The sequence below is a fragment of the Rhinoraja longicauda genome, chromosome 3 (genome assembly GCF_053455715.1).
Source record: "Rhinoraja longicauda isolate Sanriku21f chromosome 3, sRhiLon1.1, whole genome shotgun sequence".
NCBI classification, from domain to species: Eukaryota; Metazoa; Chordata; class Chondrichthyes; order Rajiformes; family Arhynchobatidae; genus Rhinoraja; species Rhinoraja longicauda.
Window position 1 is genome coordinate 82,068,144 of NC_135955.1, and position 72,089 is coordinate 82,140,232.

The following is a 72,089-nucleotide window of genomic DNA, read 5'->3' on the forward strand; positions in this document are numbered from 1 at the left end:
ACAGCCGTCTTTGGCAATGAAATCCACAGATTCCCCACCCTCTGACTAAAGAAATTCCTCCTTGTTCCCTTTCTAAAGGTATGTCCTTTTATTCTGAGGCTATGGCCTCTGGTCATAGACTCTCCAAGATGGACATTGCAACGTTCAGCTGTGATCATCATGAGCCTTGGAAAAATATGAATGTGGTCCCTCATTGTTCAGATATTGCCTTTATTTTTCAAACCTAACACCAACTGCATCATGAATTAAACTTAGGATCTCAATGCCTTCATGAGCGGCTTGTTTCCCTATAGCAAACCTTACGTGTCCTCAACAAATGGCCATGTAAGAACCCCTGCAGTCAAGTACATAAATGAATATTTAGGATTAGTACAGTGTAAAATGTCAAGACCTGAATGAGGTCAGAAGAGCATTTAATAATTTTATCCTGATTCAATGGAATCCTTCATAGCAGTTGCAACAAGTAAACTCTCAAACATACGGTTTTTGAAATAGAAGTTGGTCCTTTAACATTACAGAATACTTGGCATATCAGCCTGTGCAATTACTCATCTAACATTCTTTTGACAGCCTCATGCAGGCCTTAGTGCTTTCATATGTACCTTTGGAAATAAAGCACAACATTCGAAATGTACACCAATGTACTTCAAACAAATACATTTATTTTTTTTATCATTCTGAGACTTTTATTTCAATTATTTTTAATTGAAAGCTTTTATTTCCAAACCTTAAGGCAGAAGCATCTTCAGATGTTTGGCATCTTGCAGTATGATCGCAACAGTTAGATCTCCTCGTATTTCATCTGTACTCCATCAAATATCTAAGGAAACCCTGTCTTTAATCAACAGTGTAAGCCTTTGAGCGATCTACATTAGTTCACTATTATTCATTAGATTAGATTAGTTTCAGTTTTGGTTTAGTTTATGTTACATGTTCCGAGGTACAGTGAAAAGCTTTTGTTGCGTGCTAACCAGTCAGCAGAATGACAATACATGATTACAATTAAGCCATTTATAGTGTACAGATACATGATAAGGGAATAACGTTTACTGCAAGCTAAAGCCAGAAAAGTCCGATCAAGGATAGTCCGAGGGTCACCTAAGAGGTAGCTAATAGTTCAGCACTGCTCTCTGTTTGTAGTAGGATGATTCAGTTGCCTGATAACAGCTGGGAAGAAACTGTTCCTGAATCTGGTGGTGTGCGTTTTCACACCTATATCTTTTGCCTGATGCGAGAGGGGAGAAAACAATAGACAATAGACAATAGACAAAAGGTGCAGGAGGAGGCCATTCGTCCCTTCGTACCCCGTTTCTGCCTTCTCCCCATACCCCCTGACTCCGCTATCCTTAAGAGCTCTATCTTGCTCTCTCTTGAATGCATTCAGAGAATTGGCCCCCACTGCCTTCTGAGGCAGAGAATTCCACAGATTCAAAACTCTCTGACTGAAAAAGTTTTTCCTCATCTCAGTTCTAAATGGCCTACCCCTTATTCTTAAACTGTGGCCCCTTGTTCTGGACTCCCCCAACATTGGGAACATGTTATCTGCCTCTAATGTGTCCAATCCCCTAATTATCTTATATGTTTCAATAAGATCCCCCCTCATCCTTCTAAATTCCAGTGTATACAAGCCCAATCGCTCCAGCCTTTCAACATACGACAATCCCGACATTCCGGGAATTAACCTAGTGAACCTATGCATGTATCTGTTTAATTGTTTCTTAAATGATGCGATAGTCCCTGCTTCCACTACCTCCTCAGGAAGCTCATTCCATACACCAACCACTCTTTGTGTGAAAAAGTTACCCCTTGACACCATTCAGATAATAATCTGCCTTCCTATTCTTACCACCAAAGTGGATAACCTCACACTTATCCACATTAAACTGCATCTGCCATGCATCCACCCACTCACACAACCTGTCCAAGTCACCCTACAACCTCATAGCATCTTCCTCACAGTTCACACTACCACCCAGCTTTGTATCATCTGCAGAGGGAGAGGGAGTGGCCAGGATGCGACGTCCTTGATTATGCTGCTGCCCTTGCCGAGGCAGCATGAGGTATATAATGGAGTCAGTAGAGGGAGGTTGGTTTGTGTGATGATTTGGGCTGCGTCCATAATTCGCTGCAGTATTTTCTTGCGGTCTTGGATGGAGCTGTTCCCAAACCAAACTATGATGCATCCTGATTACATGCTTTCTGTGGTGCTTCTGTAGAAGTTGGTGAGAGTTGTAGGGAACATGCCAAACTTCATAAGCCTTCTAAGGAAGTAGTGGCATTGGTGTGCTTTCTTGGTCGTTGCTTCAATATGGGTGGTCCAGGAGAAGTTGGTGATATTGACTCCTAGGAATTTGAAGTTTTCAGCCATCGCTACTTCGGCACCGTCAGTGCAAGCCGCTTCGCTTCCTGAAGTCGATCACTATCCCCTTTGTTTTGCTGACATTGAAAGAAAGGTTGTTGTTTCGTCACCAGGACACGAGGTTCTCAATTTCTTTCCTGTACTCTGTCACATCATTATTTGATATCCAGCCCACAATGTTGGTGACGTCTGTGAATTTAGAAATTGATTTAGGTTTGTACATGGCTACACAGTTGTGGATGTACAAGGAGTAAAGAAGGGGGCTGAGAACACATCCTTGCGGAGCCCCCGTGTTGAGGATTATTGTATGGGATGATTTGTTCCCTATCCTCACTGATTGGGGTCTGTTGGTCAGGAAGTCGAGGTTTATTTTTATGTACAATGAAGGGTGCGATGAAGTTTCTTATTCACAAGAAGCTCAGAGTAAAAGTACTTTAAAAAAATTGAATCATCATGTTGTGAGAGAGCACAGAAATAGCAGCCTGCCACTGGAAGTACTGATTGATAACTAATGCAATAGATTCCATGCAGTAACTCTGTGTGGCCTCGTGATGCCTTGATTGCCCCACTGCAATCATACTCAAAGCCCTCTCTGTTCAAACTTAGTATAAAGATTAATTGAAGAATGGAGAAGCATCAAGCGGGAACTAAGTTTTACATCTGTGGGTGGTTCCACAAACATCCAATTAGATAGGCATTTGTTTTACACTTTGAAGTGGCATTCCCTTCACTAATCTTTTTCTTCTAAATACTTCTGAAAATATTTTTAATTTGCTTTTATGTTCATTGCATGTTATTTCATGCTCATTTTTCTCCCTCTTAATCAATCTCTTGATCCCTTTTGTTAAATTTTAATTTACTCTCACTCCTCCCAAAGCAGGTTACTTTATCCTGTCAACCTTATAAGACTGCTTTTTTGGATTTAACACTGCCCTTAACTTCCTTTGTTAACCATGGTTGGATAACCTCGCTTCCTTGCATTGTCAAATTGACCAGTTGCTGTAGACAGGACGTGGAGAGGCATTTTCCCTGTAACCGATCCAGAACTGTTTCTTGATCAGATAAACATAATACAATGTCAATGGGGGTATTCAAAAATAGCATTGCACAAGGAATGATGCCATCCACGCATATTCGATGTACTCTATGCTTATCATAAGCACAGAGATATTGGCAAGATTATCGCATTCCCCAGCAAAGTATGCCACGTCAAAGTGATCTACAGAAAAAAACGGAAATATAATTATCCAATGAAATAAACTGATGTACTGTGCAACAAAATTTCTGGTATGTGATTTCTATGCATTTCCCCATTTTACGCAGTCACAGGCCCAGGAATTTCCTTAATACCAGGTGTGACTCCAGGAAGTGGTGCATGCTTCTGAGGATTCTTATTCCCTTAATTTTATTAAAGACCCATTGAGGCCATATTCTGACAAACCATATTATCTTTCTTACGCAATCTCATTTGTCCAGATCTGGAAATAAATGGTTCAAGTGTAAATAAAACCATGTATATTCAACTATATAATGCTGTTGAATAATGTTTCATAGATTTTGCTCGTGACCGGAGAATGTTGAAAGAGCAGTGCTTATACACTTTAGAATTGTCTTGCTTTTATGGATAGGACTGATCAGATGAACGTTCTACACCATTAGGTTTATTTCAGACTTGCAGCTGTACAGAAATGGTTTGCTAGGGGTCTTGAAAGTTTTGGATCATTGAACTGCAGGTGGAATATTGTCACGTTCCATTACTTTTTCACTTTTGTGTGTTCTTAACTGTAATTTACTATAATTATAATTCAGGATTCACAGTCTATCCAGCGTAATTAACCTGCTGTTAACCATAATCCACTCTGACACAGTCAGCTGAATACAGTACGGGCCATAAATCAGCATGGTATAAGACAACACTAAATTTTAATAGCTACCAAAATCTATCCATAAAAACATTTTGCAATTATGTAATTTAAATAGTTACTGAATGCTGTAACTCAATCCCTTCCTCTCCCCCCCCCCAGAGCCATTTGTTTTTCTGCTTTTTAAGTCCATATTTGAATTGACGTGTGGTTTTAAAATGAAACTCACCAGTGACTCATAGACACCGTGGATCACTGCAGCCTGTTTCCTGTTAACTGTTTCTAGGCTTCAACAACTTATTTTCTACAAACTTCACCAGGTTAATCACACGATTAAAGTGAGCATTTTCTTTCATTGTAGTCGTGAGAGTTTAATGTTAATAATTTGACTAAATTATCAACAATATATTACTGGCTCAGGGGTTTCACTGACACGTCTGTTAAATAAATAAATGTGACTTTCTGCAAACAACTGATAATAAAATTGCATTTTTAAAACGCAAACCCTTGTCCAGATCTGATATTACACTAGAATTTCACTTGCCTCCTACCATAACTCCATAGGTGTCATGCAAAATTCTTCAGTGTTGTCAAAAGTCCCTAGGATATCTCATAATAGGCAAGAATCCTATCTGACTTTTCAATGCTTAGGCAATCCCAGTTCCTGGAACTTTACATGCAGCAATGGAGACTGGAATAACAAATAAATGGTTTACTGGCTGTCATGAGGTGTAAATATCTGAATAAGAACATGCACAAGACACTCAGTCTAAATTTCATTCTGTAAAAATATCTGTCCACTGTACCCCTTCTTATTAAAGAAGCCTCTGGATTGCATCGAAATAAAGATCCTCCAGTCCTGGCAACATCCTTATAAAACTTTTCTGCATTCTTTCTAGCTTAATGGCATCTTTCCTATGGCAGTGCGACCAAAACTGAACACAAAACTCAAAAGTGCATCCTCATCAATGTCTTACACAACTGCAACATAATTTCCCAATTTCTATACTTAATTATAGAATTATTAATGGTTGATCATTACCTGACGTGGTTGATCGCCCGGGCGAGGGTATCTGATGTTGAAAGACTCAAAACACCCAATGACCCCAGGTTACATCACTGATGATGTGTTCAGGAGCATCAAGAGATGTATTTATCAATCCCAATTCCTCCTCATAATCAACAACACCTCCCACCTCATCTGATAAAAAGGAGGAATTTATTTCATCAGAAGGTGGTGAATCTGTGGAATTCATTGCCACAGGTGGCTGTGGAGGCTGTCATTGAGTATTTTTAAGGGGGAAATTGACAGATTCTTGATTGGTAACGGTGTCAAGGGTTATGGGGAGAAGGCAGGAGAATGGGGTTGAGAGAAAATGATAGATCAGCCATGATTGAATGACAGAGTAGACTCGATGGGCCCAGTCTGCTCCTATGACTTATGAATGTATGATTAAACGTGCTGCTTTATTGTGGATTGTTTAAAGCTTCCTAGGGGATTATGCATGGAACTCACAACTTTCCCTTTGCTGGTAGTGCAAAAGCTTCACAGTTAGAGGAGTTGAGTTACTCTGCACCCAGTAGCAACCTTCTAACCTTTTAACCTTCTGGATAACATTTGTATTTATATCGAAAAGTACAGTTAAGTTTCTGAAAAAAATGTGACCCCATGATTGGCAATGGTGGAGAAGTTGATGATGGTAATTCTATTGAACATTAACGATGGTGGCTGCAATCATTATTGACACAAATGTTACTTATCACATATCAATCCAAATCTGATTATTGTCCAGGTTTCACGGCATACAGGTAGGATCAGCTTCATCATTTGAATAATTGCAAATGCAGCTGAACATTGTGCAACTAACAATGAACATCCCAGCTTCTAGCATAATGAAGGAGTTGAAAATGATTGGGCCTGCAAGACTATCCTGAGGACTGAGGTTGAGATGATTGCCTGGCCCAGATCTGATTGAGGTCATAACGTCATAAGTGATAGGAGCAGAATTAGGCCAATCGGCCCAACAAGTTTACTCAGCCATTCAATCATGGCTAATCTATCTCTCCCTCTCAACCCCATTCTCCCGCCTTCTCCCCATAATCCTTGACACCCATACTAATCAAGAATCTATCTATCTCTGCCTTAATAATATCCATTGAGTTGGCCTCTACAGCCTTCTGTGGCAAAGAATTCCACAGTCACCATCCTCACCACCATCATTAAGGCTGTGATAATGTCTGGCTCTGACAGAACCCAATTGTCAATCAAAAAGCAGGTTATTGTTTAATGATTGACACTTAACAAACATAATTACGCTTTCCATCACTTTGTTGATGTTTGAAAGTGACACGACAGAGCAGTCATTAACTGGATTGAATTTATTCTGCTTTTGCTGGGTAATTGTCAAATTTGCATCCTAAGTACACAAGTACATCTTATCCAGAGACAGCTCTTTAATAATTGTGTCAGGATGTTGTTGATGCATTTACTGAATTCAGAATTCTCAGTTGTTGAATGACATTACCTGAATGATTTGTGAAGGCCTTTCGAACTCATAAGATCATAAGGTCATAAGTGATAGGAGCAGAATTAGGCCATTCAGCCCATCAAGTCTACACCGCCATTCAATCATGGCTGATCTATCTCTCCTTCCTAACCCCATTTTCCTGCTCTCCCCATAGCACCTGACACCCGAACTAATCAAGAATCTATCTCTACCTTAAAAATATCCTTTGACTTGGCCTCCACAGCCTTCTGTGGCAAAGAATTCCACAGATTCACCACCATTTGTAAGGATTCTTACAAATAACTATTCTGTTCGAGTAATCTTGCATTAATCTAGAGATTTATGCCAATCTTGCAGCTTTTGAGGGAAGTATATCACTTAGAAAAACAAGATTAATCACACCATCCACATGACATAGTTTCCTTCCGTGATGTAGATGAATGCATCATTGGTATCTCCTGCAAATCTTCTGTCAGTCACACACTGATGGAGTAATATTCCTACTCGTTCAAAATATTAAAAAGTGTTTTAAATGTTGAGCGTTTGATGGCACCGGTCCAGTACTTGCTGGAGTTTAGAAGGATGAGGAGGGACATCATTGAAATGTACTGAAGACTGAAAGGCTTGGATAGAGTGGATGTGGATAGGATGGTTCTACTAGAAACATAGAAACATAGAAAATAGGTGCAGGAATAGCATATTCGGCCCTTCGAGCCAGCACTGCCATTCAACATGATCATGGCTGATCATTCAAAATCAATACCCCGTTCCTGCTTTTTCTCCATATCCCTTGATTCTGTTAACCCTGAGCTAAATCTAACTCTCTCTTGAAAACATCCAGTGAATTGGCCTCCACTGCCTTCTGTGGTAGAGAATTCCACAGATTCACAATTCTCTGGGTCAAAAGGTTTTTCCTCATCTCAGTCCTAAATGGCCTGCCCCTTATTGGGAGAGTCTAGGACTAGAGGTCATAGCCTCAGAATTAAAGGATGTTCCTTTAGGAAGGAGATGAGAATGAATTTCTTTAGTCAGAGGGTGGTGAATCTGTGGAATTCTTTGCCACAGGAGGCTGTGGAGGCCAAGTCAATGGATATTTTTAAGGCATTGATAGATAGATTCTTGATTTGTACGAGTGTCAGGGATTACGGGGAGAAGGCAGGAGAATGGGGTTCGGAGAGAGAGATAGATCAGCCTTGATTGAATAGTGTAGACTTGGTGGGCCGAATGGCCTAATTCTGCTCCTATCACTTATGACCTTATGATCTTATGATAAATTGACCTTGCATAACGTGTCACATAGAATGAAATTACACCAAGAAAAAGGAGCAGAATAGGGCCATTCAGCCCATCAAGTCCACACCGCCATTCAATCATTTCCTCTCATGATTTTATACATCCCCATTAGATCACCCCTCATCCTCCTGCGCTCCAAGGAATAAAGTCCTAGCCTGCTCAACCTCGCCCTATTACTCAAGCCCTTCTGGCAACATCCTGATGAATCTTCTCGGCACCCTTGCTAGTTTGACAACTATAACATGGTGACCAAAAAATGAACACAATGCTCTAAATGTGGCCTTACCAACGTCTTGTATAACTGTAACATGACCTCCCATCTTATTGAAACACAAAATAACCCAATGGTGTATGGCAGGATAGACACTGAGATATTTCCACTAGTGGGAGAATCTTGAATGAAGGGGCATGGTTACAAGATTAGCTGGAGGTCATTTGAAAGTTAGGTACTTGAGACTTTGGCGAATCTCTGCACTTTCCTGCCATTTTGGTGGCTAGATTATTAGGGTAATTAAAAAAGACGTAGATACATGTTTGAAAGATTAAGGGCTAGTGAGTATCCAAGAGAGAGTTAGATATAGCTCTTCGGGCTAACAGAATCAAGGGATTTGGGGAGAAAGCAGGAACAGGGGGTACTGATTTTGGATGATCAGCCATGCTCATATTGAATGGCGGTGCTGGCTCGAAGAGCCGAATGGCCTTCTCCTGCACCTATTTTCCATGTTTGAGGAGTTGAGTATAAGAGCAAAGAGGTCCTTCTACAGTTGTACCGGGCCCTGGTGAGACCGCACCTGGAGTACTGTGTGTAGTTTTGGTCTCCAAATTTGAGGAAGGATATTCTTGCTATGGAGGGCGTGCAGCGTAGGTTCACTAGGTTAATTCCCGGAATGGCGGGACTGTCGTATGTTGAAAGGCTGGAGCGATTGGGCTTGTATACACTGGAATTTAGAAGGATGAGGGGGGATCTTATTGAAACATATAAGATAATTAGGGGATTGGACACATTAGAGGCAGGAAACATGTTCCCAATGTTGGGGGAGTCCAGAACAAGGGGCCACAGTTTAAGAATAAGGGGTAGGCCATTTAGAACGGAGATGAGGAAGAACTTTTTCAGTCAGATAGTGGTGAAGGTGTGGAATTCTCTGCCTCAGAAGGCAGTGGAGGCCAGTTCGTTGGATGCTTTCAAGAGAGAGCTGGATAGAGCTCTTAAGGATAGCGGAGTGAGGGGGTATGGGGAGAAGGCAGGAACGGGGTACTGATTGAGAGTGATCAGCCATGATCGCATTGAATGGCGGTGCTGGCTCGAAGGGCTGAATGGCCTACTCCTGCACCTATTGTCTATTGTCTATTGTCTATTGTTTCAATGAGACACATTTGCAGAGCTGAATTCCTGCTCCTATTTTCTGAAGTTTCTATGCTCTTTTGTTCTTGCGTCTACATGGCTTCTTCTCATATTTCCCAGAATCTTCACAACTGTACCTAATAAAACTAAGTTTGAGTATAGTTGTAACATTTGACCAAGTATTGAGAGCTCCCTAGGCAGATGACAAGGCATCATTGTGCATTTAATACAAACGTGGGCTGTGATAAGCTAAACTATGTTTCTGTGCAAAGATTCTTGGAATTAAGGATACAGCTAATTTACTGATGAGTAATCTAGAAAGTCAAATGATCCAGACAAGTGAGTTTCAATTGAAGTTAGGGAACTTGTATTCAGCTCATTAAACAAATCTGAAATAAAAACCTTGTATCAGTGATGGTGAAGCAACTGGGCAGTCATTTAAAAAATAGCTAGCTATTAATGCCCTTAAGGAAATTAAATCTGCCATCCTAATCTTGCCTGGGTTATAACTATCTCTGGAACCACAGCAATGTGGTTGATGTACAATAGTTGAGGGTTATCCCTAGGTTGTCCACTGAAGTCACTGAGCAAACCATTTGAGTTTAATGCTGTAGGATCTTCCTCAAACCTAATCGCAGATCATAATCTATCCAAATTGATATAGGGTTCTTTAGAGTGCAGGGGGAGTGTGCTCTTGTGAATATGCTTCTGTGAAAACATAAGTTGCTCTGGTCCTCACTACACACAAGGGAGAAGCAAAACATCAGTCCCAAGTATTTTCTGAACTTGCTATTCTATGATCACAACGTATCAGATAACTAGAACATTGACTTTTCAAAACTTCTGCCAGCTCTGCTATTGTTGGGTCATGTTGGCTTGTACTTCAATTTAGCTACTCGTTCTCTACAATGCTCCTTAACTTTGTTCAGCAAAGATTCATGAAAACTTAAATTATAGGAATAGCCAGAGCATTTTTGGAAGTGATTTTCTGTTGTATTAAAACAAAGCATGCCATGATTCTTGGGGAAAAAATTAGTACTGGTTTACAATCAATGTAAAGGGCCTGTCCCACTTAGGCGATTTATTTGGCGACTGCCGGCGACTGTCAAAGTCATAGCAGATCGTCGAGATTTTCTTTTACCCAACGACAATGACCACGACAATGCTGAGTCAGGTCGAGATTACACCGTCTTCGGAAACATCGCCAAAATTCCCACGCTGTCAATGCTTCTCCGGCGTCCTGATTTTCACTGAAATCACTGACAAGTCGGTAAGTACTTGAGAGTTTTGAACTATAACATCTTGTATGGGTTACTTAAAAACCAAGCTTCACTGTAACAAGGCATAAAATGGATTTACTTCTAGTTTTCTAATAACTATTAAAAAAAAAATTTTTTTAAGTGGTTAAGTGGATTTTTGTGAAAAGTGTGTGGGCATTCTTTGAAAATGTAAGGGAGATGCATATCTGGTTTCTGGGTTTGGAGCCCACTTTAAATGTGATGGCTGATGGCCATAAACATCGCGAAAATTCCCACACTGTCAATGCTTCTCCGGTATCCTAATTTCCGCTGAAATCACTGACAAGTCGGTAAGTACTTGAGAGTTTTGAAATAAAACATCTTGCCCGGGTTACTTGAAAACCAAGCTTTACTGTAACAAGGAATAAACTGGATTTACTTCCAGTTTACTAATAGCTGTATTAAAAAAAAAGTGATTAAGTGGATTTTTGTGAAAAGTGTGTGGGCATTCTTTGAAAATGTAAGGGAGATTCATATCTGGTTTCTGGGTCGCATATCTGGGTTTGGAGCCCACTTTAAATGTAATGGCTGATGGCCATAAACATCGCAAAAATTCCCACGCTTACCTGACCGTCAAACTGTCGCCTCCAATCTACCTGTCAAATGTCCTGACGGTAAATAAATTGGTTAAACACAAGCATTTTATGGTATTTTGAAATGACTTTACTTATTTAAATATTATGTGCTTCTAAATGCATCTAAGAGAACCTATCAAACCTGGGGACAGCATGCGACTGCCGACAAGCCAGCTGTTGCCGAGAGATTTCAAACCGGATGATTTCTCAGCGATGCGCTGAGATCCACTACGATTTTTGGAAGACTCCTCACGATCATGCCCGCGACACCCGGCGAACTGTCAGCGACAGCCTAGTCGCCGGCAGTCACCTTAAAATCGCCTAAGTGGGACAGGCCCTTAAGAGTCAAATAGCTTTATTTCCTTTTCTCACATCAGGAGACCATATCTCGAGGCAAGGTGCTGTTCAGTCAGAGCGGTGAACTTCAGTGTTCCAAAGTACATTAGGTCTGTGAGAGTCATATGTGCACTTGAGAAAATGTTGGGAGGTTAATATATAATGGAATAGAGAATTAGGCCTCCTTTGAGAAAGCCTTAAACTGTTCACCCTGAATATTGGTACTTTGTTGGGGAAAGTAGTATAATGTATAGGCTGGAGGAGTGGTATCTTTGACTTGCCTTTTTGTTTTTTTTGGTATAATTTCATCCTATGTTACACATTATGTCCTCTCAACCTTGATGTTGTCATGTTTTCATCACTGAATGATATAGGTTTCAAGGCTTCAAGTTTTCAAGGTCAGTTTATTGCCACATGTACCAGTTAAGGTACAGTGAAATTCAAGTTACCGTAATGGAACTTAGGAGTGAGACAAATGTTCATTTTGCCTGAAACAGATGAAGAGAAATATGCAGACGTTCTTCTAAATTGAGCAACTGAGAAAAATTACTCCAGCTAAGCAAGATATTTCAGTAAAACCAAGGAACTGATTGTTGACTTTAGAAGTGGAAGGCTGAGGATCTTCAAACCTGTCTTCATCAACCTGTCGGTGGAAAATGGTGAAATCATCGGACAGCATGGATTTACAAAAGGCAAATCATGTCTGACGTATCTTATAGAATTTTTCGAGGATGTAACTAGTAGAGTGGATAAGGGAGAACCAGTCGATGTGTTGTATCTGGACCTTCAGAAGGCCTTCGACAAGGTCCCACATAGGAGATTGGTGTACAAACTTAAAGCACACGGTATTGAGGGTTCAGTGTTGAGGTGGATAGAAAATTGGTTGGCGGACAGGAGGCAAAGAGTAAGAATAAACGGGTCCTGTTCGGAATGGCATGCAGTGACTAGTGGGGTACCGCAAGGCTCAGTGCTGGGACCCCAGTTATTTACAGTATATTAATGATTTGGACGAGGGAATTGAATGCAACATCTCTAAGTTTGCGGATGACACGAAGCTGGGTGGCAGTGTTAGCTGCGAGGAGGATGTTAGGAGGCTGCAGAGTGACTTGGATAGATAGGCGAGTGGGCAAATGCATGGCAGATGCAATATAATGTGGATAAATGTGAGGTTATCCACTTTGGCGGCAAGAACAGGAAAGCAGAGTATTACCTGAATGGTGACCGATTAGGAGAAGGGGAGATGCAACGTGACCTGGGTGTCATGGTGCACCAGTCATTGAAAGCAAGCGTGCAGGTGCAGCAGGCAGTGAAGAAAGTGAATGGTATGTTGGCATTCATAGCAAGAGGATTTGAGTTTAGGAGCAGGGAGGTTCTACTGCAGTTGTATAGGGCATTGGTGAGACCGCACCTGGAGTATTGTGTGCAGTTTTGGTCTCCTAATCTGAGGAAAGACGTTCTTGCCTTAGAGGGAGTACAGAGAAGGTTCACCAGATTGATCCCTGGGATGGCAGGACTTTCATATGAAGAAAGACTCGATAGACTCGGCTTATACTCGCTGGAATTTAGAAGATTGAGGGGGGATCTTATAGAAACTTACAAAATTCTTAAGGGGTTGGAGAGGCTAGATGCGGGAAGATTGTTCCCGAAGTTGGGGGAGTCCAGAACCAGGGGTCACAGCTTAAGGATAAGGGGGAAGTCTTTTAGGACCGAGATGAGAAAACATTTCTTCACACAGAGTGGTGAGTCTGTGGAATTCTCTGCCACAGAAGGTAGTTGAGGCCAGTTCATTGGCTATATTTAAGAGGGAGTTAGATGTGGCCCTTGTGGCTAAAGGGATCAGGGGGTATGGAGAGAAAGCAGGTACAGGTTACTGAGCTGGATGATCAGCCATGATCATATTGAATGGCGGTGCAGGCTCGAAGGGCCGAATGGCCTACTCCTGCACCTATTTTCTATGTTTCTATGGTTGAGAGAGTCAACAAAATCAAATTGCTGGGTTCACAGATCTCTGAAGATCTGTCCTGAACCCAGTCCATCAATGCCTCTATTTTCTTACAAGATTGATGAGATTCGGTATGTGGGCAAATTCTCTCCTGAACTACAGGTGTATGATTGAGAGCATATTAACTGGTTGCATCGTTGGCTGGTTCGGCAATTTGAATGCCCAGGAAAGAAGGGGATTACAAAAAGTGGTGAACACAGTACTTCCCACCATTGAATGGATCCATAAGAGGCATTCTCTCAAAAAGACAGCCTGCATCATCAAGGACCCACACCACGCTGTCCATGCTTTCATTTCACTCCTGTCATCGGGAAGAAGATATAGGAATTTGAAACTGTAATGTTCTGGTTCAGGAACAACTTCTTTCGAACGAACATTAGGCTATTGAACACTAACTATGAACTCCAACTAAATTCTAAACTACAAATTCCTGAGTAGTACAAGAGACCTCGGGCTTTGTTTTGTTTTTGCACTTCATTGTTTTTTTTAATTTACTGGACTTCTTTTATTGTTTCTGTGTTGTGTTATCTATTGGGTATTATGTTTACAAACATGTCATGCTGCTGCTGCAAGTAAGAGTGTAATTGTTCCATTTTGGGACGTGACACATAAAAACACTCATGACTCTCTTGACTCTTAAAAGTGTGATTATTGACAGAGTCTGTGAAAGTCACCACTTCCTGGTAAAAGACTCAGATTGCAAAACAAAAAAATCATGCTGAATGAATGTAAGGAAATTGTGAGTGGGAGGATCTGATCTTTTGTTCATCGGGGAGGAAAGCACCAGCTCAGCCAAACTGTTCAAGGAAATCCCCCCCTTACTTACCTTTCAAGAGAGGCCTTTGACAGTCATGTAAAGCAAAGCTGCCTTGGCCTTTTGATGCCTAAAGGAATGGGACTGGTGCTTATTAGAACATCAGCACAGCACAGTAACAGTGCTTTGGTCCACAACATCTGCACATAACAAGATGCCATGTTAAACTAATCTCCTCTGCCTGCACGTCATCCATTTCCCTCCATTCCCTGCATATCCATGAAGCCTATCCAAAAACGTCATAAATGCCCCTTTTATATCTGTCTATACCACCACCCCTGGCAACCCATTCCAGACACCTACCAGTCTCTGTGTAATAAACTTGCCCCACGCATCTCACAGAGTCATAGTCATAGAGTGATGCAGTGTGGAAACAGGCCCTTCGGCCAAAATTGCCCACACCAGCCATCATGTCCCAGCTACAATAGCCCCACCTGCCTGCGTTTGGTCCATATCCCTCCAAACCTGTCCTATCCATGTACCTGGCTAACTGTTTCTTAAAGGATGGGATAGTCCCTGCCTCAACTCCTACCTCCTCCAGCTTGTTCCATACACCCACCACCCTTTGTGTGAAAAAGATATCCCTCAGATTCCTATTAAATCTTTTCCCCTTCACCTTAAACCTATGTCCTCTGGTCCTTGATTCACCTATTCTGGGCAAGAGACTCTGTGCATCTACCCGGTCTATTCCTCTCATGATTTTATACACCTCAATCCTCCTGCACTCCAAGGAATAGAGTCCCACCCTACTCAACCTTTCCCAATAGCTCAGACCCTCTAGTCCTGGCAACATCCTTGTAAGCCTTCCCTGTACCCTTTCCAGCTTGACAACATCTTTCCTATAACAGTGCCCAGAGCTGAACACAATACTCTAAATGCGGCCTCACCAACGTCTTATACATCTGAAACATGACCTCCCAACTTCTATACTCAATTCTCTGAATGATGAAGGCCAATGTGCCAAATGCCTTTAATGAGATGTGCCAAATCTCCATTAAAGTTTACCCTCTCACCTTAAAGCCACGCCCTCCCGTCTTTGACATTTTCACCATGGGAAAAGGTTCTGACTGTCTACCGCATCTATGCCTCTCTAATCAGCTTTATTAGGTTTTGACACTCCAGAGAAAAACAATCCAAATTTGTCCTTGCACTTGCTTCAACCCTTTCCTCTTCAGGAGTTGTAATTGGTGAGATGAAATGAGTGATCTGGGCTCTGATACCAGTGTGTAGTGAGTACTGAGCAGTGCTCACTAGCAGTACTAAGCAGCTATTTGTAGTGCTGCCTGTAAGTTGGTTCAGGTGGACAGGTGGGTATGTGTGACTATTGCCAGACAAATTTTGCAAGTTTGTCAGCAGCGAAACTATCCCTTTAATCTCATGGCTAAGCCTGAACAGATATCACTTGGGGTTATTTTCATTCTCATCGTGCTTTGGTAAAAACAGGGTATAGGAATTGTCTAGTTAGTTTAGTTTAGTTTAGTTTGGTATAGATTAGTTTATTGTCATGTGTATCGAGGTATAATGAAAAGCTTTTGTTACATGCGAACTAGTCAGCGGAAAGACAATGCATGATTACAATCGAACCATCCACAGTGTACAGATACACGGTAAAGGGAATAACGTGAATAGCATAGTTGAAGTAAGAAATGTTGCTGTTGGAGTACAGATTTGAAAGAGTGGAGCGATTGCAATGCGTGATTGCAGATCCACTTCTGTGACTAGCACACAAAGAGTCGCTTGGGTTGGGCGAAAATAAAATTCCAGGTGGACAGTGGAGCCACATGTAACATAATTCCCAAGATGTATGTAAAGGATGTGGATGAAACCAAGCAAGTATTGTCCATGTACAACAATACGACAGTGGTGCCTCTTGGGAAAAGCAAAATGAGACTGGTAAACCCAAAGAATGGAAAGAAATACAAAGTAGAGTTTGTAGTCCTGGAGGAAGACTGCATTCCAATCCTGGGAAGCAGGGAAGCCCAGCAGATGGGGCTCATCTCAGTGTGTACAGAGAACATAATGACCATGAATGGCAGTGAAATCCCTCTGACCAAGGAAAGATTGATAGCGGAGTATGCTGATGTGTTTGAAGGGACAGGTAAATTTGAGGGCAAGTGCCATCTGCTGGTAGCTGACAGCATAACGCCGGTGATCCACCCACCACGAAGAATCCCTGTAGCCTTACGGAGTAAGCTGAAAGAGGAGTTAGGCAGACTGACAGAAGCGGAAATAATTGCCCCAGTAGAGACCCACACACCATGGGTATCCAGCCTTGTGTGTGTAGAAAAGCCCAATGGGAAGTTGAGAGTGTGTTTAGACCCGAGGGATCTGAACAAGGGGCTTAAAAGAAGTCATTACCCAATGACGACGATCGAAGATGTCCTCACCGACTTGAATGATGCCAAGGTCTTTAGCACGTTTGATGCCAAGAATGGGTTTTGGCATGTGGAACTGGATGATGAGAGTTCTCAGCTTACGACATTTAACACACTATATGGTAGATGTAGGTGGAGACGCATGCCGTTTGGTCTGCCACGGCCCCTGAGGAGTTCCAGTGACGACAGAACCAAGTGCTGGAGGGCCTGGAAGGAGTGAGGTCTGTTGCTGACGACATCCTAGTGTTTAGGAAAGGGAAAATGGCAGAGGAAGCAGAAAGAGACCATGACAGGAAGGTTAAAGCTCTGATGGAGAGATGTCGTGACCGTCACCTGAAGCTGAACATAGAGAAGGCAAAGCTGAAGGTGAAGGAAGTCACTTTCATAGGACATAGAGTCTCTGCTGCAGGACTGAAACCAGATCCAGGGAAGGTAGAAGCAGTGCTACAGATGCCTAACCCAAAGGATGTCCAAGGAGTTCAGAGATTTATTGGCTTTGTTAACTACTTGAGCAAATTGCTTCCTGGATTAAGCGGTCTATGTGAACCGCTACGCAAGCTGACGCAGAAGGATGTAGTTTGGTGGTGGGCACAGGTGCATGACAGGGCGGTGATGGACATAAAAAAGCTAGTAACTGCCGAGCAAGTACTCAGATACTATGATCCATCCAAGGAGCTGACAGTACAGGCCGACGCGTCAGAAACTGGACTTGGCGCGGCGCTGATGCAGGAGGGCCATCCAGTTGCCTATGCCAGCAGGGCCCTGACGGATGCGGAGACCAGATATGCACAAATAGAAAAAGAATTGCTGGCAGTGATGTTTGGTCTAGAGAGGTTCCATGTGTACACATATGGAAGGCCAGTGAATGTGCAGTCAGACCATAAGCCACTGGAGATAATCGCCACAAAACCACTTCATCGGGCACCAAAGAGATTGCAGAAGATGCTGGTGAGGATGCAGATCTACGATGTGACAATAAGATACAGACCAGGGAAGGAGATGCAGCTTGCAGACACGCTGAGCAGAGCATATATTCAGACTGGCAAGACTGACAAGACCATGAGAGAACTGGAGACTGTAAACCTGGCAAGGCACATCTCAATAGCACAGCCTCTGCTAAATGGCATAAGGGATGCAACAGGAGAAGATGAGACTATGCAGAAACTGCAAGAGGTGATCAAACGAGGCTGGCCAGAGAACAAGAAGGATGTTGACCCAGAGCTCATCTCCTATTTCCATGTGAGGGACGAGCTGAGTGTTGGAGATGGTCTCATATTTAGGGGAGAGAGAGTAATCATCCCTAAAGCCAGGAGACGCGACATGCTCACAAGAGTACATGATTCCCACATTGGTGTGATTGGCTGTCTAAGAAGGGCAAGAGAATGTCTGCACTGGCCCGGAATGAGTGCAGAAATCAAGGACTTCATACAAAAATGTGAGACATGTCAAGCTCAAGGGAAAGAGCAACCAAAAGAAACGCTGCATTCCCATGAAATTCCAGAGAGACCATGGGCGAAGGTGGGTGCAGATTTGTTCCACTTGGATGGAAGGAACTATTTGATCACTGTGGACTATTTCTCAGGATATTGGGAAATAGACTATGTAGAGAAAACACTGGCAGTGAATGTCATCCATAAAATGAAAGGCCAGTTCACAAGATATGGAATACCAGATCAGCTCATCACAGATAATGGGCCACATTAGCTGAGGAGTTCAAGAGTTTTACCAAGAAGTGGCAGATTGAACATATGAGCACATCACCCTATTATCCACAGAGTAATGGAAAGGCGGAGAGCAGTGTGAAAGTTGCGAAGTCATTGCTGAGGAAGGCTAAGGCTGCCGGAGCTGACCCTTACCTGAGCCTACTAGCTTTTCGCAACACACCAACACCTGGCATGAGTAGCAGTCCAGTTCAAAGATTGATGAACAGACGTACCAGGACTATTCTACCGACTACTCAGAGGCTGCTCAAACCTGAAATTCCGAAAAAAGTAAGAGATGAGTTGAGAGCAGCTAGAGACAGACAAGCAGACTACTACAACAGAGGATCTCAAGATCTGATTCCCCTGAAAGCTGGCGATCCAGTTCGAGTGAAGCCGACCGATAATCGACATCAGTCCTGGAGGAAGGCTGTGGTTGTAGGCCGTGTTGCGCAACCCAGATCTTATGAAGTCAGAACCGAGGACGGCGTCATCTATCGTCGGAATCGGTGCCATCTGAGGAAGACCAACGAGCCATTTCATCGTGTTGATGTTGACCTAGATGACCTGGTGACGTTGCCTGAACCGGAGCAAGAAAATCGACCTATGAGCCGACCACCGGTCCCCAGGGAGCATCAAACCCTGACAACAAGATCTGGTAGATGCGTTCGAAAACCACGCTATCTGCAGGATTATGTGCCCACATAAGGATAGGGCCTGTAAATGTAGTTGAATATAGATGTAAAGGATATTAGGTTATGTTTAAAAAGTTAATGTTATATTTTTGGTTATAGTTTGATATGCATCGTTTTATGTAGAAGTAGTGGTAATGGCTAATAAAACGGAATAAATAAAAAGGGAAAGGGAATGAGGAACCAGACATGTGTTGTTCAAAGTTTAGATAATTCCGAGCACTGAACTAAGATGCCATGGAAGAATTTAATTTATGGCTATACATGTAAAGTTCCTGTACATATCTGTTTTGTAAATAAAGGGGGATGTTATGGGAATAGCGCACCCGGTGGTGCAGTACCGGGGATATATTACCCATGAGGCTGTAGCCAGAGTGATCCTGAATTAAAATGGCTGAACCCAAGACTCGAGTGTAAAGCCTCTGTTAATTAGTTGTGTAGCTGTACTGTAGCAGGTTACAGAAAGGAAACACAATAACAAAACAGGCGCCATCTTGGATGGAATGTCTGAACGATGTTGCTAGCAAGTGGCATGAATGGGCAGATCTCATTTATGCAGAATACGTTGGCTGCCTGAACTCGATAGTCACTGGCAGAATGTTTGACAGCAAATGGATTTTTGCACAAAAACAACAATCATTGTCTTTCTTTTCCAGAATAATACGTCTTGTCTTGAGGGCAGCACAGTGGCACAGTGATACAGAATACAGAGCTTTATTTGTCATTCGGTACCGAGGTACCGAATGAAATTACATTGCAGTCACACACAAAAAAAAAAGAACACAAGACACATGACCCCAACACCAACATCCATCACAATGGCTCCAAACACCCCCTCACTGTAATGGAGGCAACAAAACTTCCACTCTCTTCCCCACGCCCACGCCCATAGGGTTGCTGCCTTATAGCGCAAGAGGTATAGGTTCAATCCGGATTATGGGTGCTGTCTGTATGGAGTTTGTACGTTCTCCCAGTGAAAGTATGGGTTTTCTCCAAGTGCTCCGGTTTCCGCTCACATTCCAAAGACATGCAGGTTTGTAGGTTAATTGGCCTCTGTAAATTGTCCCTCGTGTGTAGGATAGAACTGGTCTATGGGTGATCACCAGTCAGCGTGGACTTGGTGGGACGAAGGGCCTGTTTCCAGGATGTATCTCTAAACAAATACTAAACTAAACTAAACTAAACCAATTTTCATCTCCTTTGAGCACCCCTATAATTCCTTTTAAGGGTTGGGGATTTGGTCACTTACCACTGTCACTGCAGTGTATTTTCACTTGAAAACAGCAGTGGGATCATGCACATATCATACCAGAGAAATTACAACAAAAATAGCCATCTGAACCACTCATCCAGGCCAGTATTGATGCTCCACATAAACTCGGTCAACTTCATCTACCCCTTAGAAGGACACCAGGTGCTGGAGTAACTGAACGGGTCAGACCACAACTCTGGAGAACATAGATACGTGATGTTTCAGGTCGGGACCCTTCTTCAGACCCAAAACGTCCTTATTGGCCAATCTATATAGGCCAGATTTGTACATCTAAAAAAATCCTGGATCTATTTTTCTCTTCTGTCATCATAATATATTCCAAGAATGTCACCTGTCAAAACCTGAAGCTGGACCAGAAAAGTGTCCAAAAGCAGAGATGATGCAAGTTTTACCATGCTTCTCAAAGGTGAAAGGTAGAGAGATTTAGGGAAGAAATGCCAGAGGCCGATGTCTGGACAGCAGAAAGAACACTGTTCACTGCTGGTACAAAAGCTAAATCCAGTCTGCACAAGAGATTCGAATTGGAGCAAAACGGAATATTTGCAATGTTTTCGGGGCTGGAGAAGATTCATAAGCAAGAGGAATTAGGGGATGGAGAGATCTAATTATCATTAGAAGATAGACACAAAGTGCTGGAGTAACTCAGCAGATCAGGCAGCATCTCTGGAGAAAAGGAATAGGTGATGTTTTAGGTCAAAACCCTTCTTCAGACTGAGAGGGAATATCGTTACATTTATGATATTCCCAAAGCAGATCCAGGGGCTTCTGTGGTCAGCAGCTTCATAGTGGGGGATGAAAATCAGAGGCCAGTCAGGAGAATATTCGCAAAAAGAAACCCCAGCAGGAGCTGGAAGTATGAAATAATCCTGTTTTACGGCACCTTTCCATGCAACTGCAGGAGTTACACAGACATAGAAACATAGAAACATAGAAAAATAGGTGCAGGAGTAGGCCATTCGGCCCATCGAGCCAGCGTGGCTGATCATCCAAAATCAGTACCTGTTCCTGCTTTTTACCCATATCCCTTGATTTCTTTAGCCCCAAGAGCTAAATCTAACTCTCTCTTGAAAATATCTGGTGAATTGGCCTCCTCTGCCTTCTGTGGCAGAGAATTCCACAAATTCACAACTCTCTGGGTGAAGACGTTTTTCCTCATCTCAGCCCTAAATGGCCTACCCCTTATTCTTAACCTGTAACCCCTGGTTCTTAACTCCCCCAACATTGGGAACCTTTGTCCTGCATCTAGCCTGTCCAATCCTTTAAGAATTTTATATGTTTCTATAAGATCCCCTCTCATCCTTCTAAATTCCAGTGAATACAAGCCCAGTCGACCCATTCTTTCATCATATGTCAGTCCCGCCATCCTGGGAATTAACCTGGTGAACCTACGCTGCACTCCCTCAATAGCAAGAATGTCCTTCCTCAAATTAGGAGACCACAATGCACACAATGCTCCAGCTGCGGTCTCACCAGGGCCCTGTACAACTGCAGTTGGACCTTGCTCCTAAACTCAAATCTTCTCGCAATGAAGGCCAACATACCATTAGCTTTCTTCACTGCCTGCTGTACCTACATGCTTACTTTCAGTGACTGATGTACAAGCACACCCAGGTCTTGTTGCATCTCCCCTTTTCCTAATCTGACACCATTCGGATAATAATCTGCCTTCCTGCTCTTGCCACCAAAGTGGATAACCTCACATTTATCCACATTATACTGCATCTGCCATGCTTCTGCCCACTCACCCAACCTATCCAAGTCACCCTGCAGCCTCATCGCATCCTCGCCGCAGCTCACTCTGCCACCCAGCTTTGTGTCATCTGCAAACTTGGAGATGTCACATTTAATTCTCGTGTCTAAATCGTTAATATATATTGTAAATAACTGGGGTCCCAGCACCGAGCCTTGCGGCACCCCACTAATCACTGCCTGCCATTCTGAAAAGGACCCATTAATTCCTTCTCTTTGCTTCCTGTCTGCCAACCAGTTCTCTATCCTTGTCAATACCCTACCCCCAATACCATGTGCTCTAATTATACCATGTCCTGCAACTCCAACCCAGTGCGGCTGTCAGGGCAACGGGCCTTTATGACCAAATATAAGACTATATTTTTAACAACTTTGGACTTGAATCACACATAATGGTGCCAGAAACATGGCACTCTTGTGTACTGTCTCTATTTAATCTTCTATTACTTGTACTTAAGTATGATCATGCCAATATATAGTAAGATTTTTACTGAACTGAATGCAAAAATGAAATTTCACATGTGACAATAAAGTATCATTAATATCACCTCTGAAATGCTCCCATGAACACATTTAATCAGATAACCTACAACTCATCCCATTGCAATCCGGGCCTCACCCTGTCATACATAGTCCATTTATCCTATTCATCTACCTCTCCAACTTCCCCGCAACTTAAAACTATCTTCTTTCCCAGTTCTGACAAAGGTGAACTCTATTTCTCCTTCTCCAGAGGCTGCCTGACCTGCTGAGTGTTTGCAACAAATTTTGTTTTTGTTTCCGATTTCTTGCTTCCAGTAATTGTGCAAAAAGATGACGCAAGGAAAAGGGAAGATGTGGGAAAGGGCACACTTGTCCTAACTGTGTTTGGGCACCATCCCAACCTCAGCACCACTGCCCATGCATTGTTTTCCATCGTATTATCTGGTACAGGTTTCTAAAGACTGCAGAGATCAGAAGCATTCACCTGTGCAGTTATTACCTGCTGCAGCCTCAAGTCAAGAAAGCACTGATCATTTGCTGCATATCCCAGTCCCAAGTCCCAGTACCTTAATCAATATGTGATTCGCCACCTGATTTCATGATTTAATTGCTGAACTGTGACTAAAATCTGCAGGTTGTTGGTTGCACTTTTCAATACCATTTGAATTTTTTAATCAAGGAAATCAATATGGCTCATGTTGTACAAATGTTGTAGAAACAAGGAACTGCAGATGTTGATTAATACACAAAAGGACATAGCGTGCTGGAGTAACTTAGCAAGTCAGGCAGCATCTCTGGAGAACATGCATGGGTGATGTTTTGGGTCAAGACCCTTCTTCAGATTTAATGTAAGGGGGGGGAAGAAGAACCTTATAAGAGGGGACCTGCCATGCTTTGTCCTGCCTCTCCCATCTCCTAGCTTTCTTCTTTCCCCCGACAATCAGTCTGATGGGCTTGAGCCAAAACATCACCTATCCATGTTCTCCAGAGACGCTGCATGACCTGCTGAGTTATTACAGCACTTCATGTCCTTTTTTTGCATAAATTCTGCCCAGGAAACAATACCGGTGTTTGGGTGAGTCATGCCTCGATGAGCCAAGATGAATTTCATAATGGCTTGCACCTGAGCAGGAAGTGAGAGCGAAAACTTCAAGGTGCACAAAATATTAAAGCATAATTAAAGCAATTTCTCAGTTTGACATATACAAATGTCCTTTCAACATTGTGTCCTCCACAAGGGGGCACTCCTGCATAAGAAAACAATGTGCGAGAATAAAAATGTGCAAGAATAAACTTCTTAGCAATACAACAATCCTCCTCATATCAACAGAGATAACTAATGATTGTTATTATTTCAATAGAAGCTTGTTGCCATAGTAACTCATATCTTCATTCCGAACCCACCAACAGACCGGGAGACTCTTGCCCTGGTATTGGTTGATTCAGAGCTGTTTCATGAAGGTCAGCCACAAAGGAATACAACAGGCACCTTGTCTGGCTTTGATTTCCCTTTCCATAGCAATGGGGTGAAGTGTGGAAATTATTTACATCGAGGAATCAAACTTTCATCTTCCATTTTGCTGTTCCACTATGCTTTGTCACCACATGGCTACACTCTTGTCCTTTCTGAGACTTAGCACTGAAAATAAAAACCAAAGCACACAAAAACAAAAGCTCAAACTTAGTTGTAAGGTGTAAAGCGATCAAAGGTGATGGGAGTGACGGTGAGGTTGATTAATTCCTTATATGCAATTTCTAAAATGTTTCAACCTCTTCCTTTTACTGGGCCTTTTATTTAACGGACTTTTTCTTGTTGATTTGTTTATTATATAATCTTTGAATACTGCGTTTACAAGCCTGTTATGCTGCTGTAAGTAAAAATTTCATTATTCCATTTCGGTACATATGGCAATAAAACACTCTTGACTCTTTCTGCGCAAAATAACATTGACAAGTTTTCAGCATAAAACTGAATACAATTTGTGCTACTTACCTTAAAAAAAGGTAACCTCAAAGAGACTGGAGCTCATTTAGCACAAAATACTGGAGTAACTCTGGGTCAGGCAGCATCTCTGGAGAACATTTGATAGGTTCTCAGGAGATGTTGGAACATTCCCATTGTGTCAATGATGCACATCATTGGCACATTATTCCACTTTCCTATTTAGTTCAACAAATGCTGCAAAGAACCAGATTCCGGGACACCAATCCTGCAGTGAATTGGAACATTTTAAAACAGCTCATTTTCTTTGTAAGCCTAATCAATATATTATACGCTATTAGTACGAAGTTTATGTGTGTCAGCAACATTACGATCTTGTGATATCATCTTTGCATAGATTGAGGTTTACTGTATTCACATTATTATAGTCTAATTCATAGAAGATAAATGATACATTTCCATGTGAGAATACATTTTGACTATGCAAGAGTTGAAATTCTGCTACAGAAGACTAAAAGAGCATTAATCTATTAGAAATAAGTGCTAAGTAAACAGTAAATCAGAAAATTCATAGCCAGGAAATTTCTTGATGCTGTTCTTGCCTGGCCAATGTAATTTGCTAGTTGAGCAAAACAAAATTGTATATATGTAAGTGGTTCCTTACCAGCAGGTTCCTGGTAAAGATATGGCAGAAAAACAGGGATCCTTCCCTTCCCATTCTATTTATTCTCTATGGTTGAGCAAAACCAAATTTGTGATAGAGAATAATGAACGAGAAATTAATTTTAAAAATGGCAGCATTGACATTTTATTTAAGAAACTGAAGATTTAATTTGTGGGGCAAATAATGCCCAAGGAAGCAATGGGAATAGACGTTTAAGTCGTTGCATCAGTATTGATTCTCTTCGACAATTGATCCAAAGAACGAGTCAGAATCGTATCACAGCATCCAGGGAATTTACACTAGTAACTAAATAAACCTGGAATAAAAAATTAATGCAAACAACTGCTAGATTATTGTTAAAACCCATCTAATTCATTAACATCCTTAGGGAAGGAAATCTCCGTTCATTACCTTTTTCGGCACGCATGTGATAAATGAAACAGTTTAGAGAATAACTTAGTTCTGGGACAGTTTGGGATGAACAGAAAATCACTATTAGCCTAGCCAGTAATGCATATGCTTTGTACAAGAAAAAATAGCATTAATGGAGCCAGATAGTACACTATGCACAATTACCAACTGTATAGTACACAATCGGTCCATTCTGACATGAATTGGCTAAAGTATCTAGGACAAAATCTGAAGAAGGGTCTTGACCCAAAACGTCACCCATTCCTTCTCTCCAGAGATGCTGCCTGTCCCGCTGAGTTACTCCAGCATTCTGTGTCTACCTTTTTGCTAAAGTATCTGGTTGCTTGTATGACAATTACAATGAAAACCCAGCAAATGAGTGTTATTCCCATACCATGTGTGAGCAGGGATGATTGAGCAGCTTGGCAATGTAGAGGAACAAACATCTAGCCAATCTAGGCTGAGGCCAATTGGTGCGAATGCGCTAATGTGAGTTGAGGTAATTCTTGAGAGGATTGAGTATTATAGATGAACAATAAAATGTTTGAATCATCACTGTTTCAATTGTGGTTCAGGCAATGACAATATTGTTTTTGAATCAGAAATTTGTGGCTTCCCTTTTCATTCTAGATACTTGAGCACAACAGTCTGAGCTGGTGATTCGTTGTTTGTTGTACAGTGGGAGAAATGCACCACTGAAGATGTTTTGCTGAGATACTAAACCATGGCCCTTTCAGCTGGACATTAAAGATCATGACATGATTTTGAAATCGTCTAAGGCAGTTTTTCCTGATGTCTTAACAATAGTTGGTCCAATATTTATTCTTTAACCACCTTCACATAAACAAATTATTTGGTCATTATTACTTGGCTGTTTATACAAATTTGTCTGCTTAAAGACTACAGTTCAAAAGTACGCCACTGGCTGTATTGTACTTGGGAACTTTGCAAAAATTGTTTTAGGAAAGCATGTCTTTCTTCTTCATAAATCATTTTTACACCCGGATCACAAAGGTTTTGAGGAATCTGCTATAATCTTTCTTCCACAATAAATTGAAAAGGGGAACAGCAATACCAATAAATGTACCGAGCACAGGGTTTCCATTATTGCCCTCTCTGTTTATCCTGGGAAAATCAATCAGAAGCGGTGGATGAAAAAACATTCACCTCTTGTAAGTTAGAATTGAAAACGGGGCCATTACAACCACCTCCATCTGTCTTGGAAATTTATGGACAGCTAATTGCAATTTTTTTTTTTAACCATTGATTCATTTCCCAATGTGAAAAAGTCAGGGAAGAGTAAGAACTATCTCTATGTTCCCCAATTAGCACACAAACCTGTACATCTTTGGAGTGTGGGAAGAAACCAGAGATATCTGAGAAAACTCAAGCAGGTTACGGGGAGAACATACAATATCCATACAGACAGCACCTGTGATCAGGATCGAACCCGGATCTCTGGCGCTGTAATGCAGCAACTCTAACGCTGTGCCATTATGCCGTCCCATTAATTCTGATTACTTCTTCTTTTTCTCTTCTTCTTCTTCTTTTTCTAATTCTTCTTCTTCTTCTTTATCTTAAGCCCTTGGCTTCTCTAGGGAGCATAGGTGATTACTTCTTACTTCTGATTAATTCTTCATCGAGCTCATCAAAAGGAATGGAAGCTGGTGATGGTGTTTGCAAGACATTGATGAGAAAATGCAAACTCCTTAATTGCTGTCCCATTTTCAAACTCTGAACAGAGCTTCTAGATTTTTTTTGCGAGTGAACAGCAAAGCTCCTAGGTTCCTGCTGAAGTCTTCTATTTCTGTTGGTCTATTGTAGTTCAGAGCTTATTTGAGGTTGTAGTATTTAACAGCCTGATGGCTGTAGGGAAGAAGCTGTTCCTGAACCTGGACGTTGCAGTTTTCAGGCTCCTGTACCTTTTTCCCGATGGCAGTGGTGAAATGAGTGTGTGGGTCTCTGATGATGCTGGCTGCCTTTTTGAAGCAACGACTCCGATAAATCCCTTCGGCGGTGGAGAGGTCAGAGCCGGTGATGGACTGGGCAGTGTTCACAACCTTTTGTAGTCTTTTCCGCTCCTGGACATTCAAGTTGCTGAACCGGGCCGTGATGCAACCAGTCAATATGCTCTCTACTATACAATAGTCAATCAATAGTCAATAGTCGTTTATTTGTCACATACACATAAATGTGTAGTGAAATGAAACATTACCCGCAGTTGAAACACTAAGACCAATAAGAATAATCAATAAAAATGCAATAACACATACAATCATACACTAACACCAAACAAAAGAAACATCCATCACAGTGAGTCTCCTCCAGTCCCTTCTCACTGTGATGGAAGGCCAAAATGTCTTTTCTCTTCCCTGCCGTCTTCTCCCGAGGTCAGGCTGTTGAACTTGCCACGTCGGGGCGGTCGGGGCTCCCGACATTGGAGCGCCGCGCCGGACGGTGAAAGGTCCACGGCCTATTCCAGGCCGCGCCGGACGGTGAAAGGTCCGCGGCGGGCCGACCCAAGCCCCGCGATTCGGGGCGGGCGAACACGCTGCCTCTGCCGGAGCTCCCGATGTCGGCCTCCACCCAGGGGCCTGTGGGCTTCTGATGTCCACGCGGCCCGCGCCGGAGCCTCCGGAGACGAGTCGCAGCCGCTCCCGCAGCATCCGCAGGCAGCCAGCGCCGCAGGTGGTGAGTCCGGGCCGTGGGCTCTGCGAACCAGAGCCCCAGGTGGTCCCAGGTGCATGGCCGGTGGTAGGCCGCAACGGGAACGGAGACATGACACAGAAACAAAGGTCGTGTCTCCGTTCGGGAGAGGGAATTTTTTATAGTTCCCGTTCCCTCCCACCCCCCCACACACATAACATACAAACACTACACCATATTAAAACTACAATTCATACAAAAACAACAAAAAACACAAAAGACAGACGGACTGCAGGCAAGCCGCAGCTGCGACGGCAGCGCTGGCTCCTGTAGAAGTTCAAGAGAATCTTCTTTGACATACCGAATCTCCGTAATCTTCTCAGGAAGTAGAGGCGTTGAGGTGCTTTATTTATCATTGGATCAGTGTGCTGGGTCCAGGAAAGATCTTCAGAAATATGCACGCCCAGGACACAGAACAACTTCTCCTTTGACTCCTCCCACTTCCTCCAAATCCAAGGCGTAGCAATGGGCACTTACATGGGCCCTAGCTATGCCTGCCTCTTTGTAGGATATGTCAAACAATCCCTGTTCCAGGCGTACACTGGCCCTATCCCCGAACTCTACCTCCACTACATTGACGACTGCATTGGTGCTACCTCTTGTACCCATGCAGAACTCACTGACTTCATCAATTTCACCACTAATTTCCATCCTGATCTTAAATATACTTGGACCATCTCCCTACCATTTCTGGATCTCACCATCTCCATCACAGGAGTCAGACTAGTCACCGACATCTACTGCAAACCTACTGACTCCCTTACCCACAATGCTACCCTTCTTCCCACGCTGTTTCCTGTAAAAACTCTATTCCCTACTCCCTATTCCTCCGTCTATGCCGCATCTGCGCCCAGGATGAGGTGTTCCATACTAGGGCATCAGAGGTGTCCTCATTCTTTAGGAAACGTGGGTTCCCTTCTTCCATTATAAATAAGGCTCTCACTAGGGTCTCCTCAATATCCCGCAGCTCCACTCTTGCTCCCCCCTCCCCCCATTCGTAACAAGGATAGAGTCCCCCTTGTCCTCACCTTCCACTCCATCAGCCATCGCATACTACAAATTGTACTCCAACATTTCCGCCACCTCCAACGGGATCCCACTACTGGCCACATCTTCCCATCACCACCCCTTTCTGCTTTCCGCAGAGACCGTTCCCTCCGAAACACCCAGGTCTACTCGTCCCTTCCCACCCAAACCACCCTCTCCCCAGGTACTTCCCCCTGCAACTGCAGGAGATGCAACACCTGTCGCTTTACCTCCCCCCTCGACTCCATCCAAGGACCCAAACAGTCTTTCCAGGTGAGGCAGACGTTCACCTGCATCTCCTCCAAGTTCATCTATTGTATCCGCTGTTCCAGAAGTCAACTTCTCTACATCGGCGAGACCAAACGCAGGCTCGGCGATCGTTTCGCTGAACACCTCTGCTCAGTCCATCTCAAACAACCTGATCTCAGCACTTCAACTCCCCCTCCCATTCCCAATCTGACTTTTCTGTCCTGGGTCTCCTCCATTGTCAGAGTGAGGCCCAGCACAAATTGAAGGAACCTAACCTCATATTTTGCTTGGGCAGTTTACACCCCAGCGGTATAAACGTTGACCTCTAACTTCAGATAATTCAAGATTCAAGATTCAAGATTCAAGATAGCTTTATTTGTCATCCAAAAAAAACGGATTTTTTTTGGACGAAATTCAGTCACCCACAGTCCAACAATAAAAACATTAAATTAGGCAGATTACACAATAAAGCATTAAAATAGGCAAATTACACAACCCCAAAAACACACAAAAAAAAGAAACATCCATCACAGTGAGTCTCCTCCAGTCCTCTCCTCACTGTGATGGAAGGTCACAATGTCTTTTCCCTTCCCCTGCCGTCTTCTCCCGCAGTCAGGTTGTTGTGGTTGCAGGCTGCGCCGGACGGTGAAAGGTCCGCAGCGGGCCGGCCCAAGCCCCGCGATCCGGGGCGGGCGAACACGCTGCCGCTGCTGCTGCACGTCGGGGCGGTCGTGGCTCCCGACATTGAAGCCCCTGCCCAGCAGAGAGAAATCCCGCGGCCTATTTTAGGCCGCGCCGGACGGTGAAATGTCCGCGACCCAAGCCCCGCGATCCGGGGCGGGCGAACATGCTGCCGCTGCCGGAGCTCCCGATGTCGGCATCCACGCGGCCCAAGCCTAAGGCGAGTCGCAGCCGCTCCCGCAGCCTCCGAAGACGGCCGGCTCCGCTGATGGTGAGTCCGATCCGCGGGCTCTGCGAACCAGAGCCCTGGAGGCCGCCAGCTCCAGGAGTTGGGCCGATGGTAGGCCGCAGCAGGAACGGAGACCCGACCCAGAAAACAAAGGTCGGGTCTCCGTTCGGAAGGGACACATATTTACAATTTTACAGTTCCCCCCCTCCCCCCCACACCCACACATAGTACTCAAACACAAAAACACGACATCACATCGACAATTAAGACACAAAAAAACCACAAAACACAAAGACAAATGGACCGCAGGTAAGCCGCTGCTTCTCCTCTCTATCCCCACCCCCTTCCCAGTTCTCCCACTAGTCTTCCTGTCTCCGACTACATCTCATCTTTGTCCCGCCCCCTCCCCTGACATCAGTCTGAAGAAGGGTCTCGACCTGACACATCACCCATTCCTTCTCTTCCGCGATGCTGCCTGATCCGCTGAGTTGCTCCAGCATTTTGTGTCGACCTTCGATTTAAACCTGCATCTGCAGGTTTTTTTTCCTACACAGAATATGCATGCTGTGGACACAGGGGAAATTGTGCTGATTGAGTGGTATCCAATTCCTGCAAAAATACAGTAATGGACATTGATTGTGAAATTGGAAAGGATAAAATTACGAACAAACTTAATGTTCTTTGGGAACACTGATTTATTAATTTAAAAGGGGCTTTGATTCAGCAAGGGAGAATTATCTTCAATGATATCAATGCAAAGTGAAGTCCAGATCTAACTCAAAATTTAACCATCTAGTCAATTTGTGCGGAGAGTGCAGACATTGCACTCTGTAATGATGATAACCATGTGCTACAGCACAATGGCTCTGCTAGTAGTCTGCCTCACAGTGTGAAGATGCTGGGTTCAATCCTGATCTAGGGTGCTGTCTTCATAAAGTTTATACATGCTGCCTGTTACCACATGGGTTGGTAGGTTCATTGCTTATTGTAAATTGCTCAGTATGTCAGTGAATGGTGAGAAGATAAGAATATATGATTAGTATCAATGGGTGGATGATGGTTGGCATGCAAAGTGGGCCGAACTGCCAGTTTCCAAGCAGTATCTCTCAATGACTCCATGTCACTGGAGTGAGAAGCTTCCTGTTGTAGAATACAGTTTTGGATTTTAATTGATTACAGATGGGTTTTTAAAAATTAATTCACTGGATGTGAATGTTTCTGGAAAAACTGGGCCATCCAAAAGGAGGCCACGGAGAGCTATGAAACATCAAGTCAAGTCAAGTTTATTTGTCACATGCACATAAACGATGTGCAGTGAAATGAAAGTGGCAATGCCTGCGGATTGTGCACAAAAAAGAATTACAGTTACAGCATATAAATTAAAGTTAATACAGAGAAGACAAAATTTAGTCCCTGGAGTTATAAAAGTTAACAGTCCTGATGGCCTGTGGGAAGAAACTCCATCTCATCCTCTCCGTTTTCACAGTGTGACAGCGGAGACGTTTGCCTGACTGTAGCAGCTGGAACAGTCCGTTGCTGGGGTGGCAGGGGTCCCTCATAATCTTGCTTGCTCTCGATCTGCACCTCCTGATATATAGGTCCTGCAGGGGGACGAGTGTAGTTCCCTTGGTGCGTTCTGCCGAACACACTACTCTCTGCAGGGCCTTCCTGTCCTGGGCAGAGCTGTTCCCAAACCAGACTGTAATGTTGCCGGACAGGATGCCCTCTACAGCCCCAGAGTAGAAGGAATGAAGGATCCTCAGAGGAGACACTCTGAATTTCCTCAGCTGTCTAAGGTGGTAAAGGCGCTGCTTTGCCTTACCCACCAGTGCAGCAATGTGCATTGCCCATGTGCAGGCAGGTGAGATTAGTTCACCTTTATACCATGATCGGCTGCTGTAACCTTGTGGGCCAAAGGTTCCTGTGCTGTACTATTCTATGTTCCATGTTTGGCCATGAATCAATGGAGGAATATCTAGGAAAAAGCATGACCAATGCCACAAGAAATGATCTCCGCCATGCTGCAATTCCTTATGATTTGGATGAACTGGGAAGGTTAAACAATGAGAAGAAAGAAAGAGAAAGCAGACCAGGGAGGTAGTCTTATCACTTCTTGATTGATCATTTAAATCGGATCATGTGCAAGATGTGTTCACACATATTACTATATCTAACTCAAATGGGTGATGCTGCATTTGGAGTCTTACGTGCAGTCTGGTCACCATGCTCGAGGTAAGATGTTGTTAAGTTGAAAAGAATCAGAGAAGATTTACGAGGATGTTGCCAGGACTTGAGGGCCTGAAGTAAGGAGAGGTTGAGCAGGCTAGGACAATATTCCTTGGAGCACAGGGGGCTGAGAGGTGATATTATAGAGATTTTTAGTTTAGTTTAGTTTAGAGATACAGCACGGAAACAGGCCCTTCGGCTCATCGAGTCCACGCCGACCAGCGATCCCCGCACATTAACACTATCCTACAAACTAGGGACAATTTTACATTTCCACCAAGCCAATTTACCTACAAACCTGTACATCTTCGGAGTGTGGGAGGATACTGAAGATCTTGGAGAGAACCCACGCAGGTCACGGAGAGAACGTGCAAACTCTGTACCGACAGCACCCATTGTCGGTGTCGATCCTGGGTCCCTGGTGCTGTAAGGCACCAACTCTACCGCCGAGCCACCGTGCCGATATATGGAATTACGAGGTGAATTAATAAGGTGAATGTATAGAGTCTTTTACCCAGAGCAGGGAAATCAAGAACTAGAGGACATAGGTTTATGCTTAGAGGGGAAAGATTAAATAGGAACCTGAGGGACAACTTTTTCACACAGAGTGGTTGATGTATGGAACAAGCTATCAGAGGTAGTATTGAGGCAAGTACTATAACAACATTTAAAAGACTACTAGACAGGTACATGGATAGAAAAGGTTTAGAGAGGTATGAGACAAACGCAGGCAGGTAGGACTAGTGTAGATGGGGCAAGTTGGGCCAAAGGGCCTGTTTTAGTGCTATATGACTCTATACATATCATATTAAATTGTTTGCGGAACTGCAGATGCTGGCTTAGACTGAAGATATACATGGAAAGCTGGAGTAACTCAGCGGGCCAGGTTTTAATCCAGCTTTTTGTGTCTACCTCATGTTAAATTGTTTGTTAGCCTTAACATGATAAGGTAATTTAAATCGGGCTTCAATAATACCACATCACCACAAATGCTGTCAGTCGTGAGGTAAAGATATGAGTTAAAAAATAGTTCAGCATTTGTGTCTTCATTTGTCGGAAGTTAACCAACAAAGGAGCATTATGAATAATGTGCTAAATATTTAACAATAGGCACAGAATTTCCTCAACTGGAAATTATACAATTGCATCTTTTTTGTAAAAAAAGGTGGTACATAATGAGAGAGCTGTGGTCATTGGCACATCAATCGTTTCAAGCATAGATGTAAGATAGTTCCATCACTTGAACCCCCAAAATCATTGTGCAGAGATTAAAAATTTTGTTGAGTATGTGTTAATCAGCAAATATTGGTGCCAGGGAAAACATTTTGTTCTTTCTTTCTATCTTTTAGAGCCTTTCTGTAAATGCTTCGAAATATCTCCTCGTTTGTGGTTGAATTTGAAACAGCCATCTGGTTTCCATGAAAATAATTAAATTTAATAATTGACGCACCAATTTTTATGAGGGTACAAAAGAACTCAGCTGGGGAGAGAGTACAATACGCTAAATTCAAAACTCAACGGGCTTGTATATTGCAACACGCATTTGAAGGAGAGAAATGTGCGATTTTGTGAAAAATCAGGACATATTGAGATCGCTGCACTGAATTGTTAATGTTGTGGCAAATTTACTGCAGGGCATTGTGCCAATTCGCGTGGGAAGTTTTAGCCAATATTATTTTGACAGTTTCCTCTGACCATTTCAATTTAACAGGTTGGCTTGGAGCTATGGGAAGGGGATGTGTGGCAAGTAATCCCAAGGGAAGTTGGGCTTTTTCGGCAATGCTAACTTGTGCATTGTTTATTCATATCGCATTATAAATTAAACAAAAGTAATTTTGCAGTGACAGATGCGATTGGAATCATAATGATTCAATTGCCTTCCAATCATATCATTATATTGTCTTCTGGACACAACAATAGTAATCACTTTGCTGATATAATTGATTCCACATTTTCTAAGGAGAAACAAAGACATATGGATATCAAAAATGGGTTGTGAAATTTCCTTCATTCCTTTGTAATTTCTAGCATCACTATCAATAATTATTTTCTCTTTCCAAGTAGGAACGTTTCTTGCAAATTGTTTTTTTTCTACACATAAATGCCGTTATTTGTCCAATCGATTACCCTTTACTTTGGAAATCATTTTATTTCAAGGACTCAGAACAAATCTGCATGAGACTGCATGAATGCATTATTTCATTGTATCTTTTTGGCACACAAAGTTTATTTTGTGCTATTTGGCCCAGAAATAGTCAGATTAAAGAAGCTAGCAGTGCTTTTCCTCTGAGCATGTTGACAAAATCTCACACATGATTAGCAAACATCTTGGGGCTAAAATAATATAATAGTATTTTTTTTTTCTCCCATTCTTGTGAAGGGGATTAATTTTGCTTAATTTGCCAAAAGCTTACCCCTTGCAGCTTAACAGAAGAAAGAGGGTTTATCATATCATCATCATCATCATATCATATCATATATCTACAGCCGGAAACAGGCCTTTTCGGCCCTCCAAGTCCGTGCCGCCCAGTGATCCCCGTACATTAACACTATCCTACACCCACTAGGGACAATTTTTACATTTACCCAGCCAATTAACCTACATATCTCAAATTGCTTCCCAGTACACCAACATTTTAGACATGTATTTGTTGAGGGTCATGAGGGTAACATCTTTACTACGTTTATTGTGATATGTGGAAACAGCGCTTGGAAGCATATTTGTATTTTAGCCTGCAACCCATTTATAATGGACGGCTGCGTGCAGAATGAAGGCTTGAACCTTGGTTATATATCTTGTAGTTGACTCAAGACCAAGATTAGATAATTTAATGGGGGAACTTCACCTTGGTTGCTAGTGTTAAAGACATGCGAGTATATTAATGGCTCACCTCCCAAAGCTTGGTTCAATTGAAGTCATAATGCTTGTGATCAAAGATGAATTGAGTGGCAGATTGCAATGAATTTGCTACAAAAATGAAACAGTAGCTACTGTGGGTGGGACTTGTAGATGATGAAAAGGCAGTTCCAGAGGAGCCAGTGCTGATATTAATGGTGCTCATTATTTAGGTGAATGATTTAACCACACAAATCACGGGCAGCAGGAAACACAGGACATCACAGTGGTGCAGCAGTTAGTGCTGCTGTTCCTTGAATCAAGGTTCAATTCTGATCTGGGAGGAATGGAGTGTGCAGGCTCTCCACTGGAGAGGTTCCACTGGATGTGCACAATAATGTGCTGATAGATTAATTGGCTCTTAGTGTGTGTCAAAACGGATTGAAGGTAAAGTGGAGCGGGGCGATGAGATTACTGTGCTGGGTGATAAATTGGCTAAAATTTCCTCCTTTGGTGTCTCGATAAACAAGAATCAGAATTTACTGATGAAATCAATTTTAGGTTTAGGTTTATTATTGTAAATGTAGGTTTTAGTGAAAAGCTTTTGTTTTCATGCCATCTAATCAAACCAGATACGGTACGGTACGGTAGCGCAGCGGTAGAGTTGCTGCTTTACAGCGAATGCAGCACCGGAGACTCAGGTTCGATCCTGACTACGGGTGCTGCACTGTAAGGAGTTTGTACGTTCTCCCCGTGACCTGCGTGGGTTTTCTCCGAGATCTTCGGTTTCCTCCCACACTCCAAAGACGTACAGGTATGTAGGTTAATTGGCTGGGTAAATGTAAAAATTGTCCCTAGTGGGTGTAGGATAGTGTTAATGTACGGGGATCACTGGGCGGCACGGACTTGGTGGGCCGAAAAGGCCTGTTTCCGGCTGTATATGATATGATATGATATGATATGATATGATATGATATGATAATACTATGCATGAATCCAATCAAGCCAAATACAAGTACTATAGGTAGAGTGAAGTGAAATATAGCAGAGTGAAGAGTATAGTTCTCGGTATTGTCGTGTAACAGTTCCAGAGACAAAGTCCAATGTTTGCAATGAAGTAGGATTAGGTTTATTATTGTCAGGTGTACTCACGAGGTGCAGTGAAAGGTTTTGTTTTGCATGTTATCCCAACAGATTAGATGTAACATACATACATACAATCAAGTCAAACTCAAGTGCAATAGGTAGATAAAGGGAAAGATACAGAATGCAGAATACAGTTCTCAGCATTGTAGCACAACAGTCAATAGACAAAGTCCAATGTCCACAATGAGGTAGCGTTGAATTGGACATCATCCTATCTTATGGAAAAAGCTGTTCCTGAGTCTGTTGTGCACACTTTCAAGCTTCTCTACCTTCTGCTAGCCGGGAGCAGAGAGAAGCAGGAATAACTGAGGTCTTTGAGTATGTTGGCAGCTTTCCCGAGGCAGTTTGAAATGTAGATGGAGTCAAAGGTGGCTACATCCACAATTTTTCGTTGTCTTGGGCAGAGCTGTTCCTAAACCAAGCTGTGGTGCAACCTGCTTCAATGTGGTTGGTCCATGACTGATTGTTGGTAATATTCAGTCATGGAATATTACCAACGACAGTAGGAACTTTATGGAACTTCTTCATCAAGGTAATTGATGTGATGGGTTGTGGGTACAATTAAGATTACAGTGCAACACAATTTAAGAAAACATGTAACATGCACATGCGCACGCACATGCACGCACCCACTTTAGGCAGCAATGCAAGTAAAGAAGGGAAGAACACCTAAATAAAACATATAGATCTTTGGTTAGAGCTTGACAAAAAGAAAATTACAGAGCTGTGGGGCAAAAATGGATACCGGGAGAAAATGGATTTTATTTAATGAGGAATAATGAACCATAAATATGAAATAGTTATTATTAAAATCATTACAGTGTTAGGGGAGAAATTCCTTTCCTCCGGGACGTGAAAGTTTTATACAAGAAAAAGCTGTGGTGAAATCAATGACTCGATGAGATAAAAAAGATAAGGGCGATCTACTGAGAGTGAGATGACGCAAATAGAGTGGGAGGAAGTGGAATCTGAACACTGGCTGGTATGGCCATGTTTTGTTTCCAGGCTAAATTGATCCACTGCTCTAGATGTCAACTTATCTATATCGGCGAAACCAAGCGCAGGCTCGGCGATCGCTTCGCTGAACACCTGCGCTCGGTCCGCATTAACGCAACTGATCTCCCGGTGGCCCAGCACTTTAACTCCCCCTCCCATTCCCAGTCTGACCTCTCTGTCATGGGCCTCCTCCAGTGCCATAGTGAGGCCTGCCGGAAATTGGAGGAGCAGCACCTCATATTTCGCCTGGGCAGTTTGCGGCCCGGTGGTATGAACGTCGACTTCTCCAACTTCAGATAGCTCCTCTGTCCCTCCCTTCCCCTCCTCCTTCCCAGATCTCCCTCTATCTTCCTGTCTCCACCTATATCCTTCCTTTGTCCCACCCCCGACATCAGTCTGAAGAAGGGTCTCGACCCGAAACGTCACCCATTCCTTCTCTCCCGAGATGCTGCCTGACCTGCTGAGTTACTCCAGCATTTTGTGAATAAATCGATTTGTACCAGCATCTGCAGTTATTTTCTTATATCTCTTAATATACAAGTGATCTTTGTGTTAACCTATGAACTGCTCTGCAGTCCTGTGCTCGCTTCATAGATGGGGGTTAAGGCTGTGGTCTAAAGCCACATTCACTACAATGTCTAACAATAGCACACACTCGCTTTCCTTTCCACATCCACTCTATTATTTATAACTGCATTGAGGATGATAAAGGATCATTGCTGCTGAAGTACTGAGCAAGGAAAAGAGTCGATAATGTCTTGAGGCGAGCAACATTTTGGGAAGGCCAGGTGCCTTGATCAGTGTTGTGAACTTCTCTTACTTTCTAAGAAAGGATCATGACCTTGTAGAAATCCACCTGACTGTATAATTCCAGCTGAGCTCTGCGCCAGCTCAACTACTTTGCATTGTTTAAGATGTTGAATGTGCCAAAAGAAAGTTGGCCTGGTGTATCCTTATATTAGGAAACGAGGATCTGATGGAGAAAGGGAGTTGCAGACTGGCACAATGAAATCTGAGTGAGAGGACATTTTAAAATCCTCAAAGAGGGGTGATTAGATAAAATGCTGTCATTCTTAATACTCATCTGAAGATTTTCCTCTTTTCTCTTTCTGGTGCTAGACTTAATGAAAAAAAAACATATTCACACAAAATAATGTGGGATGCTGAGTAAGGTGTTCAGAAGGATATAACCAAGGATATAGCCAAGGTAAGTGAGAGGGCAGGAATATGGTAGGTGAAATATAAAGTGTATGAATGTGAATTCATCCACTTTTGTGCACAGCACATGAAAGGAGATGTCTTACTTTAAACAGTGATGGATTAGACAATATTGATGATCAAATTGACCTAGTTGATCTTCCACACAAATACTGAAAGCTAACTTGCAGATGCAGCAAACAATTAGAAAGGCAAATCAGATGTCGACCTCTATTATGAGAATATTTAACTACAGGAGTCAAGGCATCAAACTGCAATTTAGTTTAGTTTAGAGTAACAGCATGGAAACAGGCCCTTCGGCCCATCAAGTCTGCGCTGACCAGCAATAACCCACACCCTAATTCTATCCTGTTACAGAAGCCAATGAACTTAGGAACCTGCAAGTCTTTGGAAGGCGGAAAGAAACAGGAGAAAATCTACTTGGTCACAGGGAGAACAGGCAAACTCCTTACAGACAATACCTATAGTCAGGTTTGAACCCCGGATCGCAGGCGCTGTAAGGCAGCAACTTTAATGCAGAGACACCTAATTGCTTTGTTTTTCTGTTTTTATAAAGGATATATTTGTCACAGAGTCTGTCCTGGCATGACAGTTTTGGATAAATGAGGAAAGAATGGGACTGGATCTAATTTTTCTAGTGTATGGAAGTGATCTCAATGAAACTGATAACATTCTTATAAGACCCAACAGATGCAGAGAGGACATTTCCCATCGCTGAGGAGTGCTATTTTTGTCCATTTTGGCTATTAATTTCTGACTTGGAAAATGACAAATGGAATGAAATATTTGTTATTAATAACACAGTCCAAGTGTCGTAGGTTCATTCAGTAATGACTTTAGTTAATATTTGCTTCCTTAAGTTAGTCATCATAATTATATTTCCAAAGAAAACAGATGGAAGATTAGAATTATGTGAGAGAAAAGTTAAAGTTCATCAAAATTGTTCCATTTTCTTTGAACCCCAGCCACATTTAAAAAGGCACAGCAAGTATCGGTCTACATTGGTTTAAGGTCCTCCAGCAATGCAAAATTGCAATTATGTTTCTGTTTCAATTCTTTTATGGTTTCAATCGTCACTAATTTGATATTTCCACCTTCCATACTTTGCCACTGAACTTCCTTTGAATCACCAGCTTTCTTCCTTTTTTAATGCCCTCTTTAAAAATGTGTACTTCTATCACATCTTTCTTTGGCTGTCTCTCTTCCATTGCATTCATATAGTTTAGTTTAGTTTAGAGTTACAGCGTGGAAACAGGCCCACCGGCCCACTGAACTGATCCCCGCACACTGACACTATCTTACACACTGGGGACAATTTACAATTATACCAAAGCCAATTAATCTACAAACCTGTACGTCTTTTGTGTGTGGATTGAAGCAACGCACCCGGAGAAAACCCACGCAGGTCACAGGGAAAATGTACAAACTCCGTACAGACAGCACCCATGGTCATGATTGAACCCGGGTCTCTGGTGCTGTAAGTCAGCAACTCTGAACCTGTGCCACAGTGCACAGTTAAAATGGTTATTTATTTATGTAGATCACTATCCATTCTAAATGTCTGTTGAATTGTATGGCTGCAAGCTATTTCAGAGTAATTAACTCAGATTCTGTGGCGACAGGCGATACTCGAGGATGGTGTGTTGCCTCCCTGGTGCCAGGGTCCAAGACGTATGAGACCGACTTCAGAACATACTCGAAATGGAAGGTGAGCAGCCGGAAGTAGTTGTGCATGCAGGCACAAATGATGTGGGTAAGAAGAGGAAGGAGGTTTTGCAACATGAGTGTAGAGAACTAGGCAGGAGGCTGAAAAGCAGGACTTCTAGGGTGGTTATCTCTGGATTGCTTCCAGTACCTCGTGCTAGTGACGGTAGGAACAAGGAGATAGGGGATCTGAATGTATGGCTGAGGATTTGGTGCAGGGGGCAGAGATTAAGATTTCTAGATTACTGGAATCCCTTTTGGGGCAGGGGTGACCTGTACAAAAGGGACGGGTTGCACCTTAATTGGAGGGGGACCGACATTTTGGCAGGCAGGTTTGCTAGTGCTACATGGGTGGGTTTAAACTAAACGGGCGGGGGTGGCTGTTCTTGCATGGAGGGTGCGGATCCCGTTCAGGGTTAGCCATTGCGTGCGATGGAGGTCAAATCCTGGTGCACAATCTACTTAAAGGGTTGATGGTGGAGAGGTAATGGCAAAGATTTAAAGACCGCATGAATGAACTCCAAAAATTGTTCATCCCTGTCGGGCGCAAAAATAAACGGGGAAGGCGACTCAACCGTGGCTAACAAGGTAAACCAAGGATAGTGTTAAATCCAACGAAGAGGCATATAAATTGGTCAGAGGAAGCAGCAAACCGGAGGACTGGGAGAAATTTAGAACTCAATAGAGGAGGACAAAGGGGTTAATTAAGAGGGGAAAAGGAGAGCAAGAAAGAAAGTTTGCGGGGAATATAAAAACTGACTCTAAAAGCTTCTTTAGATATGTAAAAAGGAAAAGATTAGTGAAGACAAATGTAGGTCCCTTACAATCAGAGACAGGTGAATTTATAATGGGAAACAAGGAAATGGCAGAACAGTTAAACAAGTAGGAGGAGGAGCCAGCACTGCCCTCGCAGCTGCGGCTTGCCTGCAGTCCGTTGTCTTTTGTGTTTTTTGTTGTTTTTGTCTTAATTGTAGTTTAAATATGATGTAGTGTTTGCGGTTGTGTGTTATGTGGGGGGGGGGGGGGGGGGGGGTGGAGGGGGGGGGAACTGTAACATTGTCTCTCCCGAATGGAGACGCGACATTTGTTTCTGTGTCGTGTCTCCGTTCCCGCTGCGGCCTACCACCGGCCTACCACCACCGCCTGGAGCTGGCGGCCTCTGGCTAGGACCACCCGGCCTCTGGTTCGCAGAGCCCGCGGCCCGGACTCATCACCTGCGGCGCTGGCTGCCTTCAGATGCTGTGGGAGTGGCTGCGACTCGTCTCCGGAGGCTCCGGCGCGGGCCGCCTGGACGTCGGAAGCTCGCAGGCCCCTGGGTGGGGGCCGACATCGGGAGCTCCGGCAACGGCAGTGACAGCGTCTTCGCCCGCCCCGAATCGCGGGGCTTGGGTCGGCCCACCGTGGACCTTTCACCGCCCGGCGCGGCCTGAATGAGTCCACAGGCTTTTCTCCGCCCGGCGGGGGCTTCAATGTGGGGAGCCCCGACCGCCCCGGCGTGGCAACTTCAACAGCCTGACCATGGAGAAGACGGCTGGGAAGAGAAAATACATTCTGGCCTTCCATCACAGTGAGGAGGTGACTGGAGGAGACTCACTGTGATGGATGTTTCTTTTGTTTGGTTGCTTTATGATTGTATGTGTTATTGCATTTTTATTGATTATTCATATTGGTCTTATTGTTGAACTGCGGGTCATTTTTCATTTCACTGCACATTTATGTGTATGTAACAAATAAATAAATTGACTATTGAAGTACTTTGGTTCAATAAGGAAGACACAAACAATCTCCCGGAAATACAAGGGAATCGAGGATCTAGTGGGAAGGAAGTACTGAAGGGAATCCACATTAGTCAGGAAATGGTGTTAGGTAAACTGTTGGGACTGAAGGCAGATAAATCCCCAGGGTCTGATGGTCTGCATCCCAGTGTACTCAAGGGGATGGCCCTAGAAATCGTGGATGCATTAGTGATCATTTTCCAATGTTCTCTCGACTCTGGGTTAGTTCCTGTGGGCTGGAGGGTAGCCAATGTATCTCCACTTTTTAAGAAAGGAAGGAGAGAGAAAACAGGGAATTATAGACCAGTTGGCCTTACAGCAGTAGTGAGGAAGATGCTGGCGTCGATTATTGAAGATGTTATGGCAGTGCATTTGGAAAGCAGTGACAGGATCGCTCAAAGTCAGCATGGATTTATGAAAGGGAAATCATGCTTCACTAATCTTCTAGAATTTTTTGAGGATGTAGCAAATAGAATGGATAAGGGAGAGCCAGTGGATTTGGTGTATCTGGACTTTCAAAAAGCCTTTGATAAGGTCCCACACAAGGGATTAGTGTGCAGAATTAGAGCACATGGTATTGGGGATAGGGTATTGACATGGATAGAAAACTCTTTAGCAGACAGGAAGTAAAGAGTAGGAATTAACAGGTCCTTTTCAGAATGGCAGGCAGTGACTAGTGGGGTGCTGCAAGGCTTGGTGCTGGGACCCCAGTTATTTACAATAATGACTGTCATATGTTGAAAGACTGGAGCGGCTAGGCTTGTATACACTGGAATTTAGAAGGATGAGAGGGGATTTTATCGAAACATATAAGATTATTAAGGGGTTGGACACGTTAGAGGCAGGAAACATGTTCCCAATGTTGGGAGGGTCCAGAACCAGGGGCCACAGTTTAAGAATAAGGGGTCGGCCATTTAGAACGGAGATGAGGAAAAACTTTTTCAGTCAGAGAGTTGTAAATCTGTGGAATTCACTGCCTCAGAAGGCAGTGGAGGCCAATTCTCTAAATGCATTCAAGAGAGAGCTAGATAGAGCTCTTAAGGATAGCAGAATCAGAGGGCATGGGGAGAAGGCAGGAACGGGGTACTGATTGAGAATGATCAGCCATGATCACATTGAATGGTGGCGCAACAAATAAAGTTAAAGTTTCAGGTTAACCTTTCATCAGAATTGAATCACTGTGCTACTCTACGCTATCAAACATTTGGGGGTACGATATAAATGTAATTTGAATCAATTTAACAAAGAAATCTTGTTTGGGATGCAAAAGGACAATAAACTTCAATGATCAGCATTTGATTGAATGATATACCTCTTTTGTAATAAGGCAAATTGACCTTGGTAGAGTAACAGATGGCAAATCACTGCTGCTCAGGAATGTTTGTCTGTTTCTTTCAAAGCTAGTGTTTCCAAAGCAAGGAATCTTTCAGACTTAAAGGATGTTTATTCTTGAAAATATTGCTTTTGATGTCTTTGGGAGGCATTGTCCCAGATGAGGTACAGCTGCTGTTAGTTTTGTTGTGGTCATAAGTGACCTTGGACTGGTACAGATTTGCAGCATTTCACCAGCATGGAACACCAAAGATATATGTGATTATTTTGACAGTCATGTTGGCTGCTTCAGGGGAAATCTCACACAAATGGTAGGGCAAGCAAAACGTAAACAACTCAATGTTTTGTCCATGTTTTATTTGCATTTAGTTTCCTGGAGTTCTATATTAGCTTTGGTACAGCTGTGCTGATAATTAATACAAGGCAGTGCATTGTCTTCTGTGATTATCAGTGATCTAAGATCAACATTATGCAAAATGCTCACACATTTAAATGCAACATATCCTTTACAAAATATAGTAGTGTAGCATCTGCACAGTGGTCTTTTTTGTAATGTACATTATCATAGAGGCTTGACTATCTAGATATTGTACCTTAGACATGAATTCCCTGTAAGCAGTATTCAGCTTGCTTATCAAAATAAATTCAAACCATTGAATTTATAATTTTGTCTTTGTGCCAAAGGCCTGATTTTGGGTGCGGTCTGTGTAAATTTTGCATGTTCCCCTTGTGACTATGTAGGTTTCTTCCAGATGCTCCGTTTTTTTATGCGCATCCCAAAGACTGGTAGATTAATCAGTGACTGTGAACTGCCCCCTTGTTAACTATGTGAATGGCAGAGTCTTGGAGAGTTGATGAGAATGTGAGGAGAATAAACAATAGGATTTGTGTAGCATAAATGGGTGGTTGATGGTCATTGCAAACTCGATGGCTAAAGGTCCTGTTTCCGAGCTACACCATGACTCGTTTGAAATGGTATTTTCAGCATAAAACTGCAGATACCTTCTTATGGTAACATTTTTATCACAGTGAGCGATCTCAGAGGAGGCAAATTTAAATTGATTTTATATTTTTCCTAGAAATCCCTTAATTCAGCTGCAAATATGTGTTTAACCTCTATCCTCATTGTATAAGTGACACTATAAATTTACTCTGCTAGTAACTTTATTACTGGGCAGTAAGGGATCTGACAATGTCTGAAAGTGGGAAGATCAGAGAAGCAAGCAGCAGTCTGCATATTCCAGAATTATTGAAAGAGGATGTTCAACATCAGAGGCAGGAGGGAATAAATCATTAATATAAATTTGGAAAACCTCTTGTCGTAACACTGACCCCTAGAAAAATGCATTGAACACATTGCTCCACCTTGCACATAGAAATAGTATGATCGGGTGATCAATGGATGGCGTGGACTCGGTGGTGAAGGGCCTGTTTTCACAATGTATCTCTAAACTAAACTACACCTTGTTCCAGTCTGAAAATCAACCTCACTGAATAATTTATTTAGAATTTTAACCTCAGTTTAATGATTGATTGATTTTAACATTTTTTTTTAACATTTTTGAGGCAGTTAGTTCAGAACTGCTGCTAAGTGCCAGAGGCCCTGGTTCAAATTCTGATCTCAGGTGCTGTCTGCATGGAGTTTGTAACCTCTCCCCGTGAATGTGTGGATTTCTTCTGGGCACTTGAGTTTCTTCCCACATCCCAAAGACGTGCGAGTTTGTAAGGTAATTTACTCTAGTATGTAGGGAGTGGATGAGAAAGTGGAATAACATAGAATTTGTGTGAACAGGTGGTCAGCGTGGATTTGGTGGGCTGAAGGGCCTGTTTCCATGCTGTATCATTCAATTAAAAAAACATGGAACTTTGTTTGGAAAAATGTTAAGGTGTTAACAACTTTTCATCTTGATCACCTGGGCTAAAAGGCAATAGAGTAGAGCACAAGAAAAAAATGTGAAGGTTACACACCTCTTACAATTTTTTAAGTGGACAAAATATTAAGTGGATTTCATTAGGGACATGCAATCGTCTTTATTATGTTTTCCTCGTGGATGGTTAAATATCAATTGGTAATAACTGCAAACTGTTCCTTGATGTCTATTCTGAGAAAAAGTTTTATTATGTGGAATTGTCATGAACTAATTAATAAGAACAAATGTGCAGAATTGAAGCTAAAACACCACGGGATTAATAATCAACCATGGATTACTCTCTCTGGATTCATTACCATGTCCAAAATCATTAATTGATTATTACGGACGTGGGTATCACTGGCAAGACCAGCATTAATTGCCCACCACCCATACCTCCAAATAGCTGGTAGTGAGCCCCCTTCTGGAGATTTCTGGTAAAGGCACTGCAAACTTGTGTTGGGTAGAAATAAAGAACTGCAGATGCTGGTTAATACACAAAAGCCCATAAAGTTCTGGAATGGCTCAGCAGGTCAGGCAGCATCTTTGGAGAACGTGGATATATGATGTTATGGATCGAGACCATTCTTCAGACAGATTGTAGACGAAAGCTGGAAAAGGGGAGGATCTGGACAGCTTTCAGTTGGTCAGCCCTCCCAAGGGGGCTGCTGATCAGTGATCTATCCTTCCTATTGCTTCTCCTCACAGCTCACCCTTACACTGGGTTACCCCTGAATGTGTGGCAGGCACTAATGCATGGTGACTCTTCAGTTCTTGAAAAAGACTCAAGCCCTATTTGAACCATGCTCGGGCCACACAACCAAAATCCACTGTGGCTGAAGAGCAGAAATTCAGGGACCAAAACTGGGCTGGGATGAATCTCTACTTCAGCAGCTTTTCCTATCTCTGTTTACTGTGGTCCTTTTAGTTAAATGGAATGTATTTTCCCCAGTTCTTCACCAAAGATATCATGTACATGGTGGTTAATCTCGAGCGAGACTGTAATTCATTTTGTTAGTCAAGAAACTTATATCTGGTGGTGCAGCATTAAAGTTGCTCCCTTCAGGTGCCAGAGACCTGGGTTGGATCCTGACTACAGGTGCTGTCTGTACGGAGTTCGTACATTCTCCCTGCGACCGCATGGGTATTCTCCGGGTGCACCGGATTCCTCCCACATTCCAAAGACGTACAGGTTTGTAGGTTAATTGGCTTCAGTAAAATTGTAAATTGATAGTGCTAGTGCACAGGGTGATCACTGGCTAGCACGGATTTAGTGGGCTGAAAGGCCTGTTTCTGCACTGTACCTGCACTAAAATCTGCTGGCAACACTTTTGAAACTACCATTCACGAAAACCCAGGAGCAGTCATGAATTCCCAGCATTCGATTCTGAGAATCGTTGAGTCAAACTGTGCATTGAAGCTATTCCACTCGCTGTCAAACCATCATCAGCAACAGCTCTTAAATGGAAAGTGAAGGAAAATAACATTAAAAAACTGGCCATGGGAAAGAAAGACGGATGTCACTGACTGAACTCGTCACGAGAATTGGAATGGTGGATTTTGAATATCTATCATAAATGTAATCTCTATGTGCAGGAAGGAACTGAGGATGCTGCTTTAAACCAAAGATGGACACAAAAAGCTGGAGTAACTCAGCGGGACGGCAAGTTTCTCTTGGGTCTCAGTGGGGTCTTGTCCCTAAACATCATCCATTCCTTCTCTCCGGTGATGCTGCCTGTCCCGCTGAGTTACTCCAGCTTTTTGTATCTATAAATGTGATCTCACTGGATTTGATCATCAACAAGATGGATAGATAGCATTGAAACGCATAAGTGTTTGTTTTTTCAACAGATCATCACCCATTCATGTCACCTGATTATAAGCCTTGAAAATTAATTACTCATTCAGTAATCAAGTGAGGTATGGTATAAAAATGAGATAGATTCTTCGAATGGTTCTTTTTAATGAAGTGTTAAGTAACCTCAGGTTAGGGTTCCGCTGGTTATCTCAAAGCAGTTCAGGCAAACTTAAATGAACAAGTGGAAAAAGTTTGAACTTTACGCATTAGTTATGCCCAAAATCACTGTGCTCGTGTTAACCTTAATCTTCTATGTTGGTTGGAGATTCAATTTGCTAGAATCAGTTTCAACCTACAAACCTGTCCGTAGCACCAGATCAACATTGTAAGGAGTCTGAGGGTAAGATGTCCTAACAGAATGAAGAGAACCATCTGAAGAAGATCAAAACACAAACTCCGCAGCCTGATCAGATACAGTGCCCTCCATAATGTTTGGGACAAAGACCCATCATTTATTTATTTGCCTCTGTACTCCACAATTTGAGATTTGTAATAGAAAAAATCACATGTGGTTAAAGTGCACATTGTCAGATTTTATTAAAGGCCATTTTTATACATTTTGGTTTCACCATGTAAAAATTACAGCTATGTTTATACATAGTCCCCCCATTTCAGGGCACCATAATGTTTGGGACACATCCTATCTGCTCAAGTTCAAACAAATGCCTCAAAACTTATTAGCCGGCGGTTCATTCTACAGCAAGACAATGATCCCAAACATACTTCTAAAGCAACAAAGAGTTTTTCAAAGCTAAAAAATGGTCATTTCCTGAGTGACCAAGCCAATCACCTGATCTGAACCCAATTGAGCATGCCTTTTATATGCTGAAGAGAAAACTGAAGGGGGCTAGCCCCCAAAACAAGCATAAGCTAAAAACGGCTGCAAAACAGGCCTGGCAGAGCATCACCAGAGAAGACACCCAGCAACCGGTGATGTCCATGAATCACAGACATCAAGCAGTCATTGCATGCAAAGGATATGCAATAAAATACTAAACATGTACTTTCATTTACATGACATTACGGTGCCCTGAAATGGGGGGACTATGTATAAACACTGCTGTAATTTCTACATGGTGAAACCAAAATGTTTAAAAATTGCCTTTATTAAAATCTGACAATGTGCACTTTAACCACATGTGATTTTTTCTATTAGGGATAGTCAACATGGTTTTATACGTGGGAGGTCGTGTCTCACAAATCTGATTCCGTTTTTTGAAGATGTGACTTAAAAGGTTATATATGCCCATACATGGGGATGCATAAAACCCCCCATGTTTGCATTGTGGGAAGATAACACAAAAGTGTGTGCTATTGTAGATGGTGAAGATGGTTGTCAGAAATTGCAGCAGGATCTTAATCAATTGGCCAAGTGAGCTGTGGAATGGTTGATGGAATTCAATACAGAGACATGTGAGGTGTTGCATTTTGGCAGGACCTACACTGTGAATGATAGGCCTCTGGGGAGTGTTGTAGTGCAGATGGATCTGGGAGTAATGGTTCAATGGTTCAATGGTCCTTTATTGTCACGTACACCATTTAAGGTACAGTGACATTTGATTTACCATACAGTCATACCAGAAAAAAGCAACAAGACACACAACTACATAAAAGTTAACATAAACATCCACCAAAGCAGCTTCCCCACATTCCACACTGTGATGGAAGGCAATAAAGTCTTATCTTCTTTCCTCATTCTCCCACGGACGGAGCAGTCGAACCATCCGCAGTCAGGACGATCGGCTCCTGCAGCCGGCGATTGAAGCTCCCATGTCGGGGCGATCAAAGCTCCCGCGATCGGGGCAGTCGAAGCTCCTGCAGCTTGGAGCTCCGGAAGTCGGAACCTAACCAAGGGACCGCCAGCTCCACGATGTTAAGTCCGCAGGCTCCCGCAGTTGGAGCTCCCAAAATCGATCCCCAGCAAAAGGACCATCAGCTCCTCAAAGTTAGGTCGCAGCGCGAATGGAGATACGATATATGGAGGAAAAGAAGAAAAAGAAAAAAGAAAGAAAGAAAGAAAAGAAAGAAAGAAACAAATAAACAAAAAGAAGATAAAAAAAGAAAAGAAAAGAAAAAGAAAAATATGAAGAAAAAGAAAGAGAAAAAGAAAAAGAAAGAAAGGGAAAGAAGAAAAAGAAAAAGTATATTATGTTCAGTTTTGAGCACCATGTTACAGGAAAGATGTCAAGCTGGAAAGGGTCACAGAAGATTTACGAGGATGTTGCTGGTACCTACTATAGGGAGAGGTTGAACAGGCTAGGATTTCCTTGGAGCACAGGAGGATGAGCAGTGATCGTATAGAGGTGTGCAAAATCATGGGAGGAATATCGGGTTGACACACAGAGTCTCTTGCCCAGAGTTGGGGAATCGAGAACTAGAAGACATAGGTTTAAGGTGAGGGGGCAAAAGATTTAATAGGAACCTGAGAAGTTACTTTATCATGCAAAGGCTGGTATGGAATGAGCTGCCAGAGGAGGTAGTTGAGGCAGATGCTATTGCAACGTTTTAGAAACTTTGAGACAGGTACATGGATAGGACAGGTTTAGAGGGATATGGGCCAAATGCAGGCATGTGGGACTAGTGCGGATGGGGGGAGGTGTTGGCCGGTGTGGGCAAGTTAGGCCAAAGGGTCTGTTTCCATGCTGTAAGACTTTATGACTATTTAATTCTGCACTTTCCTATAATAAGAGGTTGAGTTTGTTGATGTTCTTCTGATGTAATAGTACCAGAGGTATGGAAAAGATTTTTAAAATAAATGAAAGAGCAGTTTGTAAGAGAGAGGTTGGAAACAATGGCATCCATCATGGTAAAAGATTAACTTGAGTTTGAAGTAATGATATTTCATCCAGAAAAAGAAGTGGCAAAACTGTCATTTCCACATCTGCTCTCAGTTCTTCCAAAGGTATACTTAAGGCAATTCAGAAATTTACACTGTCATTGGTTTGGCAGTTTATTTCGTGTTTGATACCACCCTTGACAAATTGTTGACTCACCTGCCAGTCATTTTTATCTACTTGTGGAAATGTGTTCTGATACAATTTATTCCAAATTAAGTATTGATTCCTCTTTGTGAAAATCACACTCGAGTTGTCTTTCACTTAGTGCTCAGGATTTGTTCCCAACAATGAGGATGTCAATGCAAGAAATGATCATCAGGATCATTAGAGTGTTGTATAAGAAAATAACTGCAGATGCTGGTACAAATCGAAGGTATTTATTCACAAAATGCTTGAGTAACTCAGCAGGTCAGGCAGCATCTCGGGAGAGAAGGAATGGGTGACGTTTCGGGTCGAGACCCTTCTTCAGACTGATGTCAGCGGGGCGTTACAAAGGAAGGATATAGGTGGAGACAGGAAGATAGAGGGAGATCTGGGAAGGAGGAGGGGAAGAGAGGGACAGAGGAACTATCTAAAGTTGGAGAAGTCGATGTTCATACCACTGGGCTGCAAGCTGCCCAGGCGAAATATGAGGTGCTGTTCCTCCAATTTCCAGTGGGCCTCACTATGGCACTGGAGGAGGCCCATGACAGAAAGGTCAGACCGAGAATGGGAGGGGGAGTTGAAGTGCTCGGCCACCGGGAGATCAGTTTGGTCAATGCGGACCGAGCGCAGGTGTTGAGCGAAGCGATCGCCGAGCCTGCGCTTGGTTTTGCTGATGTGAATAAGTTGACATCTAGAGCAGCGGATGCGTTAGATAAGGTTGAAGGAGGTGCAGGTGAACCTTTGTCTCACCTGGAAAGACTGTTTGGGTCCTTGGATGGAGTTGAGGGGGGAGGCAAAGGGACAGGTGTTGCATCTCGTGCGGTTGCAGTGGAAAGTGCCCGGGGATGGGGTAGTTTGGGTAGGAAGGGACGAGTGGACCAGGGAGTTATGGAGGGAATGGTCTCTGCGGAACACAGAGAGGGGAGGGGATGGGAAGATATGGCCACTGGTAGGGTCCTGTTGTAGGTGACGGAAATGTTGGCGGATGATTTGTTGGATCCGCTGGCTGGTGGGGTGGAAGGTGAGAACGAGGGGGATTCTGTCCTTGTTGCGAGTGGGGGGAGGTGGAGCAAGAGCGGAGCTGCGGGATGTAGAAGAGACCCTATTGAGAGTCTCATCTATAATGGAGGAGGGGAAGCCCCGTTTTCTGAAGAATGAGGACATCTCTGACGCCCTAGTGTGAAACACCTCATCCCGGGCGCAGATGCGGCGTAGACGGAGGAATTGGGAGTAGGGGATAGACTATTTGCAGGGGACCGGGTGGGAAGAAGTGTAGTCCAGATAGCTGTGCGAGTCAGTGGGTTTATAGTAAATGTCCGTCACTAGTCTGTCTCCTGTGATGGAGATGGTGAGGTCCAGAAACGGGAGGGAGATGTCGGAGATAGTCCAGGTATATTTAAGGGCAGGATGGAAATTGGAAGTTAAGTGTATGGAGTGTTGTATATAGATAGAGTCATTACGGACAGCAATACTGTGGCAGGAACTGATGCTAACACATGCTCGCTCCACCACTATGTTGGGGACCAGGGCACTAGAAACCTGGTGTGAATTCTTGCCCTCCCGTGACATTCTCACATTAATGAATTGCCCCATGGGTTCGTATGGAGATAGACAATAGACAATAGACAATAGTAAATAGGTGCAGGAGTAGGCCATTCGGCCCTTCGAGCCAGCACCGCCATTCAATGTGATCATGGCTGATCATTTTCAATCACTACCCCGTTCCTGCTTTCTCCCCATACCCCCTGACTCCGCTATCCTTAAGAGCTCTATCTAGCTCTAGCTAGATGCTGGTATGGTGTGGAGTGAAGTAGGTGTGGCTGCTTGGTGCTGAGATGTTGAGACTTACGAATGGACCCTGGCCTGCATTGTAAGTGTGGCCCATTGCTGGAGACTGGGTGCAGATGCTTTATGTGTTGACAAGCTGCCTGGTGATCCTACAGGTTCTGTCATTACTTTGTGTTGCATGTGATGGAAGCTGTTGTCTCCCCCCTCATTGTTTGGCTGCACAGCGCTCCCCAGCCCAGAGATTTATCAATGGTCTTAAATTCAATGCTAGCAATCACCTTTGAGATTAGAAACATAGAAACATAGAAAATAGGTGCAGGAGGAGGCCATTCGGCCCTTTGAGTCAGCACCACCATCATGGCTGATCATCCACAATCAATAACCCGTGCCTGCCTTCTCCCCATATCCCTTGATTCCACTAGCCCCTATTATTATCATTGATTGTTATCATTGATTAGATTGAAGGACCAACAGAACAATATTGAATTAGGATTCAAAAGGTAGCATGAAGCAAGATACTAGTGAACTTAAGAACAAAATCAATGTCCAAGAAAACATATTTACAATTGTTTAAGGGTTACTACAAATTAAATGTTTTGGAATTCTGTATTTTTCTCTATGTTTAACTGTAATGTATTAAATTCAAGACACCTGTTTTCTCACTAACTTGCTTGAAAGTAGGTGGGGGAGGGGCAATGTGTGTTCTAATCAAGGTCAAACATGCCAGGATTGTCTTGAGTTTCATTCTACTCAAATTACAAATCAGGAATTCTTCAAAATGTGCCTGTGGTAACCCAAATCAAACAACGGGCTACCGAACAACATTGTGCTCTCAATGCAAATTTGATTGTGACATTAGAAAGATTTTAGGTTACTTTAGTTTATTATTGTCACGTTTACCGGGGTTTTTGCTTGCAAGCTATCCAGTCAAGAAAAGACAATACATGAATACAATCAAGCTATCCGCAATGCACAGAAAAAGGGTACAACATTTTAATGCAAAGCTATAACATTGAAGTCTGATAAAGTATGATTAAAGATAGTCAAAGATCTCCAATGAGGTTGATGGGAGGTTAGGACCATTCAGTTGCCTAATACCAGCTGGGTAGAAACTGACCCTGAATCTGGATGTGTGCATTTTCAAACTTTTGTATCTCCTGCATGATAGGAGAGGGGAGAAGAGGGAGTGACCGGGGTGAGATTGGTCCTTAATTATACTGGTGGCCTTGCTGAGACAGCAACAAATGTAGATGGAGACAATGGAAGGGTGGCTGGTTTGTGTGATGGTCTGTGCTACATCCACAACTCTCTGCAATTTCTTGTGGTCTTGGATGGAGCTGTTTATAAACTCTTTCCTTAAGAGGATTAGATTGACAGGGTAGAATGGCCGTCTTCTATGTCGTAAAGAAGCATAAGTATCCCAAGATCAGGAAGGACAAAAATCAACCAGATCTCTCAACATGGATCATTCTCTAGTGACTCATGTGATGTTGGGGAGGATTTCCATATCTAATCTGGTTGTCTGCGGTTCCTAGCAGTATTGAGACAGAGTAAAAACAAGTGGTATTTCATATTGGAGCAAGAGCACAATGTGCAGCTGATACCACAATGCTCCAGCACTAATTTTGATATTGAACTCCATACGCTAAGCCTACCCTAAAAGACTGAGAATCTCTGCCGTAATCCTTTTCTTCAGAGGATATGAGGAGTTGTGATTCTGATAAAGAATTGCAGGGGAGAACAACCCCGAGCCACCATTTACTGGGCACTTAAAATGCTAGATAATCAGTGAAATCACATTTTTGGAAGCTCTAGTTTAAACTCTTGCTATTATTTTTACAGACCCACAGAATTCTCATCATAATGAGAAGTTTCCACGTAATTATTTCCCTTGATATCGTTAGTTCTTGGCCCTGAAATTCACTGAGTGGGGCCATTTTTATGTCGATAAGTTTGGATTTATATGCAGACATGCTCTGCATGGCTGAATCTTTTCTGGACCTACTCAGTTGAATTGGCAGTTCTTTAGTGGAAATCCTATACGATGTGGGAATAGTGTGCCGGGGGTGTGTAAATGGAAGGGTGAAAAAAAACATCCCATTGAAGATTGGAATAGGATGAAGGAAGATTGGAATGGGATGTAGGAGGAGGGACTGAGCGGGAAAAAAATGTTTAGATCACAGTTCACAGTACTGGACGGTTCACATGTCCTTTTACCCAATTCTCAAAGAAAATCTTTGTCACTGGAGAATCTGGCATAGACCATTGTAACAAACTCACACGTTTTCAATTAGACCAACTTGCAAGTCCCCTGAGTTGATTAAACAGAGAAAATATATTTTATTCATTATTGGATGAAGCCCTGTGAACCGATTTAATACTGACTTTGAATACCAGTGCCTTGGCCTTTAATTCCATGGACTGGGATAGGTCATGGATAGCAAAAGTTTAGAGGGATATCGGTCAAATGAGGGCAAATGGGACTGGTTTAGATAGGCATCCTGGTCAACATGGATAAGTTGGGCTGAAGGGTTACTTTAAGTCAGGGGCGGCACAGTAGAACAGCTGTAAAGTTGCTGACTTACAGCGCTAGAGACCCGGGTTCAATCCTGACTATGGGTGCTATCTGTACAGATTCTGTACGTTCTTCCTGTGACCACGTGGGTTTCCCCCAGGTGCTCTGGTTTCCTCCCACACTCCAAAGATTATAGGTTTGTAGGTTAATTGGCTTCTGTAAAGTATCCCTAGTGTGTAGGTTAGTGCTATTGTACGGGGTGATCAGTGGTCGGCGCAGACTCTGGGCCGAAGGGCCTGTTTCTGTGCTGTATCTCAAATGTCTAAAGTCTACAGTGTAAAGTCTAAAGTTAGCAGCTCACATATTAAAATGTCATCACAAAGAGCATGATAATTCTCCTGCAATGTGAATATATATAGAAGATACAGTAGATATATTGTCTATATCATAAGACTTTATTAATTACTTCAGTAGAGCATTGTCAAGTTAGAGGATACAGGTCAGTACAATCAGTTTGGTGCCCCTGCTCAGCAGCACACGTTTTTACAACCTCTCTCCTTCCTTAATTTCATCGGGTTTAGCTTGCATCTTCCTTCCCTGCAGAATCAAGAGAGTCAAGAGTCAAGAATCAAGAGAGTTCAGAGTTATTTTATTGTCATATCATGAAAATAGCACAAAACAGAACAATGAAATTCTTATTTGCAATAGAACAACAGGTATTCATAGTACTCCGTAGATACCGTTAAAAGCAATAAATAAAAGTCCAATAAATTAAAAGAAAATTGTTTCAATTACAGAGTGGTAGGCAATAATAAAATAGCAACATCATGAGGTGGAGGGCATTGCAGGAGAGATGGGGCTTCTGGATCATGAAGATTAAATGGTGACGAAAAGCCGACCAGTGGAGGAGAAAGTTCACACCTGATACTTTCACTCCCTTGCATGAGCCCAGGAAGGAAGAGAATTATGTTGGTGGAGGTGTAGCCTAGGCAAATTCACAGAGTAGAAAACTGCAGGTACCGATTACCAAGGAAAGAGACAAGATGCTGGAGTAATTCAGGCAACACCTCTGAAGAACATGGATAGATAATGATTTGGGTATGAAGAAGGGTGCCGACCCGAAACGTCACCTATCCATGTTCACCAGGGATGCTGCTATCCCACTGAGCTATTCCAGCATTCTGTGTCGTTCCAAATTCACAGAATATTAGGCAGCCAGATGAGTGGGACAATTTACTGATGAACAATGAAGATAAAGCCAATTTCAGCAGTTGAGTTTAGTTTAATTTAGAGATACAAACTTCAGTTCCAATCTGAAAACAGGCAGGTCCCACAGGAAATTAGTTATACTTCATGGGAGGTGGGGTATGTATAAATTGCAGGGAAGGATATTTTATTCTTGTCATAGTCACAAAGGAATTGACTGAAATTATTGGTTATTGCTGTTTTAATGTTGTGGTGTGGCTGTAAACCCAGTTGAGTGTGGATTTAGACGATAAAAAACAGTTCAAGGGGTTGCGAGATGGCAGAATATTTTTCTTTGATGTTGGAGGGAGGAGAGGTTTGTGCACAGCAACAATGTTGGTAAAGGACGGACATTGGTAAAGGACGGCACGGTAGCGCAGCAGTAGAGTTGCTGCTTTACAGCGAATGCAGCGCCGGAGACTCAGGTTCGATCCTGACTACGGGTGCTGCACTGTAAGGATTTTGTACGTTCTCCCCGTGACCTGCGTGGGTTTTCTCCGAGATCTTCGATTTCCTCCCACACTCCAAAGACGTACAGGCATGTAGGTTAATTGGCTGGGTAAAATGTGAAAATTGTCCCTAGTGGGTGTAGGATAGTGTTAATGTACGGGGATCGCTGGGCGGCACGGACTTGGTGGGCCAAAAAGGCCTGTTTCTGGCTGTATATATATGATATGATATGATAACACCCCACAAAATAAATAATTTATTTAGCCTGGATTGTTAACAATTCAATAGCAAAGGTTTCAAGACATGTCAAGTCAAGTCAAGTCAATTTATTTGTATAGCACATTTAAAAACAACCCACGTTGACCAAAGTGCTGCACATCTGACTAGGGAAAAAAAAGAAACATACAGTGGCAGGCAGCCAAACACAACGGCGCGGCCATCTTGAACAAAATGTTAATTCAATTACCCACAGTCCAACAACAAAAGCATTAAATAAGCATTAAATTACACCCACAAAAAAACAGTCCAACAATAAAAGCACTAAACAGGCACCCAAATTACCCAACCCCAAAAACCCCCAAAACACAGTCCAACAATAAAAGCATTAAATAGGCATACAAATCACACAACCCCAAAACCCCCAAAAACACAGTCCAACAATAAAAGCGCTAAACAGGCATTCAAATTACACAACCCCAAAACCCCCAAAAACACAGTCCAACAATAAAAGCGCTAAACAGGCATTCAAATTACACAACCCCAAAACCCCCAAAACACAGTCCAACAATAAAAGCTTCAAACAGGCACTCAAACCACCCAACCCCAAAAACACACAAAAAAAAGAAACATCCATCAAAGAAACATCCATCACAGTGAGTCTCCTCCAGTCCTCTCCTCACTGTGATGGAAGGCCACAATGTCTTTCCCTTCTCCCGCTGTCCTCGCCCGTGGTCAGGTTGTTGTGGTTGCAGGCCGCGCCGGACGGTCCACAGCGGGCCAAGCCCAAGGCGCGTCGCGTCGCAGCCGCTCCCGCAGCCTCCGAAGACGGCCGGCTCCGCCGATGATAAGTCCAATCCGGGGCGGGCGAACACGCTGCTGCCGCTGTTGCTGCACGTCGGGGCGGTCGTGGCTCCCGACATTGAAGCCCCCGCCCAGCAGAGAAATATCCCGCGGCATATCTTAGGCCGCGTCGGACGGTGAAATGTCCGTGACCCAAGCCCCGCGATCCGGGGCGGGCGAACCCGCTGCCGCTGCCTAAGGCGAGTCGCAGCCGCTCCCGCAGCCTCCGAAGACGGCCGGCTCCGGTGGTGGTAAGTCCGATCCGCGGGCTCTGCGAACCAGAGCCGTGGAGGCCGACAGCTCCAGGAGTTGGGCCGATGGTAGGCCGCAGCAGGAACGGAGACACGGCCCAGAAAACAAAGGTCGGGTCTCCGTTCGGAAGGGACACATATTTACAATGTTACAGTTTCCCCCTCCCCCCCCTCCCCCCCCCACATACACACATAGTACACAAACACAAAAACACCACATCACAACTACAATTAAGACCAAAAAAAACCAACAAAAACACAAAGACAAATGGACCGCAGGTGAGCCGCAGCTGCTAGGGCAGTGCCGCCATTTTGTTTTAAGGAAAAGTTTTGGCTCTAGGCTTAGCAGACAAACTTAAATTAGGGTCAGCTGGAAGATAAAGGAATCTCAAAAATATTGTGTAATATTTGTGGTCTGGGAATGTAAGCAAACCTGCTAAACAGGTACGGTAAAGTTAAAAGGTTTAGAGGGGAACTGAGGGTGAATTTTTTTACTGAGAGAGTTTTAGCATCGGGAATGCACTGCCTGATTGCAAGGTCACAGCTTAAGGATAAGGGGGAAGTCTTTTAGGACCGAGATGAGAAAACATTCCTTCACACAGAGAGTGGTGTCTGTGGAATTCTCTGCCACAGAAGGTAGTTGAGGCCAGTTCATTGGCTATATTTAAGAGGAAGTTAGATGTGGCCCTTGTGGCTAAAGGGATCAGGGGGTATGGAGAGAAGGCAGGTACAGGTTACTGAGCTGGATGATCAGCCATGATCATATTGAATGGCGGTGCAGGCTCGAAGGGCCGAATGGCCTACTCCTGCACCTATTTTCTATGTTTCTATGTCTAAGGTGGATTTATATTTTAGCTTGAATTATTTATATATTTTTCAATTGTTACAAATCGTTTGGAGCATCGGAGACACAATAGGTTGAAAACACATACCACCAGATTCAAATACAGCTTATTTCCCACTCTAAACTGATTCCTGCAAGGACCTCTCATAAGCTAAGAATCTCCCCAATTTCCCCAATCAATCTAGTTGTGTCCCTTGCACTTTTTTTATCTGCACTTTCTCTGGAGCTGCAACACCACATTCTGCATTCTGCACAGCGGCGCAGTGGTATAATTGCTGCCTGACAGCATCAGAGACTTGGGTTCGATCCAGACTACGGGTGCTGTCTGTACACAGTTTGTATGTTCTCCCTGTGACCACGTGGGTTTTCTCTAGGTGCTCCGGTTTCCTCCCGCACTACAAAGACGTGCAGGTTTGTAGGTTAATTTACTTTTGTAAAATTGTCCCTCATGCATGGGATAGTGTTAGTGTATGGGGTGATCGCTGGTCGGCGTGGACTCATTGGTCCGAAGGGCTTGGTTCCATGCTTTATCTCTAAAGTCTAAAGTCTAAATTTGCACTACCTGTTGCATTAGTGTATGGTTTGACCATAATCATGCACGAATGATTTACCTGGATAGCAGGCTAAACAAAGTTTTTCACTGTATCTTGATATGCATAAGAATAAACTAATACCAAGACTAATATTTAGATATATAGTTGACCCCTGCATTTTGGTTTATTGGAATTTGACCTGACAGAATTCCCAAATTACAACCCAAAAATTGGAGACATGTAATAAAATTTACTCTCATGGAATTTGCGCGAAAAAAGAAGTAAATAAAGAAGTATAAATATTTTTCCAGGTGTGTGCATGCTTCATGTTGTGGAAAACCAGGATATGGATCGTTCTTCAAGTACACAATAGCCCTCACCCACTTCCTTATTCAGTGAGGCCTGTACTGTAACAGGTATTTTAACGACTTGAGTTGACAAAAAGCCACCGAGGTGGACCATGGGCGATTCTTTCGCGTTTGCACTTGCAGTCTAGTCACTATACAATTCTGCTGTCGCTTACTGAAGTGACAATGATTCTGGCTACACATGAGGAGCTGTGGGGCAACAAGGATTTGGTGGCCAACAGTACTGGCAGCCAGGATTAGTACAATGAAGACCATTCAAATCACCCATTTCAAAGAACATTCAAAAGATTCTGAGAAAGTATTGTTGCATAAAATAACTTCATATCCTTGCACTTAAATATATTCAAAATAAAGAACAAGGGCAATGGCGGAAATCAGACAGAGTTTTAGCTTAAGTTCATTTCTAAGCATAGATTACAACATCAGAACTGGGGATAAATATTTGAAAGTTCTCTTATTGAATTGCAATTGCTTGAAGTATTATCTATTTTAAAGTAACAGAAATAAACACTGGAGATTGAAACACAAGAAAAGGATATTTAAACAATAGTGTTTATTTTCTCAGCAGCGTTAAAATGTTTCCCCTGCTGCATCTAATGGAAGAAGTCCAGATCATGAAGAACATGCTGGGTAACATCAATTAAAAAGTGCCCATAATAAACAATTGGACTTTCATTGATCCACCACCCAAATATATTCCACAGGGGTGACGCACTCTCTCTAAATCTGAACACATCTGGAAATGTGAAGGAAGTTTCAAAGTTTAATTTAGTTTAGTTTAGAGATACACCGCAGAAACAAGCCATTCGGCACACTGAGTCCACGCTGACCAGCGATCGCCGGTCACTAGCATTATCCTGCACACACTAGGGACAATTTACAATTTTACCTTGTAAAGGTAAAACATAGTAGCAAACCTGTACTCCAAGTTTGTAGTACAAGATTACAAACCTGTACGTCTTTGGAGTGTGGCAGGAAACCTTAGCACCCAGAGAAAACCCATGCAGGTCATGGGGAAAACTCTGTACAGTCCCCTAGTCTGGATTAAACCCTGGTCTCTGGTGCTGTAAGGCAGCATCTCTACCGCTGCGCCACTGTGCCACCCACAAATATCTGTACAGTAGTTCAGCATTTCTCATCCGAAGCTTTGTGAACAAAAGTGGAAAGTTGGAAAGCCTAATGGGTGAATTAATTTCATACTGCTTTTGATGACAAATTGATATTCCGAAACAGTATGCTATCCATGACAGAAGAACATAGACAGATATGCTTGTTGATGAGTAATTGAAGTCAGTAGAAACAAGGAACTGCTGGTGCTGGTTTACCAAGGAAAGACACAGCGTAACTGAGCAGGTCAGGCAGCATCCCTGGAGAACATGTAAAGGTGATGTTTCAGGTGGGGACCCTTCTTCGGACTGATGGCATTTTTTTTTGCATAATTGAAGATATTTTGATTTGGCTCCTAGTTTTTATAAAATTATAAAATTTTGGCTCCTAATTTTTATAAATAATCCTAATTTTTATAAATAATCTCAATTAAATAAGGCAAGTGAAAAAATCTTGCAGGCAAATAGAATGTTAGCCTTTGATGGAGCACAAGTGGACTTGGAGGGCTGCTGTTTTGGTATCTTTATTTTTAGAAGGAAATGCCTGCAGTAACGATTTCCAAGATCGGTCCTTAAAATGAAAGGGCTTCCTTACGAGAAATAATTGAGTAGACTGGATTTATATTATCCAAAGCTCAGAAGAATGAAAGTGATCTTATTAACATACGAAGAGGGGTCTTGATAAGGTGATGTTGTGAGGATATTTCCACAAATGGGGAATCTAAACTAGAGGTCAGTGTTTTTGGGACACATATTAAAGAGTAATGTCTTCTCTCAATATGTTGCGGAGCATTGGAATTCTCTATCCAAGAGAACGATGGATATTGAGTCATTAAGCATCGTAAGAATGAGATGGAAAGATTTTTGATTGTCGGGAAATCAGACATTGTAATGATTTGGCAGCAATGTAAACAAGGGGCAAAACTTCCATGATCTTATTGAATGCAGAGCAGTGTGCATGTGCTGTATGGGGAACTCTTGCCTCTATTTCTCATGGTCTTAAACAAGGATAAATTCCCATGTTAAAAAATTGGCCCTTCTGACTATTCTTGTGATTCCACAAAGAACTAAGGAGGAACCGGTGGAGGAAAAAAATGTAGGAAAAAAACCTACCGATGCTGGTTAAAATCGAAGGTAGACACAAAACGCTGGAGTAACTCAACGGGTCAGGCAGCATCTCGGGAGAGAAGGAAAGGGTGATATTTCGGGTCGAGACCTTTCTTTAGACTGATGTCAGGGGAAGGGGCGGGACATAGATAGAATGTAGTCGGAGATAGGAAGGCTAGCGGGAGAACTGGGAAAGGGGAGGGGATAGAGAGGGAAAGCAGGGACTATCTGAAGTTAGAGAAGTCAATGTTCATATCGCTGGGGTGTAAACTACCCAAGCGAAATATGAGGTGCTGTTCCTACAATTTGTGTTCGAAACATATAAGATTATTAAGGGATTGGAAACGTTAGAGGCAGGAAACATGTTCCCAATGTTGGGGGAGTCCAGAACCAGGGGCCACAGTTTAAGAATAAGGGGTAGGCCATTTAGAACGGAGATGAGGAAAAACATTTTTCAGTCAGAGAGTTGTAAATCTGTGGAATTCTCTGCCTCAGAAGGCAGTGGGGGCTTTCAAGAGAGAGCTAGATAGAGCTCTTAAAGATAGCGGAGTCAGGGGGTATGGGGAGAAGGCAGGAATGGTACTGATTGTGAATGATCAGCCATGATCACATTGAATGGTGGTGCTGGCTTGAAGGGCCAAATGGCCTACTCCTGCACCTATTGTCTATTCTCTATTGCCTCACTCTGACAATGGAGGAGGCCTAGGACAGAAAGGTGAGATTGGGAGTGGGAGGGGGAGTTGAAGTGCTGGGCATGGTACATGGATAGGACAAGTTTGGAGGGATATGGACCAAGCGCGGGCAGGTGGGACTAGTGTAGCTGGGACATGTTGGCCGGTGTGGGCAAGTTGGGCCAAAGGGCCTGTTTCCACACTGTATCACTCTATCATTCGATGACTCTATCTACTGAAATACATACGATTATAATGCGCCATAGTAAGGTGGATATTGAGATATTTTCATCAGTGAGAGAGTCTCGATCAAGGCAATATAATTATGAGATTGGGGGATTTAACATGGGATGAGATAGGATTTAAAAGGGGTGAGTAGGAAGATCTGACAGAGAATGGTGAATCTCTGGAATTTGCTGCGAGATCTAGTCTGTTTTCTTTGTTTCACCTCTTTTTGGATTACAGTCTCACTTCCACAATTCCTCAATCAAGATGAACAGTTCTTAAACCCAGAGCATTTTGAAAGATCAACAACATTCTCACTCCTTTTGTTTAAAACTCTGGGATTAAACGATCTACACTTGGAGATTCTTTGCTCTTAACATGCTTATTTTTTTCATTGCTGTAATTCTGTTTAGTGTAATTTTAGTTTCACACTTACAATTTGATCTCATGATGTTGATTTAGTTTCTTTTGTGTTGCAATAGTTATCTTCATAAGCTAATCAGGTACTTTTCAAAAATAACACTTCTGATCGGTAATGTTAATTTGGTTGAATATAACTACATATTTACACAAGTATGCTGCAAACACCCAGCATGATTCTGGAAATATCCAAATATTTTCCCCCAAAGATGTTTGTAATTTTGGAGAGTTTGAGGGCAAATGTATCTGGTGCTTATACAGCTGTCAAACACTCATGATAAAACAGCCAATGATTTTACCATCCCATTTATTATAAACACTTATAATAAACACATAGTGCTCTGACTAAGGAAGAATAAACACATCTTTGACACTGCGGTTGCATTTGCTTTCTCTTGTTTCATCTGAGTTTTGTTTGCTTGAGTTCCTCTCTCCCACTTCAGCATGGAACCTTGTAATTTTAAAGGAAGTGATCTCTGATGGGCAAACTATGTTTATCTCTGACGAGGATTCAAGAACCACGATTTTCACAAATACATTCAGGAATATCTTCCAAAAGAAGGTTTTATGTTACCCATTAAGCATTTCTGCAAAGCTTTGCACTGGCAATATGAATAACATTTTATGATATAACCTTCTAAGAAGATAAAACAAAGAGGACTTCTCCTTTATTTGATATTCTTGATTAATATAAAAGGTTTTCTGTTGTCAAACTGAGATATCCAATCTTCCTGCTTTGGGCAGAAGCACACTGAATTGGGTAGTTATTCTTCTGTGCGTTACCATTGCCAGGAAATAGTCCTTGTGGGGTGCTGTGTCTATATCTATTTCACTGGTTTTTTAAAAATCAATGAATTATATTCGAGCAACACATGACCATCAGCTGGTCCAATGGTTGTTAGTTACCATTGGGTTACTATTGACGTTTGGTTACAAAGTCAGTTACAGATTTCCTTGTTAACCTGGAAAGAATGCAGGGAAGATTTACGAGGATGGTGCCAGGACTCGAGGGCCTGAGCTAAAGAGAGATATTGGGCAGGGTAGGACTTTATTCTTTAGAGAGCAGATGGGTGAGCCGTGATCTTACAGAGGTGTATAAGATCACGTGGGGAGTAGATAGAGGAGATGCACAGAATCTTTTACCAAGGGTAGGAAGTCCAAAATCAAAGGACATAGGTTTAATGTGAAAAGTGAAAGACTTGTTAGGAATCAGAGGGGCAGCTTTTTCATACATAGGTTGATGGGTAAATGGAATGGGCTGTCAGAGGAGGTAGTTGAGGCAGATACGAAAGCAACATTTAAAAGACATTTGGATAGGTACATGAACAGGAAAGATTGAGAGAGATGTGGACCAAATGTAGGCAGGTGAAACTAATGTGGATGGGGCAACTTGGTCGACGTGGGCGAGTTGGGCCGAAGGACCTGTTTCCATGCTGAATGTCTCTAAGTTGGCAACCAATTAACTGAATTTTGCTTATTTATGAGTTGTTCTGAAACAATTGATTTGTAAGTTGTGATAATGATATTGAACAAATCATCTGGAAGCCAAGTGTCTTGAGTGAACAGCAAGAACCTGCTGAGGGCACGCAACAATGCCTTTAAATCTGGTGACACTTCAGCATACAGTGTTGCTAGATCAAACCTGAACAGAGGTATTAAAAGGGCCAAAGACACCCACAGGCAACGGGTGGAAGACCACTTCAACACCACAGACACCAGAAGCATGTGGCAGGGTGTCAGGGACATCACTGGCTACAAGAGCAGCCCTGCCTGCCCCCACAGCGATATGACACTAACCCACGAGCTAAACACCTTTTTTGCCCACTTCGAAACTGGCAACACCACCTTGAGTGGAAGAACCCCAGCAGAGGCAGAGGGACTGGTCTTGCAACTGAGCACACAGGAAGTACAACGCGCTCTGCAAAGGGTCAACCCACGCAAGGCTGCAGGCCCGGATGGAGTTCAAGGAAGGGTACTTAAGGACTGTGCTGAACAGTTGGCTGAGGTATTCACCAGGATCTTTAACCTGTCACTATCTCTGGCGACGGTTCCCAAGTGCCTGAAGTCGGCTACCATAGTGCCGGTGCCGAAAAAAGCAAAGATCACCAACCTGAACGATTACCGTCCGGTTGCCCTAACTCCGATAGTCATGAAGTGCTTTGAAAGGCTGGTCCTCTCACACATCAAATCCAGTATCCCTGACTCACTGGACCCACATCAATTTGCATACAGGGCAAATAGATCCACAGAGGACGCCATCTCTCTGGCTCTTCACACTGTCCTGACTCACCTGGAGAGACAGGGCACGTACGTGAGGATGCTATTCTTTGACTATAGCTCCACCTTCAACACGGTCATCCCCACCAAGCTCATCACCAAACTCCACCAGCTAGGCCTCAGCTCGTCATTATGCGACTGGATCCTGGACTTCCTGCTGGAGCGACCGCAGGCAGTGAGAATGGGCCCGCACCTGTCCTCCACTATCACCCTGAGTTCCGGCACACCACAGGGCTGTGTTCTGAGCCCCATGCTCTACTCCCTCTTCACACACGACTGTGTTCCTGCATTCGACACCAACACCATTGTCAAGTTTGCAGACGACACAACGGTGATCGGGCTGATCATCAACGGTGATGAAACAAAATACAGAGCGGAGGTGCAGAACCTGGCGGACTGGTGCTCTGATAACAACCTGTCCCTAAATACCACCAAGACCAAGGAGCTGATCATCAACTTCCATAGGTCATATAACGGGGAATACGTCCCGATCTTTATCAACGGGGACAGTGTGGAGAAAGTGTCCAGCTTCAAGTTTCTGGGCACTCACATTTCAGAGGACCTAACATGATCCAATAACACTGCTGCGCTGGTCAAGAAGGCACCGCAACGACTGTTCTACCTAAGAACACTGAAGAAGTCTGGTCTGGTAGAGTTGCTGTCTTACAGCGAATGCTGCGCCGGAGACCCGGGTTCGATCGCGACTAAGGGTACTGTCTGTATGGAGTTTGTACATTGTTCCCGTGACAAGCATGGGTTTTCTCCGAGATCTTCGGTTTCCTGGTAAGTGTAAAAATTGTCGCTAGTGGGTGTAGGATAGTGCTGACATGCGGGTATCGCTGGTCAACGCCGACCCGGTTTAAACTAAACTGGACTAAATGGGTCCTTCCAGCCTTGGGGTCCTGCAGTCTTTCAACCCAGCTTTTCCCACTTCACCATCTGCAAGCAGTGAACTGTTTCAGGACACCCAATGTTAAGAGATCGGAGCTTCAAGGTGGGATAGTCAGTTTCCTGTTAGCATTGTAGGGCAATCAGGCATTGAAATCACATCATTCACTTCTTGGTCACACCTGCTCAAATCCTTTCGCCCAAGAACCAGGTCACCAAGATGTCTCCCCTTTGACTCCTGTAAGATGTTCGGTTCAAATAGTTAATAGTAACATTGTCACATATTGTTATGGAACTAGTTTGTACTGGACCTTGTCCAAACTTCAAATTAACAATTATCATATCATCATATATATACAGCCGGAAACAGGCCCTTTCGGCCCTCCAAGTCCGTGCCGCCCAGTGATCCCCGTACATTAACACTATCCTACACCCACTAGGGACAATTTTTACATTTACCCAGCCAATTAACCTACATACCTGTACGTCTTTGGAGTGTGGGAGGAAACCGAAGATCTCGGAGAAAACCCACGCAGGTCACGGGGAGAACGTACAAACTCCTTACAGTGCAGCACCCGTAGTCAGGATCGAACCTGAGTCTCCGGCGCTGCATTCGCTGTAAAGCAGCAACTCTACCGCTGCGCTACCGTGCCGCCCATGGTCAAGTTCTATATAAAGTTCTAGTAAATTGCACAAAATATTGGCAAACGTTACAACTTTTTTAAATACAGGATTAAATAAAGGATGACATTTAAACGAGGAGCTAAAATTTCAGACACAGTACAGGTCACACTTGGTAGGATTATGGAAGATTCCTTTTCATCTGCTTTGCAGTGGGGTGAGCCAACTCTTCGGTAATGTTAATTCGGATGTGCCCGACAGAATCTGATCAGGATTCCCGTTGCTCTCATGAATTTTTATGAAGGCAAGAGAAAACATTGACCTGAGATAATCTTCTGGCCCGGAGCAGTGAAACATGTGATAATAGATTTTAAAATAAGAAACCAAGGTCCTGTCCGTGCAGACCAGAAACTGTTGATGCAGCTATGAATATTAAACAGAAGAAACCTAATTAATTTAAACATTCAAAAGTACTTCAGGCTACATGATTCGGGTAGCATTTTCTATTTTCACGGTATTTTGAGAAAATATACGATTTGGATGAATTAAAATTCAAATCAAATCTGCTGCAGGAACTTTATCATTTATTTCTACGATCTCCAAATCTCATGCATGTACTTTGTATGCAGCTGCCATTAATTATGGTTGCCTCGTTCCCTTAATTACACAAAGAAGCGACAGGCTCGAATTCAACTTCAGCTTCATCTACAAGCCAAACGGCACGGTTACATATTTGTGAGGGAGATGCAACCAAAAACCATCTCCGAAGTGCTTGTTTTCCCTAATTCAATACCTTTCACAAGTTCACAAGGAATAGGAGTAGAATTAGGCCACTAGGCCCATCGACTCTACTCCGCCATTCAATCATGGTTGATCTCTGCCTCCTAATCCCATTTTCCTGCCTTCTCCCCATAACCCTTGACACACATTCTAATGATGAAATTGTCTATCTATTTGTCTATCTTAAAAATATCCACTGACTTGGCCTCCACAGCCCTCCTTGGCAATGTGTTCCACAGATTAACTACCCTCTGACAAAAGAAGTTCCTCCTTGCCTCCTTTCTAAAAGAGTATCTACCTGGCAACTTACATAATTATGATCACTGTTCCCAGAGTGTTTCCCCAATGACTCTTCTACTGTTAGCGGGACCAGAAACCCACCTGAAGGCTTGTCGGAGTCCGCCTGAAAGCTCGCTGTCGGCGGGACCTGGTCTGAAAGCTCGTCATTCAGCGGGACCGCTTCTGAAGGCTCGTTGGTCGGCAAAATCAGGAACCCGCCTGAAGGCTCGGCAGACGCTGGGAGTTGGGAAGTCGGACGCGAGGAACAAGGGCCGGTGGGAGGGTGAACCGGGGGTAATGCCTCCAGCGCCTTCAGGTAGGCAGCAGGAGGATCTCCCTGGCACAAACATGGACAGGCATGGAGAGGAAAGGGACGTTGGTTCATGGGAACTGCTCCAGTACATTGAGCATACGGGCCGATCATATTTTGAACTTTGAATAATGCTGCCAAAAAAGGTGCTTTCCCCATGCAAAATGAATTTTGCTGTGCAGTTGCATATGTGACAAATAAAACACTATTGAACTGCCACCTGCCCATTTAATTTCATAAGGTGAGGATGAGAACTGCACCGTCTCTAATAGGACTATTTCCACATTGTCTCAATAACAATTGTTCCAACACTACTGCTCGCCTGGACTTTTCTCTGCCTTGCTGTCCATCAGAGCCAACTGTGGTGTCATGAACCAGGCTGATGCTGATGCTTTCCTCTCAAGGGGCCATTTCCCCCACAGCATCCAAAATGGTACACCTGTCTGTGTGAAGAACAGCTACAGGGGACTCTTGCGCAACCTGCCTCCACTTATAGGTCTGTGTAGGAAAGAACTGCAGATGCTGGTTTAAATCGAAGGTAGACACAAAATGTTGGAGTAACTCAGCGGGACAGGCAGCATCTCTGGAGAAAAGGAATGGGTGGCGTTTTGGGTCGAGACCCTTCTTCAGGCTGATCAGACTGAGGAAGGGTCTCGACTCGAAACGTCACCCATTCTTTTTCTCCAGAGATGCTGCTTGTCTCGCTGAGTTACTCCAGCATTTTGTGTCCATTTATAGGTCTTCCTGGTGGGCAACCATTTTCTTTTTCCTGTGTCTGTATTGTGCTTAATTCATCAAATGTATTAGAGTCATCGTCGTAGAGTCATACAGCATGGAAACAGGCTGTTTAGCCCAGCTTGCCTATGCTGACCAAGTGACCCCCATCTACACTAGTCCCACCAGCCCATGTTTGGCCCATTGCCACTAATCCTTTCCTATCCATGTACCTGTCCAAATATCCTTTTAAATGTTGTTATAGTTTCTGCCTCAACTACCTCCTCCGGCATCTCATTCCACATACTCACCACCCTCTGTGTGAAAAGTTGCCTCTCAGAGTCCTGTTAAATCTTTCTCCTCTCACCTTAAACCTATGTCCCCTTGTTTATAATTCCCTTATTCTGGGGAAAGGACTCTGTGCTTTCACTCTATCTATTCCTTCATGACCATATACACCTTTTGTAAGATCACCTCAGCCATGATCACATTGAATGGTGGTGCTGGCTCGAAGGGCCGAATGGCCTACTCCTGCACCTATTGTCTATTGTCTATTGTCTCATCCTCCTGCACTCCAAGGAATATAGACTTAGCCTGCCCAACAACTCCCTCTAGCTCAGGTCCTCAAGTCCTGGCAACATCCTCATAAATCTTCTCTGCACTCTTTCCACCTTCACACCTTTATTACCTACAGCTTTATTTTAAGTATCCCCAAAGTAAGTACCCTCAAAATAAATATTTTCACCAAGATCATCATTCCCAAGGTGAGATATGAATTATATTCCAGTCTTGACATCCACTATTAGCGCTTAAATGTTCACAGATCAAGTGTATTTCAGCCAGAGGCAGAGTACAGTTTCATGTGTCTGCTCAAGTGATATGCTGTATCCCTGCTGTGCACCAATGTAACAGTCTTGTTCAAGCCATCCATCTGGCCAGTGTCAGTGAGTTAAATTGCCAATTTAAATACCAATTTGTGCTCAACAACTGGGTGTCTTGTGCTGTGGTTTTAATCCCACTAGGAACTAGATTCAAGTTGTCCAAACTGATTTTACATAACAAACATCACAGCCAGCTGAGAGGGAAAAAGAGCAGATGTTCGTTCTATTAGTCAGAGCTGGACTGAAGTAAAGGTCCCAGACGTGTGTTGATTTACAGTAACATTCAATTTCCAATGTTAACAGTTAAAGTGCACATATTTGTTCTGCAGTCACTCATGATAATTAGAATTAGAGCCAAGAGTCAAGATAGTTTATTTGTCACATGCACCGGATGTGAACCGGAAACATGAAATTCTTACATTGGTATTGGTATTAGTGTTAGTTTATTGCTGTCATGTGTACCGAGATACAGTGAAAAACGTTGTTTCGTGTGCTTTCCAGGCAGATCGTACCACACACGAGTACATCAGGTGGTGCAAACGCAAAAAAATAATCAGACTGCAAAGTATAGTGTTAGATCTACAGAGAAAAGTATAGCTTGCTGCAGTTTGCAGCACCTTTACAGGCACATTAGATGCAACCACAATAAATATCAGTTATTCTCAGTGAACCCGTCTATGATAATGTGAAAACTAAGGCAGATGAAATATAGTGTAGCAAAGTGTGGAGTCGTGCATTTTGGTTGTAGGACTAAAGGCGTAGACTATTTTCTAAATGGGGTGAGATCCAGAAATTCTGCAAAGGGACTTGGAAGTGCTCATGCAGGATTCCCAAAAAGTTAATCTGCAAGTCGAATCGATAGTAAAGAAAACAAACTCAATGCTAACATTTATTTCAAAAAGCCTTGTAAACAAAAACAAGGATGTAATGTTGAGGCTCTATAAGGCACTGGTAAGGCCACATTTGGAATATTGTGAGCAATTTTGGGTACCATATTTGAGGAAGGATGTGCTGGCTCTCGAAAGGGTCCAGAGGAGGTTTACAAGAATGATCCCAGGAATGAGTAGGTTAACCTTTGATGAGCATTTGTCGGCACTGGGCCTGGACTTGCTGGAGGTTAGAAGAATTGGGAGGGGACCTCATTGAAACATACAGAATAGTGAAAGGCTTGGAGAGAGTGGATGTGGAGAGGATGTTTCCACTAGTGGGAGAGTCTAGGACTGGAGGTCATGGCCTCAGAATTAAAGGACATTCTTTTTGGAAGGAGATGAGGAGGGATTTCTTTGGTCAGAGGGTGATGAATCTGTGGAATTCTTTGCCACACTAGGCTGTGGAGGCCAAGTCAGTGGGTATTTTTAAGGCAGAGATAGGTATATTCTTGATTAGTACAGGTGTCAGAGGTTATGGGGGGAAGGTAGGAGAATGGGGTTAGGAGGGAGAGATAAATCACCCATGGCGGAGTAGACTTGATGGGCCGAATGGCCAAATTCTACTCCTATTCCTTATGACTTTATGACCTTATTACAAAGGTATGCAGAAGAACCGGCATGATGGCACAGCGGTAGAGTTACTACCTTACGACGCTAGAGACCAGGGTTCGATCCTGGCTACGGGTGCTGTCTGCATGAAGTTTGTACATTCTCCCTGAGACAGCATACGTTTTCTCCGGGTGCTCCGGTTTCCTCCCACACTCCAAAGACGTCCAGGTTTGACTGGGTGGTACAGGTGGGTACCCAGAGGAAACCCGCGCGGTCACAGGGCGAACGTGCAAACTCCACACAAACAGGCACCCAAAGTCAGGATCAAACCCTGGTCTCTGCCGCTGTGAAGTTACTATACCTTGACATGATTATTTAATAATATGCGTATAAGAATGGTGCTGTAGCACATCTGATGGAGTTGCTGCGTCACATTGTCAGAGTCCCAGGTTCAATCCTGCCCTAGGGTGCTGTCTGTGTGGAATTTGCAGTTCCTCTCTGTGACCGTGTTGGTTTCCTCCGGGTCCCCTGGTTTCCTCCTACATCCCAAAGAGAATGACCAGCCATGATCACATTGAATGGCGGTGCTGGCTCGAAGAGCCGAATGGCCTCCTCCTGCACCTATTGTCTATTGTGCGGGTTGGTGGGTTAATTAGCCTCCGTAAATCAACCCCAGTGTGTAGGGGGTGGATGAGAATGTGTGACCTAGTGTGATGGATGATCAATAAT